Source organism: Microcaecilia unicolor, chromosome 2 (assembly GCF_901765095.1).
Source record: "Microcaecilia unicolor chromosome 2, aMicUni1.1, whole genome shotgun sequence".
Taxonomy (NCBI): domain Eukaryota; kingdom Metazoa; phylum Chordata; class Amphibia; order Gymnophiona; family Siphonopidae; genus Microcaecilia; species Microcaecilia unicolor.
Genome location: NC_044032.1, coordinates 83,845,235 through 83,917,323, shown reverse-complemented (window position 1 = coordinate 83,917,323; position 72,089 = coordinate 83,845,235). Strand labels below are relative to the sequence as shown.

At 43.8% G+C, this 72,089-nt stretch overlaps 1 protein-coding gene across 3 annotated transcripts; it reads left to right on the top strand.

Annotated features, from left to right (window-relative positions):
* The first annotated feature begins 43,247 nt into the window (after nucleotides 1-43,247).
* On the top strand, nucleotides 43,248-71,070 carry TMEM267 (transmembrane protein 267). Of its 3 annotated transcripts, XM_030193103.1 has the most exons (5): nucleotides 43,248-43,312; nucleotides 44,398-44,537; nucleotides 56,744-56,910; nucleotides 57,012-57,394; nucleotides 68,115-71,070. In XM_030193103.1, exons 4-5 carry the CDS (start codon nucleotides 57,071-57,073, stop codon nucleotides 68,448-68,450), a joined length of 660 nt encoding a protein of 219 aa, XP_030048963.1. In that variant the 5' UTR covers nucleotides 43,248-43,312; nucleotides 44,398-44,537; nucleotides 56,744-56,910; nucleotides 57,012-57,070; the 3' UTR covers nucleotides 68,451-71,070. The 3 variants fall into 3 exon arrangements, with proteins under 3 accessions (XP_030048963.1, XP_030048962.1, XP_030048961.1); XM_030193102.1 differs by lacking the exons at nucleotides 43,248-43,312; nucleotides 44,398-44,537 and adding an exon at nucleotides 44,895-45,003 and having other exon boundaries at nucleotides 56,744-56,847; XM_030193101.1 differs by lacking the exons at nucleotides 43,248-43,312; nucleotides 44,398-44,537 and adding an exon at nucleotides 44,895-45,003.
* The last annotated feature ends 1,019 nt before the right edge of the window (nucleotides 71,071-72,089 follow it).

Below are 72,089 nucleotides of genomic sequence, written 5' to 3'. Positions count from 1 at the left end.
CCTTTAAAATGGGGGAATGAACAGTTGAAATACCTGGGGGTTGTGATACCTGCTGACCCTTCGCGGCTTTACAATGAGAACGTGTTTCCACTGCTCACTGAGACCAGGCGTACACTTCAAAAATGGGGGGGGGGGGGCCCCGCTTTCCCTGACTGCTAGAATTGCCCTGTTCAACATGATGTTGGCCCCTCGCTGGCTATATACCTTCCAAATGCTCCCGTTATATCTAAGACAGAGGGAGGAAAGGGTCCTGTCTAGAGCGATCCAGGCCTTCTTATGGCGAGGTCAGAGACCGAGGCTTCCAATTAGTGTGTTACACAAACCCAGGGCGCATGGAGGAATGGGCCTATTAAGTATAAGAAACCTTACGATAGCTAGCTCCATGAGACATATAAGAGATTGGTTGGTGGGAGGCCAGGAATTCACACCAACTCCTATAGAATCCTCAGCCTTCCCAACGGTACACCTCGGCTGGATGCTGCATTCAGGCAAGCAAAACCCACACAATAAAATTTCAACAAACTTGTTCCTGACATCAGCAAGAGCAGCATGGAGATGGCTATGCAGGCGACATGGTTTTTCAGCGAGTTTGACGCCGTTCCTGCCACTATATCATAATCCAGATTTCCCAGTGGGAACAACCTCAGGAGTGTTTGCTCGCTGGCGGCAAAAAGGTATTCAATTCTTGTATCAAGTACTTAATGAAGAAGGACGAATGCGTCCCTTCACAGACTTACAGAGAGAATACACATTGCCAGCTTCAGACGTGTTTGCATACTTGCAAGTGAAACATTATGCCACGTCAATAGGATGGGAAAATCTATGTGAGGATGTTCAAGACACACTGAATACAGCCCTGACACTGAGTTCTCAAAATGAAGTCCCTCTAAAGTATCATCATAGGTATCTGCTAGATACCACAGAGGACATAGACTATAAAAGAAGGCACACGATTGGTCGGTAGACTTGGCAGTAGATGTGACGGACAGTATGATACAAGACTTTTTGGTGTCTATACTCAGCACCTCGCCATTTACAAGATATTGGGAACTGCAGTATAAATTTGTGCTCCGTTTACACATATCACCACACAGAGCCCAGAGAGCAGGATATGAAACAACTGGAAATTGTCCAAAATGCAACACGCCAATGGCCACCTTGGGACATATGTTCTGGGCGTGTCGGAGAGTGCAGCGCTTCTGGAAACAAGTGCTTGAAGCAGTATGGACATGTTGGCATAGAGGAATAGAGTTACAGCCCTTGATTTTATTTGGAATATACAGATGTGCCAGGCCGGCATTGCCGGGATATCGGGGGTTTTTACAACGTGCAATAATGATAGGAAAGAAAGTGATCTTAAATGGATGGATGGACCGGAATGGACCGAACATCACTCAATGGAGAATATTGATGATAGATCTATCCAAACTGGAGCATTGCGCAATTCGAGACAGGAACTCAGAAGATGGAAGGCGACTACAACAGACCTGGGGCAAACTCTGGAACACGTTGCAACCATCAGTAAAGAGACATTTACTTGCCCATTAAGCCCAAGTGCTCTTCCTTGTTGTTATTGTTATTGTTATATTAAAACTAGCAAGGGGGAGGGGGGGTGGGGGGTGGGGTGGGTTAGGGAGGGGGGGAAAAAAAGGGGGGGGGGGAGTTAATAGACATAAAATGTCAGATAGCAAAGATCTATTTTGTAATTTCTGGAGAGATGTAACTGTGTTTGATTTGCTGTCAATAAAAACTATTGAAACATAAAATTCCAAGGAATCGGGGTCACGTGATGCTGTGAGCGGGGGAAGACGCATGTCACTTCAGCTGCTAGGGGCCCCATTCGCAGTTTGACTTTTTTGCATGTCTCCTAGAACTTAGAAACTAGATTTTTCGACTCGAGTAGTTATCAACATATGGACAAATATCTGACCCGAGCTGCGATGGCACAGGCTCCTAAATGTTCGAAACGAAAAGAGGAGCGACAGAAGCATTTGGATCCCAAAATAGTGGCTGCCTTTCCAGTGGCCTCACCGCCCCACTCACCTCCTGACAATCTTATTCTAGAACTTACCGACTCAGTGGTGCATGCCCTGGATCCTAGATTTACACAACTATCAGATCAACTTACAGGACTCACAGCTTTAACCTCGGAACTCACTCACAGAACTGGGGAGTTGGAGGCGCGAGTGTCGGAGGTGGAGGATGTGCAACAAACCCATACAGGGAAGTTAGAAAAGTTGGAACGCCTGACACAAGAATACCACCAGAAGCTTGAAGATCTGGAGAATCGCTCCTGTCGTGATAATCTGAGGTTTCTCGGGTTTCCGGAATTCATTGCTGAAATGAAACTTAAACAGACACTGGAAACCTGGCTTCTGGCTACTTTCCCGGATGTGGGAGAGGGAAGGGCGATCCACCTTGAAAGGGCCCATCGTATAGGCCAAAAGTCTACGAGAGATCTCCGGCCTCGGGTGGTGATCGCTAAATTTCACTGCAACTCTCAGAAAGCTACTCTTTACAAGAATTGCAGAGAGGACACAAAATTCGATGATGAACTGATAAGAATCTTTCAGGACTATTCTGCGGCCCCAATGGTCAAACGTCGCGCATTTTCTGTAGCCTGTGCTAAACTGGTGGAAAAACAACTCCGTTTCACTCTGCAGTACCCGGCCACCTTGAAAGTTCTGATTAATGGCACCTGGAACTCCTTTGGCACTCCTGAAGCAGTGTCGGAGTGGCTTAACCAGCCGGATACTTGAGTAGTGATTTGGTTAGTGCCCGGGACCAAACGTCACTTTGTACTTGGGAAAACATCATCGTTGGTTGCCAAGTTGGCCATGGATCAGTTTGATAAGTTCAGAATTTGGACTGCTTTATTTTAGTTCGAAATTGGATTACAATATGAATGTTGTACTAAGAACACTGGATGATCGCAGAGTCTATTTGATAGGCTCAAGCGCGGCTGGTAGACCCGTATGCAGAAGCAGCCAGGATGTGGGGGATCAACAAGCTCGGGCCCCTGTGTAGTGAGTTGCCGCTTCATGGTTATATTCAGGCATTGACTCTGTGTTATTCCTCTGGGAGCCAGGCATTTTGTCCTTAAGTTTATGTTAAAAGGCTGGGGATGGGGACCCCACAGCGTCCTAGACCTTTCTTGACTGCCCTTTCATAAGAGGAGTGGTTATAGTTACCTAGGAGTAGGGTAGGGATCTGGGGTTTGTCATGTTTGGGGGGGAAAGGAAGGTGGGGGAAGGGAGGGAGGAGGGGGGTTGGTCTGGGGTGGGGGGAAGGGAGCCAACTGGAGGACGGTGTGAATGTTGGGTTGCAGTAACGGGTAGTGGTAGATGTGTATGGTGGGCGTATGGATGTCAGTGTCATGCAGAGGGAGCCATACACCCTTCGGATTGCTTGGATACCCCCTGGTTGAGGCTGGGCAACTGGGGGCCTGATAGAGACCTGAAATCATTTGCAATGTGGGATCTGAATGATTGGTATGCCTAGGACCCCACCAGTGCGAGTAGTCTCTTGGAATGCAGCGGGGATTTCATCCCCTATTAAGCGTACCAAAATTTTGTCGACCCTTATGCCACAGGGCCTCCATAGCATGCTTACAGAAAACGAAACTCTCAAACGCAGAACATCAGAAGCTGCACCAGCAGTGGATGGGGGAGTGTCACTTCTCGACTGGCCGGCGGGGCGGGGGGGGGGGGGGAGTGGCGATCTTGTTAAAATGGGTTGTGCCTTGCGTGTCACGATTGGTGAAAAGAGATTCTGAGGGCAGATATATCTTAATATTCCTGACCCATATGGTTTAAATGAATTATCTATGCGCAATGTATGGGCCTAACGTATATGAAGCTAGTTTTTTTCACATACTTGTCAATTTGGGACTTAGATATGACACGGCCCCGTGGATTGTTGTGGGTGACTTTAATAAGGTCCTGGACCCAACTTTAGACCGCTCCTCGCCTGGGGCATGGCATGCATTGACCAAGGGTAGGAGTTTGCCCTATCTCTGCAGGCTCCTGGACCTGGTGGACCTGTGGCGATTATTATACCCGACGCGGCGTGATTATATGCATCTCTCTCGAACCCACCAGACTTGGTCTCATATAGACTATATCCTACTAGCCACCTCGCTCTTCTCGCGGGTTGTGTCCGCAGATCTGGGCCCTATGGCAATTTCAGATCATACGCCTATTTGGGTGGATTTATCACTGGGCCCGGATGTAGGGGCGATGAGAACTTGGAGATTCCCATCTTATCTTTCGGACGACACTTATTTTTGGGATTTTTTTAAATTCAAAAATGGGAACTCTTTGCGGAAACTAATGCTGGTCATAGGGACACCCCAGATTTGTTTTGAGAAACATCAAAGGCAGTGCTGCGGGGTGAGATTATTAGCTATGTGAGTGCGCGAAACAGGAGAATCACCCAGGGGATCCTCCTGTTGGAACGCTGTTACCAACAAGCCAAGAAGGCCCATATAAAACATCCATCCGGGGTTAACTTTGAGAACGTGAAAGCCGCCTTGGCTGCATTGAACTCTTTGCTTCATGAACGTATGAAAAAACAGTTATTCTCTCGTCACTGCAAATTCCATAAGTTTGGTAATCGTCCGGGTAAACTACTTGCCTGAGTAGTGAAAGCGTGGTCAGCCTGGACATTCATCCCTATGTTAGTGGCACCGGACAGCTGTAGGAAATCTAATCCCAATGATGATATGCAACTCCTTTATGCTTATTTCTCACAGATCTACCAGGCGGATGCGGAGCGGGGTGGCCCATCGCTATTAGACTACCTCGAAGATTCGGGTCTCCCAACCCTCTCCCCAGAGGCTAGCACTCAATTAAGTGTCCCTCTGCGCGCGAGAAGTCCAGCAGATAATCAAATCTTTGACATTGGGAACTGCCCCAGGAATTGACGGGTTCTCCTCGGAATATTACAAGATGCTGGTACAACAAGTGAGTGTTCCACTTACGTTATTTTTCGAGGAGGTAATTTCGGGGGGAACGTTCCCCGCTCGAGCTAATGAAGCACATATAGTGCTTATACCTAAGCCAGGTAAATCCCCCAACTCTCCTGGGGCTTACTGCCCAATTTCGCTGCTTAATGTGGATGTGAAAATCTTAGCAAGAATATTGGCAGACAGGCTAGCTACACACATTCCGGCCTTAGTGGGAGAACATCAAGTGGGATTTGTTAGAGGATGTCACCCGGGATTGAATGTTCGTAGAGCTTTGGTGGTGGTGGCCCAGGGTGAGGCCTCACAACAGCCGATGCTGCTTGTTGGACTGGATGCTGATAAAGCCTTCGATCGTGTATTTTGGGACTACCTTTTTGAAGTGTTGCATTATGTAGGGATGAAGGGGTGGTTTTTGCAAGCAATGGGCACCTTATATACAGGGCCGGTGGCTCGGGTGCTGGTGAATGGTTTATGTTCCCCCAGTTTTCGGGTGAGTAGGGGAACCCGGCAGGTATGCCCGCTGTCCCCTCTTTTATTCTTATTATATTTAGAACCCCTTCTCCGCACTATTATGAAAGACCCGTCGATCACAGGAGTCACGTTACCTCAGCTCTTCATTAAAGTGTTGGCATATGCAGATGATATATTGCTTACCATCACGAATCCTCAGAGTTCATTAGGCTCAGTGCTGGATGTTATTATGGAATATGGATACTATTCAGGCTTCAAACTACACTTACAGAAATCGGAGGCTTTGCCGATCCCCTCCTCAGAGAGGGGGGACTGGGGGGGGCCTTTTCCGTTAAAGTGGGCTGCCGGTCATCTTAAATATCTAGGCATTAGGGTCCCAGCAGATTTGAAACAACTCTTATATTAATTTGGCTCCGCTGTGGGCTTCCACTCAACTCTCTTTGGGGATGTGGCAGCATCTCCCTATATCTCTGTGGGGCAGGATCACCTTATACAATATGATATTAGTTCCAAAATGGCTATAGGTCATTCAGGTGCTGTCCCTTTTTTTTCCTGAGACGAGCGTCTGCTACATCGGATGTTGGTGAAATGTTTTTGGAATGGACGGAGATCTCGGGTCCCCTTCTTGAAGACCTATCTTCCTATGGTTAAGGGTGGCCTCGGTGCACTAAGTATTAAAGTGTTTTCAGTGGCTGGCTGCATGAGACATCTGAGTGATTGGTTTAGGGGCACATCCTTTTTTCTTTCCCAGCCACTGAGAATATGGTGCTGAGTTTATACCACTTTAGTTACTGGCTGCATGCAGCCGCTGGTCGTGCCCCTACAAGGCCGTGTTTTGCTCCTCTCTTTCTTCCTCTGCGGAGGGCATGGCAATGGATTTGTAAACTTTGTAGCTTTGACCCTCATGTATCCCCTTTACTGCCAATTGGGGGGAATGCAGATTTCCCTGTGGGTAGAACCTCAGCGGTCTTCCGCGGCTGGAGGGAGGAGGGGACCATTTATCTCTTCCAAGTATTAAATAAGGATACCTTTCAGGATTTGTGCATAAGCAAACATCTGACCCCTCAGGCTTTCCTTCCCTATTTACAGCGATGTCATTATATTGCTTCACTGCCATGGGCCTCCCTGTCCTTGAAAATATGGGAACAACTAGCAGAGCTATATGACCTGGAAGCTCAATTATTGGTCCCCTTAAAATACTTTCATAATCAACTAAGAGAGGCGCTGTCTGAAGTGTGCTGTGGAGTCCTGGCGCGGAGTTGGTCGGGGGAATTGGGGTGCTGGATCCAGGGTAAAACACTGCAAACTTGTTTACGTACTTGCTATTGGGCTTTTGGGAGTGCTGACATCAGGGAGCTACAATATAAATTTATTATGTGTCTGTATGTCTCACCACATAGGGCTTTCAGGGCTACCCTGTGCCACCGTGATGACTGTCCGAGGTGCGTGGGATCCAGGGCCCATCTAGGCCACATGTTCTGGCGTTGCCCTCCAGTCCTGTCATTTTGGACATCCTTGTGTGCCTATGTGTCTAGGATCTGGAGGATTCAGTAGCGACCCTCCCCTGCATTGCTGTTTGATGTCTATCACATAGGAGGACACCGTAGGGCAGGGATGATAGCTTTCTTAAGGCGGGCGGTAATGATGGGGGGAAAAAACTATATTAAATGTCTGCCTGCTCACCGACCGCCCTTCAATTCAACAGTGGCGGGCCCTTATGATGTCCCTGAGTGCGATGGAGCGTCGGGATGTTCGGGACTTGGCCTCACAGCGAGGGGACCATTTGTTCCAGGGTTGGGCCCCCTTCTGGGACACCTTAACACTGACTGCCCGTAGCAGAATTTTGAATGGTTGATGTCCTCCAGGGGAGGGAGTGGGTGAAAAGGGGGGGGGGGTTGATGTGGGTAGGTATATCTTAGTCTTCGGGATTAAGTAAGTGTAATATGGGTGGTATGACAAAATGATAAATGCTAAGATGTTTGACTCTGCCATTTCTTTGTAACCGTATTCACTTGCAAAAAAAAAAAATTCCAAGGAATCTGGGTAGATCTGTGATGAAACAGAGAGTAAAAATTATGTGGGTCATAAAGTGTTTTTTTTTCTAACTCCAGGGGAGTATGAAATCCAGTCCCCTAGATGTCGCAACAAGCAAGCCTGATTATATAATTTTAGATTGGGAAGTCCTGGTCCCCCTTGACTACAACCTTCCAGCAAAAAGGATAAGCAGATCTTTGGTTTCTTGTGAGCACAACAGAAGAAGGAAAGCAAACGGTAGAAGCTTTTCAGATCTTTCTTCAGTAAGCGCAAAGGTAAGGTTTGTAAAAAAAAAAAAAAATAAAGCCATCTCGGGACAATCACCATTTTCACTAAACTCACCCTGCCTATCAATGTCAAAGGGGAGGTCCCTCCAACTGCAATCTAGTGGCCTCCATAAAAGCAAAGACATTTAGTTGGTATACATCCATAATCAAAAGAATGGCCAGGTATTTAAAAAAAAAAAAAAACAATGTTCTGCCCAGCGTAAAGGAAAGTTAAGGCTCCAAGTTCTCTGCAGCTGTGCAGATGAGGACACAGCTTCTGATTTGGCGAGAATTAAATGGAATCCTGCGTAATTCCTCTTCCCATAAAGTTTTTAAAAGCAAGAGATTCCCAGGGATTTGTAAGATGAACTAAGGTCGTCAGCAAATGCCACCACTTTAAAGCAAAAAGGGCATATTGACACTCCCTGAATAGTAAGGTTCATCATGATGTCTCAGAGAAGGAGATCCAATGTCAATACAAAAAGTAGGAGTGAAAGAGGGCAACCCTGCCTTGACCCTTGAGAAATTAGAAAATCTGGGATTCCATACCATTAACCAATAACTGTGCGCGTGGTGCAAAGTACAACGCCTTGATTACAGATAGAAAGTGACCAGAGAAACCGTATTTGTCCGGAGAGGAAAGAGAAAAATCCCAATGGATGCGATCAAAAGCTTTTCCAGCATCAAAGCTGATGAGAAGCGATTGTAAGACTCTTTGATTGCAACATTCCAATGTAGCCAAATTTTTCCTGAAATTCTTAGCCACAGAACAGCCCCTAACAAAACTGATTTGAGAATCTTGAAGAAGCAAAGGAAGGATCTGAGCCGGTTTCCCATAATTTTAGCTAACAAATTCACATAATTTGAGATAGGATGGTAGGAGTCTGGAGTAGTGGGGTCTTGCCCAGATTTAAAAAGCACTATAATTTACACTATATTAAGCAAGGAGGGCAAGGATTCAGTGTCCACCTCTATATTAAACAGGTTGGTGAGAGGTGCTATGATTTCTTCACCCATTAGTTTGTAAAACTCAGCATGAAAACTATCAATGCTAAGTGCCTTCAGCAAAGAGCTTTGTCCAATAGCCAACGATACCTCATCAGCTTGTATGGTAAGTTTAAAAAGTCCCTGCCCACCTGGCTTAGAGAAGGCAAAGTTAGATTGTCTAAGTACAAATCCTTTGGAAGTCCTTCATCAGGTGGGGCAGCATAAAGGTGTTGACAGTAGGTATGGAAAATTTGACAAATTTAGTTTTGTCAGTACTAGCACAAGCACCCCTCTCATATCGCATATTCATAATCTTATGGCGAACCCCTTTAACCACAATTAAATGGGACAACTGACCTACTTTATTGCTATGTTGGTATAACATGTATCTATAGTTTGCTTGAGATTTAAGTGTGCATTGATGGAGAAGTGTATTCAGTGCCACTTGGAAGATCTAAAACTCGTTTATGCTCTGCAGTGTGTGTGTGGCTAAACTATTGGTGTACTAGCCGCAGTTGGTATTCCAGCTGCAGAATCTCCCGATCTCTAGCCCTCTTGACAAAATGAGAGTAGCTAATAATTTTCCCCCTTAATATAGCCTTCACGGTCTCCAAATACACTACAGCGTCAGCTGCATGTTCCTCATTGTGGGTTTTATATTCAGCCCATCAGTGTTGAAAAGTTGATCATGGAAAACAGGGTCTTTATTCAATTCCAAGGGAAAAATCTAGCACCTACACTGGTTATCAGTGAACTCTGTGTTCCAATCCATCCACACCCACTGTGAAAGATCCGTCCCTCCTCCCGGGGTCCTCAGGATCTTGCTTCTGCCCTGGCCACTCCAGCTAAGAGTCAGGATACCTGTCTCAGCCTCCTAGCCCACTGCAGTTCACAGGGCAGGGCTTAAAGCAATCCAAACTCCAGAAAGCAAAATCAGTAAGTATCTTTATTCTCTTGGGATTCACAGTCCAGCAGTTCAGAATTAAAGCAGGCAAAAAAAAACACAATCCCACTGTTTCTCCTTTTGGGGTCACAGAACAGCAGGACAGAAAAACACTCCCCTCCCCTACTTCCAGAACTCAGTTTGTTCCACCTTAAGCAGTCTACAGCCCCGTGCTCTCCTTCTCCCCCTCCCCTTTGAAAAGGGGGAGCGTGTCTGTGAAGGGCAGTCAAAAAAAACACACAGGAAAAAGAAAGCCACTGCTCCCGGTTTCCTCCCGGTGCTTTGGCAAACAGTCCCAATAAACAGTTCCCAATAAACCATTTCTTCAGGCTTGAGCCAACACTTTCCCACAACAGCTTCCTCCCGCTGTGAGCAGTTCACACAGGGGGAGTCAATAACCCCTCTTCAAACAGCACTCTTTAACACACCGTTCAAAACAGCCTGAACTCGCTTTGGGGAGAAAAAAGGTCCCACCCTTTCTTGGGTCACTCTCTCAATACACTGACCCTCCTCCCTCATGACCCTTTCTCTTTCCCCTTGCAACCCAGCTGCCATACCACCAGTTCACCTGCTTTTTCCCTAAGGAATGAGCCCAGGCTGTGAGGTCCATCGGTTCCTCTGGGCTCGCCTCTCTCTCCCTCTCCTCAGCCTCTTGCCATTCCATGGGTTCCTCATCCCACCCACTTTTCAGCTGTTCCTCTTTCACTTGATTACCCTCCAGGGACCCCTCCCTTGCCTTGTCAGAGTTCTTCCCTGTGGCCTGCTGGGGAAGGTAATCGCTGTACCAGGGCTTGCGCCGGGGCTGCTGGGTGATGTAGTCTTTTTTCTCTCCTCCATTTTTCAGGGGGCATTACCCTTTCTCTTCTCTCTCTCTGGGGAAGTAGTAAAGGCAAGGCTCTGTTCTGTCTCCTTCTGTTCTTGAGCCTCCTCACTTCTTCCCCTTCTACTTCCATCTGCTCCACCCCCTTTTTCTCCCCTTCACACCACACATGATCAGAGATAACATAAGGCCCTATTTCTGCGTTGACTACAGCCTGTCTAGATATCAACAGGTAATCTATGAGGGCCTGCATGGAGTGCACTTATGATAAATGGGTATAATCCCTCTCCTGGGGATGGAGCACCCATCACACATCTATCAAATCTAATATCGGATACATGTTGGGCAAACCCCTGCTATTGTGGAGAGGAGTAGAGACCTTTGAAAGGGATTTTTCTATTGCTGGGTCCAAAATAGTGTTAAAGTCACCCCCAGCCACTAGATGTGTAGTGTGATGATGCAAAAAATTAGTCACTTTTTGATAAAATTTGCGATCATATTGGTTGGGGGCATAAATATTACGAATTATGAGTTCCCTGTGACCCACTACCACCCCACAGAGAAAGTATCTACTAGTTTGGTCAACAGAAATAGTTTGAATTTGTTTTGCTACCCCTTTCCAAAATAAAACAGCCACTTCTCCCTTCTTCCCCTGGGCCATGGCCGCCAAGCAATCCCCCACCCACCAGGTTTTAAGTTTAGCTTGTTCCAGTATACTGAGATATGTTTCCTGTAAAAGAGGGATATCAATTTTGTGACGTTGTAGATGTTTTATTTTTTCATGTGGTCTGTTTATTGGGCAAATTGATTCCCCCCCCCCCCCCCCCACACACACACGTATTCCAGTTTCAATTTTCAGTATTCTGATTTATCATAGTGAGTGTTTGTATAAACAAATCCAGTATCTATGTCCTGAGATGGTCATCCCAGCCAGCAGCCCTCCCAGGAGATTCCACTCCAGAAAATACATGCTCCCAATAACAGTTCACGTGTCCCCCACACAGCTCCAGCTGACCAACAATAGCTACATAAATGATTGAATCTAGTCTGCAGCAATCCCAGTCATCTTCCCCAACCTTTTTTCCAGATCCCTTGCCCACCCTCCCCCAGCCATCCTCCCCCAATCTCAAAGTCCTGAGTTCCCAACATAGGAACCATCACGTCCAACCCCCCCCCCCCCCCCCCCCATTAGTTATCCCTTTATATCAACTGCAAAGCACATAAAAGGCACTAAACCCCCCTCCACAGTGCAACACCCAGGCATCAGAGTGAAAACAAAAGGGGGGGAGAAGAATGGGAGTGTGATGTTCAGTATAGTTAGTCTAGCTACTTCCAGGATGCCTTTCCATTCAAAAGAAATACATGGTTTCTCTGTGCTCTGCTATCTTGATGACCAAATGGAACAGTTGTCAGAAACTGCTTGACTTGTCTCAATAGGGCAGCCAAAGTTCTCCCAGTTAAGCACTCAGCGGATCCCAAGAAATCCCGGAGTTGTAGTAATAAGTAAATGCTATCCTCAACCCCTGAACCCAGAGATCGATCATGCCTCTCACTGCAGGAAGTCCACAAACAACAAACAATGGGTCCATCAATAGTAGATCCACCAGCAAAAACAACCAAACAAGGGGGACTGGAGGAAATCATGGGATCTTGCTAATATAATCACTTATGTTAAGGCGGAGCCACAGTCACCAAAAAAAAAAACAAGCAGGTCCATGGTACTCAAATTCAAAACAAAGCAACCAACATCCTCACATTGTTGAAAATGCCACCAGAGTGAAAAAAGAGAAGGAAGAGGTATCACTGCAACAATCAGTTGTGAGAGGACATGGACACAGCCGCTTCTCTCTCAATCCGGGCCAGATGTTCTTGAGCCTTCTCCGCTGTAGCACAAACACCTTCTGTGAATGGAAACTACAGGATTGTAGTGAGCCCCATTTGGCTCTAGATTAAATTCAGATGTATCTCATGAGACTCCTAAGTTGTAAATGATAGCCTGGGGGACAGTGTTCCCTAGTCAGTCTCTGTACCGCTCAGGGCTAGGAGATGTATGGATGTGTAAAACATGGGTTACTTGTTTGTTTTTCCCTCCAGTGCCAATGTAGAAATATACTGGAAATTCCAGGTTTCGTGGAATTGTTTCTCATACCATGTCATCTGCAAATTACAGATGTGCAGGCAGTTGCATGCTATATACATTTGACATATCAAAGCCCTAAGCGTCACCAGTTTAGATCTGTGAAACTCAGGTGTCCACAGCATATTAAATTTTCTCTGGCAGGACAGCTTAGCTTCCTAGGAGAGGATTGTATAAGATCAGATGTGTCTGTCAGTTGTGAGCAAAGACCGAGGTACTAATCCTCTCTGGAGTAATGCTGTAAAGTTAGTTTCCTATAAGTCATTTCTATTCTCTGAAATACACTTTTGTCTGTGACTGGCTATAAAAACATAACATTGCTAGCTAAATATTCATATGTGTGGAGGAGTGGCCTAGAGGTTAGAGCACTGGTCTTGCAATCCAGAGGTGGCCGGTTCAAATCCCACAGCTGTTCCTCATGATCTTGGGCAAGTCACTTAACCCTCCCTTGCCTCAGGTACAAACTTCGATCATGAGCCCTCCTGAGACAGAAAAATGTAACTCACCTTGAGCACCTACTGAAAAAGGTGTGAGCAAAATCTAAATAAATAAATGTAAGCACTTCTTTTCCTTGCATAACCTTGTACTAGAGAAGGGCAAATAGCAAACTGTTTGGGAGCTAATAGAATCTTTCAAGCTCATGTTTTGTTACAGTTTGTCATTCTTAAACTACAGCATATAATTATAGGAAACGTGTTAACAACTGAATGAAAGTTTGTTAAGCACTGTGGTATCCTTCATTAAAGTTTTACCCTGTCATATATAGGCAAGTGATACTAAGAGGATGCAACTAATTTATATAGCACACCATCCTTCTTTGCTCCAACCTGGAAATGGAGTTGAAGCTCCGGGGATCCTTCCAGGAATTTTAAAGTGATTAGAGTGGGTCACTTCTTAATTGGAAGGTTTCAGTCATAATTGATTTATGGCTTAAGTGTGTCTGATATGGGTGAGCCCATCCCGTTGCTTCCTTAGGCTAGAAAATGTTCAGCCGTAGCTAGTCAAAGTATGTTTGTTGTAGGAAATAGCCAGACTGATGTTCCACTTGAAACTATAAGACCTCCTGGGGAAGCTCTTCTGAAAGCCAGCAGGTCTTGAGAGAGACTCTCCGGCAAATCAGGGAATCCATTACTAACCTCGCAAAATCCAAGTCATGAGGGCTAGGGACTGGAGTAGAACTGAAGGACTTTCTTGAAGTGAGTGGCAAAAAATCTATCAAGAAGGTTCTTAACTCCAGAGATGATCTGGGCTATGGCCTTCTCCAGACATCAGTCATGAGGTAGCATGACTTAGCCTTTCTGTCAGACAGTTTGTCTTTCTCTGCCAGGTAAGTGACCCTGAGCACCATCCCACAGACTATAGCCCACATCCACAACTTGATCACTTCTTGACACAGGAAATACAACCTCATGCCTCCCTGCTTGTTGATGTAGTACACTGCAGCCTGATTCTGTATGAACTAAAATAATTTAGTTTGCCAGCAGATCTCTGAAAGCTTTTGGTGTGTTACAGATTGCTCTTGTCTCCAGAAGGTTTATCTAACTTTCAAATAATTAGTCTCTCCTGAGCAGATTACAGAGCTCAGAGTGACATGAGACCTCCAACTCAGGTTGGATGTTTCCAATGTCAGTCTTTTGAATCTGAGAAATTGGGAAAGGCAGTCCCCTTGGTCAGATTGGAGTCAGGACAGATATTACATTCTACAAGTTCCCCTTGGCCTTTGACCTTTGGGAATAAAGAGCCCATTGAGCTTGCCTCTGAGCTGTGCCATGAGAGTTATATGCATATGAGCTGTGCATATGAGAGTGCCATCTGGCCTAGCATTTTTAATATCTGCCAAGTTGATACCTGCTGACTCTGGCACACTTCTGCAATACTGAAGTCAGAGATGCTCTCTGCTGCTGCAGGACAAATGCACAACTTGAGCTATGTCTAACAGGACTCCTATGAACTCCAATCCTTGGGTCAAGTAGACTGGGATTGACGATAATTTGTGGCAACCCATAGTAGTTCCAGCACCCAAATAGTCATGCACATTGATTCTTTTGCCCATTCTTCCGATGTGCTGTTGACCAGCCAATTATCTAAGTAGGGAAACACATGCACTCTGAGTCTGCATAGAGATGATGTGACAACTGCTAAGCACTTTGTGAATACCCTTGGTGCCGGCGTGAGGCCAAACAGCAGTATGTGACATTGGAAATAGTGAATCAATATAAATATATCATCCGCATAGGGAAAAAATCCTTTCTACAGAGAATAAAAATCATATTCAATGTATTCATAGAGATTATTAAATAAAAGGGATATCAGCGATCCCTGTGGTACACCACAGAGGGGTACCCAGTGTTCAGAATAAATACCATCTTTCAACACCTTATATCGCCTGAAAAGTGTTAGGCACGCCCACGTCCCGCCTTTGCTATGCCTCCGACACGCCCCCTTGAACTTTGGCCGTCCCTGTGACGGAGTGCAGTTGGGGATGTCTAAAATCGGCTTTTGATTATACCGATTTGGATGACCCTGGGAGAAGGACGTTCATCTTCTGATTTATGTCGAAAGATGGGCGTCCTTCTCTTTCGAAAATAAGCCCAATAATGTAACTAGGGGGCATTATCCAATGACGATTTGAAGAAACAGAATGTGAGAGTGAAATGATCTGACCAATAAATGATTGTGTCTAGTGATAGCAAGGTGAACAGTGGATAATATATAAAGATATGGCTAAGAACATTAAAATGAGTGTCAACAAAAAAAAAAAAAAAAGGTTCATGCCACAAATGGGTTGCTGTAAATGAACACTGTGCTTCGTTGGCTATAGAAATGAAACTAGCAGTGTCAAATATAGGAAAAATCTAACAATTCTGATTGAGCTAAAAATGCCTATAAAAATATTACCACATAGGAACTAGTAAAGCATATAAAAACTAATGCTTCTATTTAATAATGTAAATTTAAAAAGGCGAATATAAGTATCATAACTATACAGGCACTATTGTTTTAGTTTGCACGCACTACTGGTAGCTAATTAGCCAATGGCACTGGCTACTTTCTGCATTGCTGATTCTAGTTTATGGGAAATCACATGATTCAGGAGAAACTTTAATGGCTGAGACAGTGTTAGCTGAGCAGTTTTTGTTATATAGTGATTGCATCTTGTTTTGCTGTCTGACAACCTGCTCCAGAGAGAGAACAATTACTTTGTATATGACTCAGTGAGATACCAATAAAGATGTTTACTGGTTGCGCCTATATCTGAGTCTGGTTGTCTCTCTCTTATTTTTCAGCCTACGAGACTGAAGTGTTTCCCCTCCCTGTGGGGGCTAAGGGCCAGGGAAAACACACCAGGTTTCTGAAATGACCACCAGGCCTGGTTGTTCTTCCGCTATCCGGTTCTTAATTGTACTGGCTTTGTTTACTACAGATCTGATGTTAATATAATAAACAGGTATAGGCGTAAGTTGAACTAACCTCTTGTATATGCCCTACTGTGTCAACCGGTGTGCAAAAGAGCCACGTTTCAAGTTTGTAAATCTGTCATGTTGATTCTTGTGTGTCATATGGTGATATTACTTCTGTTAAATCTGGCATAACCAACTCACAGTCAAGTAAAGCATTATAACTGTGTGATACATGATGTATTTATGGCCGAAGTGAGGAATAAATGATCAGTATCTGCCAACAAGACCGCAGAAGATATAGAGGTAAGATAAACAGAAAACATGCCAACTATCTCAGCTTCATGGCCATGCTAAAGTCACAAAATTATCTCACCAAAATAAAAACTTGCAGACTTCAGCAAAGTGCCTACAAGAAAATATCTGGTTAATACAGTCCTACATAACATTACTAAAACATATTCCAAACACAAAATCAAATTTAAAAACTGCACACAAAGTTGCGTTTGGAAGCAGTTTCTAGAACTGGATAGTGAGGCTTCTTTTATCAGGAAAGATTATCTTTCAACTAATTTGTTTCAATAAGGGATCCAGTTTCTGAAAAACTGCCACTATCTTACAAAGTTAACCCTGCCCCTTTGGTGGCATGCCTGAGGTAGTGTGCTTCATTGTTGGCGTGCTTTTCAGCTTGAACAAGCAGGAAATAAGACAGAATGGGTGGGGCCAAGACACATCACTGGAGACACTGCTGTGCACATTGAAAGATGTTAAGATAATGACGCTATTTTCTTGAGATGTCTTCAATAGAAATAAAACAAAATAAAACACGGAAAAGAAAATAAGATGATACCTTTTTTATTGGACATAACTTAATACATTTCTTGATTAGCTTTCGAAGGTTGTCCTTCGTGATTGGAAATAAGCAAATGTTGGTAGATGACAGTATATATGTGAAACATCAAAGCATTTCAGTGACAGTCTAACAGGATGGGGGTGGATAGGTGAGAGACAGGCAGAGTCGGGTGGATGAGGGACAGGGAGATATGCATGGAGACAGGAGGGTGACAAAGCAGTACAATTTTATGGTTTATAATGGGCTAGAAAACCCAGATCTTTGTTAAGTCCTGTCTGGTGGGTGTCAATATTTAATCATTCTGACTTCAAAGGTCTTACGTTCCTGTATTGTTTTAAAGTTCCCTTTCAGGATTCTTACCATGAAATCACCGTGATTGGTAGATTTTGTACAAGTAAGGTTCAACATCCTTTAAACGTCTGTTAGATGTATAGTTAAATATGGTTCTGTGAAATATATTTTCCAGTCACCTTTATTAATAGTAAAAAGGAAATTTGAGTGTAACTCTTGTTTTAAGATTTATCCCCACCAGCCTTCTTAACACCATCTCCCCTACTGTCACCACCCCCCCCCCCCCCCCCATCTGTCATATCCTCAACCTCTCTCTCTCCACTGCAACTGTCCCTGACACTTTCAAGCATGCTGTAGTCACACCACTCCTCAAAAAAACCTTCACTTGACCCTACCTGTCCCTCCAACTACCGCCCCATTTCCCTCCTACCCTTCCTCTCCAAGATACTTGAACGCGCCGTTCACAGTCATTGCCTTGATTTTCTCTCCTCTCATGCTATCCTCGATCCACTTCAATCTGGCTTTCACCCTCTATACTCGACAGAAATGGCACTATCTAAAGTCTGTAATGACCTGTTTCTTGCCAAATCCAAAGGTCATTACTCCATCCTCATACTCCTCGACCTATCCGCCGCTTTGACACTGTCAATCACGATTTACTTCTTGCCACACTGTCCTCATTTGGGTTCCAGGGCTCTCCTGGTTCTCTTCTTATCTCTCCCACCGTACCTTCAAAGTACATTCTCATGGATCTTCCTCCACCCCATCCTGCTCTCTGTTGGAGTTCCTCTGGGATCTGTCCTTGGACCCCTTCTCTTCTCAATCTACACCTCCTCCCTGGGCTCGCTGATCTCATCTCATGGTTTCCAATATCATCTTTATGCTGACGACACCCAGCTTTATCTCTCCACACCAGACATCACTGTGGAAACCCAGGCCAAAGTATCGGCCTGTTTATCTGACATTGCTGCCTGGATGTCCAACCACCACATGAAACTGAACATGGCCAAGACCGAGCTCCTTGTCTTTCCACCCAATCCCACTTCTCCTCTCCCTCCACTCTCTATCTCGGTTGATAACACCCTCATCCTCCCTGTCTCATCTGCCCGCAACCTCGGAGTCATATTCGACTCTTCCCTCTCCTTTTCTGCACATATCCAGCAGATAGCCAAATCCTGTCGCATCTTTCTCTATAATATCAGCAAAATTCGTCCTTTCCTCTCGGAGCACACCACCCGAACACGCGTCCACTCTCTCATTACCTCTCGCCTGGACTACTGCAACCTTCTCCTCACTGGCCTCCCACTTAGCCATCTATCCCCCCTTCAATCCGTTCAGAACTCTGCTGCATATCTTATCTTCCGTCAGAACTGATATGCCCATATCACCCCTCTCCTCAAGTCACTTCACTGGCTTCCGATCAGGTACCGCATACAGTTCAAGCTTCTCCTACTTACCTACAAATGCACTCGATCTGCAGCCCCTCACTACCTCTCTACCTTCATCTCCCCTTACGCTCCTACCCATAACCTCCGCTCACAGGTCAAATCCCTCCTCTCAGTACCCTTCTCCACCACCACCAACTCCAGGTTCCACCCTTTCTGCCTCGCCTCACCCTATGCTTGGAATAAACTCCCTGAGCCCATACGTCAAGCCCCCTCCCTGCCCATCTTCAAGCCCTTACTCAAAGCCCACCTCTTCGATGTTGCCTTTGGCACATAACCATTACACTTCCATTGAGGAAATCTAGACTACCCCAACTTGACATTTCGTCCTTTAGATTGTAAGCTCCTTGGAGCAGGGACTGTCCTTCTTTGTTAAACTATACAGCGCTGCGTAACCCTAGTAGCGCTATAGAAATGTTAAGTAGTAGTAGTAGTAGTAGTTTAAGATTTATCTGTTGTAAATCTAAATGCTCCTGGAACACAGTACTTTTTTGCTGTTTTGTTTTATTGCTGAACTTATCTTCTTAATTTTCTGTCCTGGTCTTCCTCCTACTGTGGGCTTGATAGATGCTATTGATATTTTTTTCTTTATTATACATAATTTCATTTGTAATAGTTTGTACCTTTAGCATTACATATACTGTAATATGTAAATTGCATTTACATTGTCCACTTCTGACTGCTTTGGCATCTGTGGCAGGTATTCATGCAAGTTCATCACTTCTATAATATTGATCTTTTCACCACATTTCTTCTCCACTTTTTGCCAGCATATCTGGTGTTCTTACTCATTGGTCAAGTTCTCATTGACCATGAGTGCATCCCTTGGGTGGTGTGGACCATCATCACAGAAAAGCCAAAAATATTTTTTTGTAGAATTCTAGGGATGTATCTGTCCTAGTTCATCACTTCCATCTTCTACAGTGCATCCTAGTAAAGAAAGGAAAATGAATATTAAATTCAGACAGCAAAAATATAATAGAAATATATATCAATATAGTACTTATAAACTGCTAATTTCCCTAAAAGGGCTCATTGACGTGTACAAAAAAAAATAATAAACAAGATATCAACTTTTCGTTCATTACATTGCTGAGACACCCATAAGAAAATGATGGGCGTCTCAGTATTTACTGCCAGCTGATTTTTACCACAAGCTAAAAACACTAGCATGACTTTGTAAAAGGCCCCTTAGTGTTTCAGAAAAAGATTAAATTTTTTTTATTTGAGCGACCTTTGTAAAAGACCCCTTAAATAACTCATTGCTGGATTTCTAGTTAACTACACAAATGACTACTAAATACCCAATTCAGTTTCCTTCTAAATGTCTGGCTTATGAATTTAAGCCAGCCATTATAGCTTGTCTATATAAAGGCTGAAAAGCGCTTCTGCTCCATTTTTATTATATTTTGACAAATGTTGAAGACAAAGACTTCTCAGCTAAGTAAAGTGCCTTAATGGCCCTTTCCAATTTCTATTAGTTTACATTCTGTTTTGGATTTACTTAATAAGAATGTTTGCAGATGAAGCATTCAAATGGATTTCATGACCTGTTTGCACAGCTAGGAAACACTCTTTTACCTTTAATTCTCCCATAGCCCTTCTTAGTGCTGTCAAGGTCATCAGAAGACTCTCACATAAACAGAGTAAAAATCCATGTCTTGTGTTCCCACTGTTCCAATGGAATAGGACCCTTCCTTCTTGTAACTTCCCAGTGCTCTGGAGGGAGGAGGATGGTGGTTGAAGCAAAATAAGCACTGTTTCCTTAACCTGGTGACCTTCCACTGACACCTCCAGTACTTCTGGACAGTTCATCTTGATATCATGTACTCTAGGAACCAACTCACATTCAGGGAACCTTCCCTCTTGACAAACCTGTTCTGAAAATTAGAAAAAAAAGAGTAAGAAACTGAAAAAGATATTAAAATAAAAAAAAAACCCACACACAACTGAATTCAATGGCTTTTCATAGCCAAGGATGGAAAATTGGCACCTATCTACCATGATGCCAGTTTAACATTCTTGGGAAATTGGTCTTGAGGGATATAGATGATCATTTTGACAGAGAACGTTGGCGTTTCCATGATAATCTCACCAAAAATGAAAGGAACATGATGCATGATTTACAAAGAAGAACAGATCTGGTAATTAAATGGGCCGACAAAGGCGGCGCTGTAGTAGTACAAGATCGCAATTCTTATGTAAATGAAATAAACAGACAATTATCAGACACTTCCACATACCAAAAACTTGATAAAGATGCCACTGAAGATTTACAGATAAGATATAGACAAACCTTACTCAACAGGGATTACAAGAAGGTTTCTTAACAATTAAAGAATTCAAATACCTTAATAGAGAACATCCTACGATACCAGTTTTTTATGCACTGCCAAAGATACATAAGAGTTTACAATCCCCGCCTGGTCGTCCTATAATTTCCTCCAATGGTTCAGCTTTGGAAGCTTTATCTTCATTTATTGATGCAATTTTAAAACCTTTTGTTAACATCTGTCCATCTTTTGTGAAAGACAGCACACATTTTTTGATACTTTTGGACACAAATAATCACTTGATTAGAGATGATATGCTCCTAGTGACTTTGGATATCACTGCATTATATAAATCGATTCCACAATCAGAAGCATTGGACACAATATCTGAAATTTTTGAAATAAGAAGTACACCGCGTAGAATTCCGTCAGATTTCCTATTGCACCTTGCAAAACTAGCACTGACTGAAAACTATTTTTTGTTTGATGAGGAATTGTATTTACAAACATCAGGTATCGCTTTGGGAGCTACATTTGCCCCCTCCATTGCGAATTTATTTATGGCACAGTATGAAAAGAAATGGCTGAATAATTCTCCATACAAAGACAATATAGCTATGTGGAAACGCTATCTTGATGATGTCTTCATGTTATGGTACGGTGATGCGACATCTTTAGGTCAGTTTATTGATTGGCTTAACTCCTGCCATCCGAACATTAAATTCACTCATGCACATTCTGCATGCAATATACATTTCCCAGAAGTCAGTATTGTAAATTATAAATTCAACACGAAAGTTTATAATAAAACCACCAACAGAACCACATTCCTCCAATATCATAGTTGTCATCCCATGAATCTTAAGAATAGTTTGCCTTTCTCACAGTTCTAGAGGTTTAAAAGAATTTGTGAGAAAGAGGAGGATTTTAAAATATGTGCTAAGAATTTTCGGACTGACTTGGCTAAACGAGGATATCCGGAAAGGGTAGTGAGAACAGCATATAAGAGAGCCAAACACAACAATAGAGACCTTCTCCTTCAGGGATCATCACAAGCTCAGACAGATTCAAATAATGTTAATACTTCTGTGATTCAATTTCCCAAGGGAGGGGATTGTATGAGGAAAATCATAAAAAGAATGCCATTTTACATGATCATCAAATAAGAATTGCTTTCTCCGGGACATGCAGTCTAAAAGAAATTATCAGCCCAGCTAATTTACAATCTTTGATACATCACACAGCCACAGGTGGACATAGAAAATGTCACCATTGTAAAACACAAAAAAGCAACACTGGGCCTTCAAGAGACAGATAACAGCCGTCCTTTATTATTACAAAGACCCGACACGGGTCGTGTTTCGGCGCACAAGCGCCTGCCTCAGGGGTCTGACATAAAAACACAAAGATAAAATTACAAAGATAAAATTAAATTTTAAAAAACCTTGTAAATATACATATATACAACAAAAATATTGAATATTAAATCATAAAAACGTGCTATAAAAAGTAAATAAAGAATAAAAATATGAACATGGAGTTACTGTGTCAAAGATAAATAAAATGTACAAACGTGCATGTATATATAAGTCAAAGAACATTGACAATAATGAAGATGAAAGCAGTGTTACAAATATCTGCATGATAGGGAGATAAGTTTAATGCACTGATAAAAACATGGTGTCATGTGTATTGGAATGTTAAAAGTGATTGAAATATTGAAAATAGTGCATGTATCTATATAATGAAAGGGTAGGAATAGCTTACCAGCTAAGGTCTTCGTATTGTATAAGAAGCAGTAATCAGACAAATGTACGAAGTCGTCTGGTTCCAAATAGAGTAGTCTGTTAGGTTAACATTAAATGGTGAAAAATAAAACTAAGTATTCGTTCAATTCAACCAACCCTGCGATGTCAAAGACGTTCACATTAATTACTAAATCAGCCAGCAAACCGCCGACGAGTGAATAAACAGTAATAAAAACTTAACTAGAAGAAACAGGTGGCATAAAATTGCATGTGTGAACGTCATCCAGTTATATATGCCTACCGCATTAATAAATATTACCAGTAAAACTACTCATCCACATAAAATGAAGGCGTGTCAACTTTCCTAAATGAAAAAGCACCCTGCAACACTGATAGCATCCGATTACAATCCAAACAATAGAGATTCCTCTGTGAGTCAGAATACTAGCTAATACATGAAAGGGAAGATAAAATAAACAAACTTACCCTTGAGATACAGGTATTTGGGAACCTGGTAGATGGTAAAATATACAAATTGAATTATGACACAGATTGGCAGACAACATATGTCATATAAATATGTTGTTATGTCATATACATAGGTTGTTAGGCTGTATAGAGAGAGGTGTGACCAGCAGAAGAAAGGGGGTGTTGATGCCCCTGTATAAGTCGTTGGTGAGGCCCCACCTGGAGTATTGTGTTCAGTTTTGGAGGCCGTATCTTGTTAAGGATGTAAAAAGAATTGAAGCGGTGCAAAGAAAAGCTACGAGAATGGTATGGGATTTGCGTTACAAGACGTATGAGGAGAGACATGCTGAACTAAACATGTATACTCTGGAGGAAAGGAGAAACAGGGGTGATATGATACAGACGTTCAAATATTTGAAAGGTATTAATCCGCAAACGAACCTTTTCCGGAGATGGGAAGATGGTAGAACAAGAGGACATGAAATGAGATTGAAGGGGGGCAGACTCAAGAAAAATGTCAGGAAGTATTTTTTCACGGAGAGAGTGGTGGATGCTTGGAATGCCCTCCCGCGGGAGGTGGTGGAAATGAAAACGGTAACGGAATTCAAACATGCGTGGGATAAGCATAAAGGAAACCTGTGCCGAAGGAATGGATCCTCAGGAGCTTAGTCAAGATCGGGAGGCGGGGCTGGTGGTAGGGAGGCGGGGATAGTGCTGGGAAGACTTATACGGTCTGTGCCAGAGCCGATGGTAGGAAGCGGGACTGGTGGTTGGGAGGCGGGGATAGTGCTGGGCAGACTTGTACGGTCTGTGCCAGAGCCAGTGGTTGGGAGGCGGGGATAGTGCTGGGCAGACTTATACGGTCTGTGCCCTGAAGAGCACAGGTACAAATCAAAGTAGGGTATACACAAAAAGTAGCACATATGAGTTATCTTGTTGGGCAGACTGGATGGACCGTGCAGGTCTTTTTCTGCCGTCATCTACTATGTTACTATGTTACTATATGTCCTTGCCATTAAATATATGTAGCCAAAACCAAGAGACAATTACATCATCAGATTACTGAGCACCGCTCTTGCATAAAAATGTTGAAAAGAGGTGCCCCATTAGTGATACATTGTCAGGACAGGGGCCACGATTTTGAGTCTCTCCGATGTTTTGCAATTGATTATGTTCCACTTAACATTAGAGGTGGGGACAGAGATAAGAGTTTGATCAAAAAAGAACAAAAATGGATTTACAGTGGGGGAAATAAGTATTTGATCCCTTGCTGATTTTGTAAGTTTGCCCACTGACAAAGACATGAGCAGCCCATAATTAAAGGGTAGGTTATTGGTAACAGTGAGAGATAGCACATCACAAATTAAATCCGGAAAATCACATTGTGGAAAGTATATGAATTTATTTGCATTCTGCAGAGGGAAATAAGTATTTGATCCCCCACCAACCAGTAAGAGATCTGGCCCCTACAGACCAGGTAGATGCTCCAAATCAACTCGTTACCTGCATGACAGACAGCTGTCGGCAATGGTCACCTGTATGAAAGACACCTGTCCACAGACTCAGTGAATCAGTCAGACTCTAACCTCTACAAAATGGCCAAGAGCAAGGAGCTGTCTAAGGATGTCAGGGACAAGATCATACACCTGCACAAGGCTGGAATGGGCTACAGAACCATCAGTAAGACGCTGGGCGAGAAGGAGACAACTGTTGGTGCCATAGTAAGAAAATGGAAGAAGTACAAAATGACTGTCAATCGACAAAGATCTGGGGCTCCACGCAAAATCTCACCTCGTGGGGTATCCTTGATCATGAGGAAGGTTAGAAATCAGCCTACAACTACAAGGGGGGAACTTGTCAATGATCTCAAGGCAGCTGGGACCACTGTCACCACGAAAACCATTGGTAACACATTACGACATAACGGATTGCAATCCTGCAGTGCCCGCAAGGTCCCCCTGCTCCGGAAGGCACATGTGACGGCCCGTCTGAAGTTTGCCAGTGAACACCTGGATGATGCCGAGAGTGATTGGGAGAAGGTGCTGTGGTCAGATGAGACAAAAATTGAGCTCTTTGGCATGAACTCAACTCGCCGTGTTTGGAGGAAGAGAAATGCTGCCTATGACCCAAAGAACACCGTCCCCACTGTCAAGCATGGAGGTGGAAATGTTATGTTTTGGGGGTGTTTCTCTGCTAAGGGCACAGGACTACTTCACCGCATCAATGGGAGAATGGATGGGGCCATGTACCGTACAATTCTGAGTGACAACCTCCTTCCCTCCGCCAGGGCCTTAAAAATGGGTCGTGGCTGGGTCTTCCAGCACGACAATGACCCAAAACATACAGCCAAGGCAACAAAGGAGTGGCTCAGGAAGAAGCACATTAGGGTCATGGAGTGGCCTAGCCAGTCACCAGACCTTAATCCCATTGAAAACTTATGGAGGGAGCTGAAGCTGCGAGTTGCCAAGCGACAGCCCAGAACTCTTAATGATTTAGAGATGATCTGCAAAGAGGAGTGGACCAAAATTCCTCCTGACATGTGTGCAAACCTCATCATCAACTACAGAAGACGTCTGACCGCTGTGCTTGCCAACAAGGGTTTTGCCACCAAGTATTAGGTCTTGTTTGCCAGAGGGATTAAATACTTATTTCCCTCTGCAGAATGCAAATAAATTCATATACTTTCCACATTGTGATTTTCCGGATTTAATTTGTGATGTGCTATCTCTCACTGTTACCAATAACCTACCCTTCAATTATGGGCTGCTCATGTCTTTGTCAGTGGGCAAACTTACAAAATCAGCAAGGGATCAAATACTTATTTCCCCCACTGTATATACTTCAGTCCATAGAACCGCGCAGACTAAATATGCAAATAGAATGGTCTGCGTTTTTCTAAATAAATGTTTTCTTACACACCTCACAATTAAAGTAAATTATACCTAGTTAAATTGGTAGACACGGGGTGTTAATCACATTGATGCCTTTAAATAGCCTGACCCTGTTTCTGGGTCGAGCTTTCACTGCCGGTGTCATAGAGAAAGTGGACGCCATTTCGTAAGGTTGGTGGGATATTGTTGGTTATATGAATATGCTTTCACCATAAGCGATAATGTAGTAATTTTGTGGTATCATTCCATTTCTAGGCATTGTGACTTGCCATTAGTTACTTGGCCCCCTGAGGAAGCTCAACTACAGAGTGAAACGGAGAGTCCTGTTGGGCAGATTTAAACCTAAGTAACATTATTTAGATTATTTAAATTCTATGCAATACTGTAAACTAGTTACAATTTACTTACATTAATTTGAAGTGGAGTTTTTTGACCAATGATAAGAATGGAGTCATATAGATGCGTGCATTGAGTACATTATTTGTTCTGCTGCCACGCGGTGACTCCTGGAATAATTCACCATCTGTCTGAGAGGTTCCAGCAGTGCAATGACAGAAGCTGTCATTTCCTTGGATTCCTGTTCTGAACTTGCTTGTATGAGCCAGTTGTCCAGAAGAGGGCAGACCCAAACCTACTGACTGCAAAGAAAGGCTCTTACTACCACCATAACCTCAGAGGTGATCTGAAGTGTCATGGCCAGTCCAAAGGGCAATGCTCTGAATAGAAAGCGGCTACCCAATATGCAGAACCAGAGGAAATGCTTGTGCGATTCTGGAATGGGAATACTAAGGCAAGGCTCTGCAAGGTCCAAGGTGGTAAGAAATTTGCCTTAACAACTGTGATGACAGACTGCAGTTCCATGTGAAAATGAGGGACATGTGGGGCAACACTGACTCCCTTGAAGTCTAGAGTGGAAAAGAAATAGCCCCAGGACCATGAAGTAAATGGGTCGGCCCAGCCCCTTCCCCAGGAAGGGAACCAACTCCACAGCCCCTTGGTCCAACAAGCATGAAAGTGTGGCCTGGACTACCTCTCCCTCTGAAGGCATCGAGAAGACGTCTTGCAAACTCTAAGACACAACCCTGACTTAACACCTGTAGCATTTGCTGGTCTGAGGTGAAAAGGGCCCACTCGTGTTTGAAGAGGAACAACCTGCTCCCCAACCTCGTGGGTATCAATGACACAGGAAAATGTGAGAGGGAGGTTCTGGAAGTCAAATTTAAGCTCCTAGGTAGAAAGCTAAAATCAAGATCCTCCAGGGTAACATTTTCAGAAATGCTCCCCTTTCTATGCGCAGAACCTAAGAGACAGGCAGAGCTCAAAAGTTTAAATGTATGGTTGAGAGGATGATGCAAGGATGAGGGATTTAGATTTGTTAGGAACTGGGCAAACTTCTGGGGGAGGGGGAGCCTGTTCCGAAAGGATGGGCTCCACCTTAACCAAATTGGAACCAGGTTGCTACCATTTAAAAAGGAGATAAAGCAGCTTTTAAACTAAAATGGGGGGGGGGGGGGGGGGGAGCAGAGACCCAGGAGCTCATGGCTTCGTGTGGAGTATCCTTGAAGGATACTACTGAAACAGGATCTTTAGGGAATTCCGATAGAGAAGTTTCAATAATGGTGAAAGAAAACAAGGATTGTTCAATGGGAGAACAGAATAAAGGATGCAAATTATCCCCATTAACTTCAAAGCAGCCCGTAGAGGCAATGAAAAAAGACAATTTGAAGTGTCTATACAGAAATGCTAGAAGCACTAAATGAATAGGTATTTTAGAGGCCTGGTGGAAGGAGGACAATCAAGGGGACACTGTGTTAGCAGGGTGCAAACTAAACTATATTGCAATGAGAGTGGATCAAATTGGAGCGGGGTTGCACTATATGTTAAAGAGAAAATTGAGTCATACAAAATAAACATTATACATCAAAAAAATAGCAGTGTGGAATCTTTATGGATAGAAGTACATAAGTAATGCCACACTGGGACCAAGGGTCCATTGAGCCTAGCATCCTGTCCACGACAGTGGCCAATCCAGGCCAAGGGCACCTGGCAAGCTTCCCAAACGTACAAACATTCTATACATGTTATTCCTGGAATTGTGGATTTTTCCCAAGTCCATTTAGTAGTGGTTTATGGACTTGTCCTTTAGGAAACCGTCTAACCCCTTTTTAAACTCTGTCAAGCTAACCGCCTTCACCACGTTCTCCAGCAACGAATTCCAGAGTTTAATTATGTGTTAGGTGAAGACACATTTTCTCCGATTTGTTTTAAATTTACTACACTGTAGTTTCATCGCATGCCCCCTAGTCCTAATATTTTTGGAAAGCATGAACAGACGCTTCAAATCCACCTGTTCCACTCCGCTCATTATTTTATATGCCTCTATCATGTCTCCCCTCAGCCGTCTCTTCTCCAAGCTGAAAAGCCCTAGCCTCCTTAGTCTTTCTTCATAGGGAAGTCGTCCCATCCCCGCTATCATTTTAGTCGCCCGTCGCTGCACCTTTTCCAATTCTACTATATCTTTCTTGAGATGTGGCGACCAGAATTGAACACAATACTCAAGGTGTGAAGGAAAGGAGTAAGGGTTGTACTACAGTCCATCAGGACAGAACGAACAGACAGATGAAAGAATGTTTACAGAAATTAGAAAAGCTAGCAAATTGGGCAACATTATAATAATGGGTGATTTCAATTATCCTAATATTAACTGGATAAGTGTTATATCAGGGAGTGCTAGGGAGGTAACATTTCTAGATGTAATAAATGACTGCTTCTTGGAGCAGCTGGTCCAGGAACCGATGAGAGGGGGAGCTTTGTTAAATCTAATCTTTAGTGGAATGCGGGGCAAAGTACGAGAGGTAACAGTGTTGGATCCACTGGGAAACAGTGATCATAACATGACCAAATTTGAGCTGACATCTGGAGTGGTCACTAAGGAAATCTACTGTAGCAGCTTTTAACTTTTGAAAGGACGACTATGACAAAATGAGGAAAATGGTTAAAAAGAAGCTAAAAGGGTCTCCCGCAAAGGTTAGGATTCTGAATCAGGCATGGATGATGTTTAAAAATACCATCGTGGAAGCCCAAACTAGATGTATTCCACGTATTAACAAAAGTGGAAAAAGGAGCAAACGACAGCCAGCGTGGTTAAAAGGTGAGGTGAAAAAGGCTATTAGAGCCAAAAGAACATCCTTCAAAAAATGAAGGTTCTGAATGAAGAAAATAAGAAGCAACATAAGCACTGTCAAGCCAGAAGCAAAGCACTGATAAAGAAGGCTGAGTTTGATTCCCACTGCAGCTCCTTGTGACCTTGGCAATTCACTTAACCCTCCATTGTCCCAGATACAAAAAACAAAACTTAGATTATGAGCCCTCTAGGGACAGAGAAAGTATCTGCATATAATGTGTATAGCGCGGCGTACGTCTAGTAGCACTACAGAAATGATTAGTAGCAGTAGTAGTAGTCACAGAGGATAAGGCCATAGTGGAGAGAATGAATGAACTCTTTGGACAAGTTCCAGGAGGAAAAGTCTATAGCCTGCTATTGAGATGGACATGGGGGAAGCCACTGCTTGCCCTGGGATTGGTAGAGTGGAATAGTGCTACTAATTTGTGTTACTGCCAAGTACTTGTAACCTGGACTGGCCACTGCTGAAAGCAGGATATTGGGCTGGGATGGACCATTGGTCTGACCCAGTATGGCTTTATGTTCTTATTGAGGGGCTGGCCTAAACATTGCTGGGAACACCTGCAGAGTGCAGTCCCAGAATCCTTGGGCCTTCTTGCACCTGGAAAAGGACTGCTCCTTAACACCCTTGGGGGCAGCAGAGCCACAGCCCAGTCTCCTACCCAGAAGAAATCTCTCCCAATCTGAAGGTCATGACTTGCCAGGCCCAGGATGAGTCAACATCTTCAGCTGGTCCTCTGGCAGCTGCTGAGGCTTCACCTTGCACAGACCCTTCACCAGCATCTCCAAGTCTTCCTTGAAGAAAAGTCATCTCTGAAAGGGAAATTTACTGAGTTGCAACTCAGAGGCTGTATCCCCCACCAAGTTACAGCCACCAATGCAACAGACCTGATGAACCCCTATTCCATACTGGCCAAGACACTGCAGGGACCCTCACCAGCTAGTCCAGCAAGCTGGAACCTGTGGGCTGAAGTGACGGGCAGGAGATTGAACAGTACTCCTGGCTCTGCTGGGATACGGACTTTTGTCCGAACATCCAGGAGCAAAGGCCCACATACCATCCCCAGGGATGCAGGCCTACCTCACCATCTGCTGGAGGTAAAGAAATACTAAAGAATTACAGCAAGCACCATGTCACTTGAAAAGTTCAGATTCTCTACCTTCATCTGCTAGTTTAAAACAGGAGCTCAGTAAAGTAAAGCAGGAATTGGATACACTTAAAGCAGCTTCTAGGACTGCACAAAATCATACTGCACAGAATCATACCAAATTCTCACAACTGCCTCAAAGAATAAAACCACCTAAGAATTGATGGTTCACGGTAGGCTCAGGCAGACTTCGTTATGTGACACAGAAGCATCCACCCTCACAAGTGTTGCCCCTACAGAATACTTTTGCTCCATTACAGCACTGTGATGTTACTGAAAATAGAACTGAGGCGGAAGAAAAAGCAATGACGGTGGAACAAAAATATATGAAGGTACCCAAAGAGAAAAGACACCCCCAAATCACAAATGCTGAAACACATACCAGGAAATGTAGATGGAAAGCGATGACCACAAATGCTTGTAGTCTAAGCAATAAAGTTCATGACCTTCAAGCCCTGATATTGGAAGCAGACTTAGATATTGTTGCAATCATGGAGACATGGATCAATGGTTCCCATGAATGGGATGCAAACATACCAGGCTATAATCTATTTAGGAAGGATAGAGATGGTTGTAAAGGTGGAGGAGTAGCTCTGTATGTGAGAAATGATATTGCAGTGCCTGAAATGACAGGGGCCTGGGGAAAGGAAGAAGCGATATGGATCACCTTAAAAAGAGATGATAGAACCTCTGTCCACATGGGTGTTGTCTACAGACCCCCAACACAATTGGAGGAACTAGATAAAGATCTGATCGCAGATATTAAAAAGTTGGGAAAGAAGAGAGAGGTGCTGTTGCTGAGAGATTTCAATCTGCCGGATGTAGATTGGAAGGTTCCATCTGCGGAATCGGAAAGAAGTAGAGAGATCGTGGATGCTTTTCAAAGTGCTCTGCTCAGACAAATGGTGACGGAACCCATGAGGGAGGGAGTGACGCTGGATCTGGTGCTCACAAATGGGGATAGTGTGTCAAATGTCCGAGTGGGTGCCCACCTGGGCAGCAGTGACCATCAAACGGTTGGGTTTGATATGACAGCTGAAGTGGAGGGCGGCCACTCACAACTCAAAGTCCTGGATTTCAAGCATGCTGACTTTAGTAAAATGAGGGAATACCTGAGGAAGGAGCTGATGGGCTGGGAGAGCAAACGAGAAGTGGAAGGACAGTGGTCCAGGCTGAAAGAAGCTATAAATATGGCCACAAACCTTTATGTAAGGAGAGTAAATAAAAGCAAGAGAAAAAGGAAACCGATATGGTTTTCCAAGCAAGTAGCTGAGAAAATAAAGGCTAAAGAGTTGGCGTTCCTGAAATACAGAAAAACTCAAGAAGAGGAACCCGGAGAGGAATACCGGATGAAACTGTAAGAAGCCAAGAGAGAGATATGTCTGGCGAAAGCACAACGAAAGAACAAATGGCTAGAAAGGTAAGGAGGGGTGACAAAAATTTCTTCAGGTATATTAGTGAAAGGAGGAAGACTAAAAAGGGAATTGTGAGACTGAAAGATGCTGTGAACCGCTATGTAGATAATGATGAAGAAAAAGCAAATTTGCTAAATAGATACTTTTGTTCGGTTTTCACAGAAGGACCGCGATTGATTGGCAAAAGCACGAATGAGAATAGAGTGGATAGAGCACCGTTCACTGAAGAGAGTGTGTATAAACAACTTGAAAATCTAAAGGTGGACAAAGCCGTGGGACTGGACGGGATCCACCCCAGGATAATGAGGGAGCTCAGAGAGGTTCTGGCGGGTCCTCTTAAAGATTTATTTAATAAATCCTTGGAGACAGGAAAGGTTCCGTGGGATTGGAGAACGGCGGAAGTAGTCCCTCTTCACAAAAGTGGTTATAGGGAAAAAGCTGGAAACTACAGGCCGGTAAGCCTCACTTCGGTTATTGGAAAAGTAATGGAAGTGATGCTGAAGGAAAGGATAGTGAATTTCCTGGAAGCCAATAAGTTGCAAGATCCAAGACAACATGGTTTTACCAAAGGGAAATCGTGCCAAACGAATCTCATTGAATTCTTTGACTGGGTGACCGGAGAATTGAATCATGGACATGCTATAGATTTCAGCAAAGCTTTTGTCACGGTTCCCCCTAGGAGGCTCTTGAATAAACTTGACAGGCTGAAGATAGGACCTGACGTGGTGAACTGGATTAGGAACTGGTTGACGGACAGACGCCAGAGGGTGGTGGTTAATGGAATTCGCTCGGATGAGGGAAAGGTGAGTAGTGGAGTGCCTCAGGGATCAGTGCTGGGGCCGATTCTGTTCAATATATTTGTGAGTGACATTGCCGAAGGGATAGAAGGTAAAGTTTGCGGATGATACTAAGATTTGTAACAGAGTGGACACCCCGGAGAGAGTGGAAAACATGAAAAAGGATCTGCAGAAGCTAGAAGAATGGTCTAAGGTTTGGCAATTAAAATTCAATGCGAAGAAATGCAAAGTGATGCATTTAGGGAGTAGAAATCCACGGGAGATGTATGTGTTAGGCGGTGAGAGTCTGATATCTACGGACGGGGAGAGGGATCTTGGGGTGATAGTATCTGAGGATCTGAAGGCCACGAAACAGTGTGAAAAGGCAGTGGCCATAGCTAGAAGGTTGCTAAGCTGTTTAGAGAGAGATGTGACCAGCAGAAGAAAAGAGGTTTTAATGCCCCTGTATAAGTCGTTGGTGAGGCCCCACCTGAAGTATTGTGTTCAGTTTTGGAGGCCGTATCTTGCTAAGGATGTAAAAAGAATTGAAGCGGTGCAAAGAAAAGCTACGAGAATGGTATAGGATTTGCGTTACAAGAAGTATGAGGAGAGACTTGCTGACCTGAACATGTATACCCTGGAGGAAAGGAGAAACAGGTGATATGATACAGACATTCAAATATTTGAAAGGTATTAATCTGCAAACGAACCTTTTCCGGAGATGGGAACATGGTAGAACGAGAGGACATGAAATGAGATTGAAGGGGGGCAGACTCAAGAAAAATGTCAGGAAGTATTTTTTCACGGAGAGAATGGTGGATGCTTGGAATGCCCTCCCGAGGAGGTGGTGGAAATGAAAACGGTAACGGAATTCAAACATGTGTGGGATACATAAAGGAATCCTGTTCAGAAGGAATGGATCCTCAGAAGCTTAGCCGAGATTGGGTGGCAGAGCCGGTGGTGGGAGGCGGGGCTAGTGCTGGCCAGACTTCTACGGTCTGTGCCCTGAAAATGGCAGATACAAATCAAGGTAAGGTAAACACAAAAAGTAGCACATATGAATTTATCTTGTTGGGCAGACTGGATGGACCATGCAGGTCTTTTTCTGCCTCATCTACTATGTTGCTAGTCAAGAAGGGACACGACCCATTTGTGTGGATTAGTCTAACCAGATGATGAGAAATACTTGTTTACAAAATATTGTGCCTAGATTTATTAAATAAAACACATAACTGTTCTATTTCAAAGACTTTTGACTAGTTCACCATGACACTTCACCCGCTAGACAAGGGCACCTGTTAATACAGTCATGGAGTACCTCGCTCATCATGAAGGGAGGATACAGATAACTTTCAGTGGCCTAACATGTGTTGCCAAATTTATACATGTGGGAAGTAATTTTGCAACAAAGGGTTAATTAAAAAAAGAAAAATCATCCCACACTTGTATTTTTTTTTATGTTTAATTCTGTTTATTAACAGTAACATAACTTGTACATATTCTCACTGCAAAACACAAACACAGTGTGTCATCCTTTTAACTAATGTCACCATATAAGTTTACATTTTTCACCACTTACACCCAAGCCCCTTCCCATGTCCAACTCGGACTCCACACTTATTCTATAGTTCCATCTTATTATACTTCAACATTATATGCGTGAGTCTGCTTCCAACAGTATACAACAGGATATCATCAGCAGAGTGGACACCAAAATGTCGGCAACAGGATGGGAAAATTAGGTTCTTACCTTGGTAATTTTCTTTCCTTTAGTCATAGCAGATGAAGCCATTACGTATGGGTTGTGTCCATCAACCAGCAGGGGGAGATAGAGAGCACTCAACTTTTCACAGTGCCTCATGGCCAGCCAGCTCCACTGCCTCTTCAGTATTTGAAGCTTCCAAAGCAGTATGGCAAACCGCAATGGGAATAACATGAACTTTCCTCACAGCGAACGATGGCCCCTTAACAAGGGCATGAACTCAAAAAAGGAGGGAATGAACTCATCCTCCTGGAGGGAATAAACTCATTCTCCTTATTGTATAACTGGAGGGGATACACGCAACCTCCTGGAGGGAATAAACTCATCCTCCACAACATAAACTGGAGGGAATGGACTCATCCTCCTATAAGTGAACATGAATCCTGAAGACTGTTTTCCAACTTTCTCCTAAGGAAGGAACTTCAGGAAACAAGAACAGAACCTGAAACAGATTCACAGCATACAGACGATCATACAGGGAGGGCTCATGGCTTCATCTGCTATGACTAAAGGAAAGAAAATTACCAAGGTAAGAACCTAATTTTCCCTTCCTTGTCATCAAGCAGATGAAGCCATTACGTATGGGATGTAACAAAGCAATCCCTATATAGGGTGGGAACAGGTCACACCACGCGCTAGCACTTGTGCTCCAAAACGCGCATCCCTCCTAGCAGCCTGTAATGTTGGGCAAAAGAGAGCTTAGAAGCCCATGTTGCTGCACTGCATATCTCTTGACGAGAGAGTGCTCCAGTTTCAGCCCAAGAGGAAGAAATCGCTCTGGTAGAATGCGCCTTAAAGGCAACAGGCGGAGACTGGCCGGCAAGCAGATAAGCTGAAAAGATAGTTTCTTTGAGCCAGCGGGCAATAGTGGCTTTAGACGCTGGAGACCCTCTGCGAGGACCTGATAGCAAAACAAACAGATGATCATAGATCCTGAAAGAGATAGTAACTCGCAGATACTGCAGCAGAGTCCTGCGCACATCCAACAGGTGCAACTTCCCAAAAGATTCTGGAAACTCCTCCTTATCAAAGGAAGGCAAGAAAATAGGCTGGTTTAGGTGAAACCACCTTAGGCATGAAGGAAGGCACGGTCCGAACAGTGACCCCAGACTCTGAGAATTGCAGAAATGGGTCTCTACAGGATAGCGCCTGGAGCTCTGACACCCGTCTCGCCACAGTAATGGCCACAAGAAAAACGGCCTTTAGTGTCAAATCTTTCTCCGATGCTCGCCGAAGCGGCTCAAAAGGAGAAGCCTGCAGGGCCTTCAAAACTAGCCCCAGGTTCCAAGCTGGACAGGGTGCTCGCACGGAAGGCCGGACCCGAAGCACCCCACTAAGAAACCGTGCCACATCTGGATGAGCAGCTAAAGACACGCCTTCAACCTTACCACGAAGGGAGGCCAATGCTGCCACTTGCACCCGCAGGGAATTATAGGCCAAGCCTATTTGTACACCATCCTGCAAAAAGTCCAGAATCGGCGAGACAGGAGCCCGCATGGGTGTGATCGCTTTTGAAGCACACCAAGACTCAAACTGGCGCCAAATCCTGGCATAAGCCACGGAAGTGGAATGCTTGTGGGCCTGCAGGAGAGTGGAAATGACTGTGTTTGAATAGCCTTTGTCCCTCAATTGCGCCCTCTCAATCGCCATGCCATAAGACCAAAGCGGCAGGCTTCCTCCATGGCTACTGGGCCCTGTGACAACAGGTTCGGTACCAGAGGTAAAGGAAGGGGAGCCTCCACTAGCATCTGTCGGAGGTCCGCATACCAAGGCCTCCTGGGCCAATCCGGGGCAATGAGGACCACTTCTCCTGGGTGCAGCCGAATCCGCAGGAGCACGCGCCCTATCAAGGGCCACGGAGGGAACATATACAGTAGGCCCGGAGGCCAGGGCTGAGTCAAGGCATCCAACCCTGCTGAGCGAGGATCTCTCCGTCTGCTGAAGAAGCACGGGACTTTGGCATTTGAACTTGTCGCCATAAGATCCATCACGGGCTTGCCCCATTTGGCACATATCTGCAGGAATACTTCAACTGCTAGTTCCCATTCTGCTGGATCGATCTGATGCCTGCTTAGATAATCGGCTTGCACATTGCTCTGACCTGCAATGTGAGCTGCCGACAGAAACTGAAGATGCAGCTCGGCCCAGTGGCAAATCTGTTCGGTCTGCGCGGCCAGTACTCTGCACTGAGTGCCGCCTTGTCGATTTATGTAGGCCACTGCTGTCGTGTTGTCCGACATCACTCTGACAGCCAATCCTTCCAGGGTCACTTGAAAGGCCAGAAGCGCCTGAAACACCGCTTTCAACTCCAGGCGGTTGATGGACCACTCCGACTCGGGTGTCCATAGACCCTGGGCATGCTTCCCCTTGCAATGTGCGCCCCAGCCCTTCAGGCTGGCATCTGTCACTACTAGACACCAATCGGGGAGCGCCAGCGGCATTCCTTGCCGCAGCATGCTGTCTGAGAGCCACCACTCCATGCTGAGTCGGGCCGCAGGGAGCCAAGAAAGTCTGCATTGATAATCCTGAGAAACTGGAGACCATTTTTGAAGTAGGGAATACTGTAGAGGTCTCAGGTGCGCTCTCACCCAGGGCACCACTTCCAATGTGGCTGTCATCGATCCCAGCAGCTGGACAATGTCCCAAGCTCGCGGGCGGGGCATCCTCAGGAGCAGACGGACCTGATTCTGAAGCTTGCACCGCCTTAGCTCGGGTAGGTATACATAGCCCGAGTCTGTGTCGAACCTGGCCCCCAAATATTCTAGAGATTGCGAGGGGATCAGGTGACTTTTGGCCATATTGACGACCCAGCCTAGAGATTGAAGTACTGAGACCACTCTGGCTGTAGCTTGATAGCTCTCTGTTACAGAATCTGCTCTGATGAGCCAGTCGTCTAGGAACGGGTGAACCCTGATACCTTCTCGCCTGAGCAAAGCAGCTACTACCACCATTACCTTTGAAAAGTTTCGGGGAGCTGTGGCGAAGCCAAAAGGCAAGGCCCGGAACTGGAAATGTTTTCCCAACACCGCAAACCTCAGAAACTTCTGGTGCGGGGGCCAAATCGGTATGTGCAAGTAAGCTTCTTTCAGGTCTACAGACGTGAGAAACTCTCCTGGCTGTACCGCAACAATGACGGAGCGCAGGGTTTCCATGTGGAAATGCCGCACTCTCAGGGACTTTTTTAATTCTTTTAAGTCCAGAATAGGACGAAAAGACCCACCTTTTCGCGGCACCACAAAGTAGATGGAGTATCGGCCGTAGCCGTGTTTGGCGGGAGGTACCGGGGACACGGCCCCTAACTGAATCAGACCTTGCAAAGTCTCCTCTACCGCCGCCCGTTTGGCGGCAGAACCGCATCAGGACACCACAAACACGTCTCTTACTGGGGCGTTGAATTCTATTCTGTAGCCATCTCTGATCAGGTCCAGAACCCACTGATCTGAGGAAATATTGGCCCACTCCTTGGCAAAGAGGGAAAGACGTCCTCCGATGACAGGAAGCGAGGAGGGGGCCGGCGCACCATCATTGAGAGGGTCGCCCCTGAACTCCAGGCCTAGAGCCGGTGGCTGCGGAACGCTTGTCCGAGCGAAAGGAGTTCTTCTGCTGAAAAACGGGCACGAGAAGTGAACCCAGCAGAACGCCCCGGGCGGTACCTTCTAGCTTCACGGAAGCGAGGTCTATAAGAGGAGTGGACTGCCTGGCCCTTGGAGGAAGGCCTCGGCCTATCTTCGGGCAAGCGCTGGGGTTTAGGATCTCCCAGGCCTTTAACAATTTTTTTTCCAACTCCTCACCAAATAGGAGAAGGCCTTGAAAGGGCAACTTCACCAACCTTTGCTTAGAGGCCATGTCCGCTGCCCAATGTCGTAGCCAAATAAGATGGCGAGCCGCCACTGCTACTGCCATTTGTTTAGCCGAAGCTCTGACAATATCATAAAGGGCATCAGCCAAAAAGGACAAGGCCGACTCCAGCCGCGGAGCCACATCCGAGAAGGGCTCCGCTCCATCTCCGGGCTGTTCCACTGCCTGTTGCAACCATGCCAGGCAGGCTCTAGCAGCATAACAACTGCATGCAGACGCCCGAACAGTAAGACCTGCAATTTCAAAGGACCGTTTAAGTGCTGCTTCCAGCCTACGGTCTTGTATATCCTTCAGGGCAACTCCTCCTTCCTCAGGGAGGGTAGTTCTCTTTGTCACCGCAGTGACTAGGGCATCTACTTTAGGCCTTGCAAAGCGACCCAAATGCTCCTCACGCAGAGGGTATAATTGCTCCATAGCCCTGGAAACTTTCAAAGGTCCCTCGGGGTCAGCCCACTGAGCGGAAATAAGCTCTTGGATGGAGTCATGCAAAGGAAAGGCTCGAGCAGGCTTTTTGGTACTAGCCATCCTAGGATTCACAGAGGAGGCCGTGCCACTGTCAGGCTCTTCAATAGAAAGGACCTGTAGGGCATCTGAAATAAGCGCTGGCAGCTCATCACGGTGGAAAATCCTCACCACGGAGGGATCATCCAGATCCTGTGGTAATTCTGCACCTGACTCTGGCTCCTCACACCACGAAGGCCTGCCAGAACTCTCCGAATCCTCACAGCCCGACCACGGGGGGGGGGGGGGGGGGGGGGGGGGGGGGGAAAGGAGGTGCACCACAATCTGAAGGGGAATTAGCCCTTCTACGCTTTTCTTTATGCCAATTATCAGGGAAAATAGCCTCAGCGGGCAGTCCCAGGCCAGAATCCACGGGGGGGGGGGGGGGGGGGGGGGGGACAATAGAAGGGGCCTCAGACGACCCTTGAGGGAGAGCTCTTTTCAGCATGTATGCTTTATGCAATAATAACACAAAATCAGGGGAGAAAAACTCGCCCTGGGCACCCAGATCCCGTCCGGGGCTAGCCACTCCCTGAATAGCCTCAATTTGAGGTCCCCCCCGGGCTCAGGGCTCTCCGTCTCTACGGAGGCCGCGCCATGCGGAGAATTCAAAATGGCGTCCGCTGCCAGCTCTGAGCGGGAAGAATCATCGCTCGCCATGCTTGGGCCGGCTCTTACACATGTACAGCATGATTTACAGAGCCCCGCTGCTGATTTGCGCTTGCCACACCGGGAACAGCGCTTTACATTCTCTGCAGCCATTGCCGAAAACGGCGGGAAAATTCAAAATGGCGGTTTCGCACCAAAAACGCCCCAATCGCGGGCCCATCCCGGAGGAGTTAGAAAACACTCTTACCTCACCGGACTGAGTATCACAGCTCCGGTCCCATAGAAGAATCAAAGGAAAACCTCTGTTCCATTTTTTTTTTTTAACACTGTGAGGAAAGCAGAGGTAATAAGAACTCCGGAGGCTCAGATGAGTGGGAAAGGCAGGGAAAGGCAAACCAATGTGCCTGCATCCACTGAGTGGGAAAGGACAGGGAAAAGCAAGCTAATATGTCCACATCCACGGGGGCATGGGTAAGGCAGGGAAAGGGCTAACCTATGTGCCTTCAAAGTGAAGCTGCTATAGCCTCTAACACCCCGGCTAACAACTGGCAAGCCAGGAGCCACCCCCAGGCAGATTTTTGATGGAGCTCGAAGAAGCTGCAGCCACCCTGCTTGGAGAGATAGAGAATACTGAAGAGGCAGTGGAGCTGGCTGGCCATGAGGCACTGTGAAAAGTTGAGTGCGCTCTATCTCCCCCTGCTGGTTGATGGACACAACCCATACGGAATGGCTTCATCTGCTTGATGACAAGGAAATGTATCTTCCTACTGCATGAGGCCGACTACCATTCAGTATGATATACTGCAAAGGGCCTTGTTTCTTAGAGCCCTTCACCTAGAGGTGTCGCTTCGTTTATGATTATGTTGCAACGAACAGTTGATTTCCAATCAATACAATTGCAAATGACAGAACATACCGTCCATGCAGTATAAAATGTCCATCTTGTTTCCCCCTCCCCCCAAACCCCCCTCCCTTCCCCCCCAACTGCCCCCTCCTCCCCTGCTGCCATGCCATACCATGCCGGGAGACTGAGCACCTCGCCCCTTATGAGTTAAGAATTGTACTCCTTGCCACGGATGTCAGGGAATCCCAAAACGGGGCCCACATCTGACGTTTATTTTATAAAGACAAGTTACTCATTTAACTGCCTTTAACCAAGAGGCTCCTACAATAATCCCCAATAGCGGACAAATGCTCTCATAGTTCAAGGAAAGTGAATCTATGTGCATGAACTCTAATGCGGGAACATACCTATTTTATAAAATACAATAGCTCCACCTCAGAACACCTACAGGCTAACCTCTTAAAAGTATAAATGTTCCTGCTGGCATGTGTACCAATGTTCTCTCTAAGGACTGACTTGACACGAGCAAAAATTTTTCTCCGCAAGCAACGAACTGAGTTGACGTGAGTAAAACTTTTCCGTTACATTACCTTGTGAGCACTTCTTACAGATACACACACACACAGGGAAGTTGGAAAGAATGTTATGAGCCATGCTCTGCAGTGGCGTTCCAGTGTTGGCTGTCACCTGGGGCAGATCGCCGCTGTGCACCCCCCCCCCCCCCCCGGTGCAGGGATCAGTCACGCGGCTTTTAGCTCCATCGGTTCCCTGTCCTGGAACAGGAAGTAATGTCAGAGGGAACAGGGAACCGGCAGAGCCAACAGCCGCACAGCTATTCCCTACACCCCCCTTGCAGCGTGCACTTGGGGTGAACCGCCCCACACCACCCTTGGTATGCGACTGATGCCGGTTACCTGCCCCTGAACAAGAAGTAATGTCAGAGGGAACAGGGGAACTGGCAGAGCCGACAGCCACATGGCTGCTCCCTGCACCCCCTTGCAGCATGCACCCAGGGCAGACTGCTCCCATCACCCCGCTCTTGGTACGTGACTGATGCTCTGCAAGCTTTCTCTACTTGTTCGCCTATAGTTTACAGTAACTGTGTTTATAGCTTATCTGAATTTTACTCAGCTACAGGATGTTTAGCACACCTTAAAAGCAGCATCACTAAAAAAACGACAGGAGAATTCTGAACGCAGCAGGGAAGGACCCCTTCACTAACTACCATCTGCCTCCCCCAGTAACTTAATTACTGATGGCATTATGCGCACTATAGTCACTCCAGGGAATTATGTACCAAAGAAAATAAAAACAATACACAGCAAAATGAAACATATTAAACAGAACAGTATTTGCATGAAATATATGCAAGTACTTGGCTCTCAGTCAGCACTAGCTTCCCAGTCCAATATCTTCCTGTTGGCCATGCGAACAGTGATTTTCAGCAGCACTGTAACAAAAATCCTGAGGTCACTGGCATCCATAAAATAATAATATACTGGGACAGATGAGGCCCATGTTACCTATCAATGTTTTTGGTAGGTTGCCAAAAGGGCCACCAGTTTTCGTCTCCACTAGTCTTTAGTTTGCTGTTGAGTTACCAAACATTAGATACCGTTAGTATGTACCTAATGGTTAGAGCAGCAGGCTGAGAATCAGGTAAGCACTCCGCTCCATGGATAAAGCCTTCTTATCTGTTCCCTTCTCCACTACTGCCAACTCCAACCTTTGCGCCTTCTGTCTCGCTGCACCCTACGCCTGGAATAAACTTCCTGAGCCCCTACGTCTTGCCCCATCCTTGGCCACCTTTAAATCTAGACTGAAAGCCCACCTCGTTAACATTGCTTTTGACTCGTAACCACTCGCCTCCACCTACCCTTCTCTCTTCCTTCCCGTTCACATTAATTGATTTGATTTGCTTATTTTATTTATTTTTTGTCTATTAGATTGTAAGCTCTTTGAGCAGGGACTGTCTTTCTTCTATGTTTGTGCAGCGCTGCGTACGCCTTGTAGCGCTACAGAAATGCTAAATAGTAGTAGTAGTAATTCAACCACCACTGCTGCTTTGAGATCTTTGACAAGTCACTTAATCCTCCATTGCCTCAGGTACAAAACATAGGGGCCCTTTCACGAAGGCGTGTAGGCACCTACGCACGTCCAATGTGCATCAAATTGGCACTACCACCCAGCTACCGTGTGCCCCAGGCGGTAATTCCATTTGTGGCGTGCGCCCAAAACACACAGTAGAAAATATTTTCTATTTTCTACTGCATGGTGCTTATCCAGCGGTAATCGGCAGTTGATGCGCATTGAACACTTACCATGCGGTTAGAACATGAGACCTTAAGTCAATGGGTGGCGGTATGGTCTCAGGCCAAAAATGGATGCGCACTGGCTTTAATTTTGCTGCACGTCCATTTTTCGGTACAAAAAAAAGCGCCCTTTTTTCCAGGCACGCTGAGAAAATGGACCAGCACGCATCCAAAACACATGCTTACACCAGCGCAGGCCACTTTTAGGCGTGCCTTAGTAAAAGGGCCCCTTAAATTGTAAATCTTCCAGGGGATAGGAAAATACCTCCTATATCTAAATGTAACTTGCTTTGAGCTATTACCGAGAAAGGTGTGATCTTAATCCAAATCCAAATTCTAGTACTAGGAATACGGTGAAGTAACAAAAAAACAAGTGGGCAAACGTCTGCGAAATCCAAAATGTACAGCAAAATAGCAGATTGATGAAAATCAAAGTCCAACTTTATTCCCCACATACAATCATAAATAAATATTTAAAAGCCCAAAGTGATACTTTTTATTTTATCAAACAATCTATATAAGCAGTAACTCCGTCACCTTTTATTTAGTTGGCTTAAGTTGTATTCAAAGGAGCTTAATTTCATTCTCTATAAATGATGCTGGCCTCTAGTCTACCCTTAACTACCTAAGCAGCGCAAATTTTAAAAAGAATACAATAACTCCCCGTGCATTAACAAACAGCACCGTGCAACAAGTTTTCGCTTCAATAATTCAGCACAGCCGCACTTGAGCTCTCTCTGCCCGAGCAGATGCAAGGACCAACGTCCAGCCCGAGGGTGTGGCAACCTCCACAAGAGACAGAGATCTGGCGGTACGTGGAGATCGCCATACGCTTGCGCCAGTAACCAGGTGACCTTTGATGCTGCTGGGCTGGCCTCCTGGCACGTGGATGCAAGTGTCAGTGTGCCTGTGGTCTGTTTTAATTTCCCCCTCTTGGACCTCTTTCTGACTCCAGATCACACGGGGGACTAAAGATACCTATTTCACATAACAGGCTCTGTCTGATTTCTCCCACCTTCATTGTCACCCAATCACAAGGAGGTCTGCTCTGGGTTTGCATTAGGGGCTGTAATCTAAATCTAATTCCCATAACTACTGCTTTCTGTCTTCCTGGATCTAGGTATACTCTGGGCCATTTATGTTCCCAGATAATGCTTATTAAAAATCTGTCTAAGTTTCTCCAGAAACTTAGTGTATGTGATCTGCCTTGTAAGCTAAATGTAAGGTAAAGAGAAGATAGAATAAAGACAGAGATAGGTTTAAATAGATAGATACATTTTATTTCTTACCCAAAGACAAGTCTTCAAGTTGGTACAAGTACAGGCATCAGACTTTAATCAGGTACATTCAGCAGATAGATTCTGGGTACAACCGGACAGAGCTTCGCCGTCTGAGATAAGCGTTGGGGCGGATACCAAAGCTATGGCAAATTGTCCCCTCTTTTATACACAAACTCTCCATAGAAGTCAATGGTGGGAAACCTAGCTCTCAATTTCTGAGATGATACGTTCCCACGCGGGCTTATCAGTATGTTTTGGGAACAAGTTCTTTTTTTCACATCTCATTTCTGAGACACCTGTTCCCTGTTGCAATAGTTTTCACATACTTTTCACACCATCTTAAGAACTCTGTATAACCTTTGTAGCCTTCTATACAAAACTAATAGACTCCATTTTGTTCATCTGATTTAAAGTGACAGTTGTACCAGTTTGTGTCAGAACTCATGGTTCAGACCTGCTTTTTACAGATATTTGGCCTAGTCAGTACTTTTTCAGTTATTTTAGCTGTTAAAGGTATGTAAATTGACCCATCATTATTCCAGTGGATGGATCCCAAGCGGGGACACATATTAGCTTACAGGAAAAGCAAGTCCTTGCGCAGCCAGTCATAGATTTTTAAACCTAGCTGGTATTTTTACAGCCTGCGTCCTAAAATCTGGCCTTCCCACCCTTCCGGTGGATCCAGTGAGGGTCTCTTGCTGTACTATAATTATACAGGTCATAATCTGCAGTTTGACATAGTAGAAAAATATACAAGCCGCTATCCGTTGCGGCAATGTGAGTGGTTGAAAGCACCTGTAGCGAAAGAAAGAACTGAGATGGGCGGCCAGGGCATGTTGTGCGAGTTAAATAAACTGGTAAGTGCTCGCGCACAATCTAAAGTATGATTAAATCAACGCTGGTTAGCATCAGTAAGAGCAGGTGGACAGAATACTGGAAGTATTACGGAGACACCACCTTAGGAAGAAATTGTGGGTGTAGTCGGAGTATCTTATTGTGCAATATTTGAGAATATATGACTCGTAGAAAACCGGCGCTTGAAATTCAACAATACGGCGTGCTGATGTGATTGTAATGCCTGTGATATAGTCAGCGTAGCCGCACTCGCTTTTTCTGCCAAGGCTGATACAGCGAACCTTATACCAACAAGGAGATTTATTATTTTTGGACATGCCGCGTTCTCTTTTGACGCAACTTCCTGTTTCCGACAAGGATGTAGAGAGAGAAGAGAAAGGTTGTGCGATGTGTGTAGTGATTCTGATGTGTCATACGGGACGGGGCACCGGAGAAGGAAAACTGGGGGATGTTAGTTGGCGACCTCAGGTAGGAGCTTGATTTTTGGGGGGAGTTGGGGTTGAATGAGAGGTGCCATATTGCGGATAAGGAGGAGAGTGGAAGATAGATGTAGAGATGGCAGATCATGCGCAGGGGACGCCGATCTCCGAATGCGTGTGTGAGGAGAGGTGCTCGGCGTGTGACTCGGTATCTTTGCATTGTTTTAAAAGTATGGCCATGTAATTTAATTGAATGACCCCTGGTGTATATATTTTTTGAAAGCGTGAAAAATCAATTTACTTTAAGTCTTCCTACTGTGCTCAGGATTTTGTAGACCTCAATAATACCCCCCACCCTTTTTTGCCGTCTGTTTTCCAAGACGAAGAGGCCTCATATTGTGAGGAGTTATATATCTCCTTTATAATTTTGGGTGCTGTCCTTTGAACCATTTCTAATTCCACTAGAAGTGAATGCAATATTCAAGGTGAGGTTGCACCATGGAGCAATACATACACATTATAATATTCTTGGTCTTACTTTCCTAATAAGTCTTAGTGTCCTGCTTGCATTTTTGGCCACTGCTGCACACTGGGCAGAAATTTTCAGCATATTGTCTATGGTGATACCTAGATACCCCAGCATCAAGTAACAATGATTTGAATTATTCTTCCCAATGTACGTCACTTTGCATTTGTCCACATTGTTTGGATGCCCAGTCTTCCAGCTTTCTAAGATCTTCCTGCAATTTTTCACAATCTGCATGTGTTCTGACAAATTTGAATAGTTTTATGTCATATGCAAATTTTATAACCTTGCTCGTCGTTCTGATTTCCAGATCACTTATAAATATGTTAAATAGTAGCGGCCCCAGTACAGATCCCTGCAACACTCCATTATCCATCCTTCCCCATTGTGAAAAATGGCCATTTAACCCTACTCTTTCTGTCAATAACCAATTCCCAATCCACAGAAGGACACTGTCTCCTATTCCATGAGTTTTTGATTTTCTCAAGAGTGTTTTTCTGAAAATCTAGATATGCTCCATCAACCGGCTCACCTTTACCCATATGTTTATTCATGCCTTCAAAGAAATGAAGCAAATTGGTGAGGCATAACAAGGATACCATATGTCCTCTTTTGGACTTCTTCAGATATGTCCTCCAGGTGTGTTTAAGTTTTAGAAAAATGTCCTCTTTTTTTTTTTTTTTTATGTGCCAGGGGGTGCAAGGATCAGTCACGCAGCTGTTGGCTTCACCAGTTCCCTCCCTGCAACAGGAAGTAACGTTAGAGGGAGCAGGAAACCGGCATATCTGACAGCTGCATGGCTGCTTCCTACATCCCCTTGCAGTGTGCACCCGGGGCACAACGCCCTGACCCCAACCTCGGTATGCGACTGATGCTGGCTCCTTGCCCCTGCCTATGACCTATACACCTACCCACATGAGAGAAATCTGTGGCACATGAGGGTGCTAAAGAGAGAAAGACATTGGTGATCTTTTTGCAGGTTGAACCAAAGGAATTTTGTTTGTACAGCACAATTTTAAGCATATGCCATGCAAAGACTTTCACACGTATCTCAGTAACCAGTCAAATTTGTTGAGGTGATGAGCTGCTCTTCTGATAACTACTACTACAAATAATTTTATAGCGCTACCAGTTCACAATTAAGTATGCTTGGGCTTAGACTTGGTCAACTTCAAATCTGGAAGTTTTCGAAAAGTCTATTGTCTACTGTTGTACTGTAAAGCAGTAACTGTTTGTGTGTTCCTTAACTAAAACCATTTACACATTATTCCTTTAGCAAAGGTAGCAACTATTTTTATTTTTTGTGTTCTTTTTCTTTTTTTGTGCAACTATGGTAACGTTAATAGAGCACTGTACACAAACATGTAAGACACAGTCCATTGACAGAGCTTATAATCTATCCGACAGAGAAATAAGAAATTAGGTTTATTATGGGAATGATTAAAACAACATGAATGAATGTGAGTCTTTCTGTGGCATTTCTGGGACATAGACCGTAGAAGTCTGCCTGTCTCTGTCCTTATGTTCCACCTACTGGAGTTGCAATCAAAGCTCACTCCAGCCTATCCAAATCCATCTTGTATTTGCGGGACCCAGACTGTAAAAGTCTGCCCAACACTTTCCTCGATTCCAGCTACTGACGTTGCCATTGAAGCCCTTTCTAGCCTATCCTAAACTGGATTGCCATATACAGACACAGACCTACAAAGTATGCTTGGCACCGGCCTTAGTTCTTCACATCCTGGGTAGCCATCTAAGTGTTGCTCACACATCCACCACCTGCAGCCATTTAAGGATTTTTTAAAATGTATTTTTGTTTTCTACCATTGGGAGAAGATAAGTCATGGAGCAGAATTTTGAACATTCTGAAGGGGAGAGATGGTTCAGTGGGAAACCTGTGAGGAGTAGGATTTTTTAAAATGTATTTTTGTTTTCTACCATTGGGAGAAGATAAGTCATGGAGCAGAATTTTGAACATTCTGAAGGGGAGAGATGGTTCAGTGGGAAACCTGTGAGGAGTAGTAGTCTAAGTGGGTGGTGATGAGAGCGTGGATAAGAGTTTTGATAGTGTGTTCAGAAAGGAAGGGATGAATTTTGGTGGTGGTATAGACCAGTGGTGTAGCCATAGGTGGGCCTGGGTGACACTCATTCTGTGCCTAGTGGGGATCCACAACCTTGCCAGCTGAAGATTTTCTCTCCTTGGACAGCCAGTGCGCTTCCAAATGTCATCCAGCAGTATTTGTCTTGAGCTGACGCTGAGACCGACCCTTCTGCACATGCTCAGTTTTTGCGCATGCAAAAGCACTGAATATGCACGACCTGCTGGCAAGAGTATTAGTTTGAGGCAAGTGCTGCCATTTGGAAGAGTTCTGGGTTCAAGAGGAGGAGGAAATCTTCAGCTGGCAGTGTTTGGGGATCCCCGCCAGCTCAAGTATTTAATATTTGGGGTTTGTGGGCAGGGAGAGGTGGAGAGAGGAGCAAACCGGAGGGCTCAGGCCCACCCAGAATTGGCCATCTGGCTATGCCCCTGGTATATACACACAAAATGATGACAGGTTTTAGCAGTCTGTTGGATATGTGCAGAGAAAGATGAGTCAAAGATTAGCCCAAGGTTACTAGCTGAGGAGAAAGGAAGGATATCTGTATTATCTATACAAACAGAGAATGGGGAAGAGGAGAGCTGGGTTTAGTGGGAGAAGATAAGTTCAGTTCTGGCCATGTTCAGTTTGATGGCGGTGGGACATCCAGGCAACAGTGTCAGACATGCAGGCTGAGACTTTGCCTGGAAGTCATCAGTGTAAAGATTGTTCTGAAAACCATGAGAGAATATAAAATCACCAAGGGAGCAAGTATATAGAGAGAAGAGGTCACAAGATAGAGCCCTGAGGTACACCGATTGATAGTGGAATAGCAATGGAACATACAATAAAATATTAGGGAAGGTGGATTTCTGGCCACCTGGAAGAGGGTAGGGATGAGAAGGAGGATACTGACCACATTGCTGCTCAGCCACTTGCAGGCCCACACAACTGTGAAGATAAATCCTTCAGTGTTCACCAGATGTAGTGCAACCTTTTCCATACAGGAACCCAACTGCTAGCTGTTCATATGAATTCCTGCCAATGGTTTCATGTGGACTGATTCCCCAATATTCAACTCGTGCATATTTCTTGTAGATATGTTAACTTAAAAACCTGCCTGTTATGTTAAAGCTTTCCTGATGTACCTTGTATCACATAGGGTTGAAGTAGCTTGCTACCTATTGCAGAGACATCTTCACTTCTCTGTCTTGTGTGCAGTATTTTCCTCCTAGGGCTTCCCTGATATTCCCCTGCCATTGTTGCTCTACCTCTTTCCAAGCTAAAGTCGCAAACAAATGTGGGGCCTTTAAACACAGGCCTGCAGTCAAAGTACTGCCATGTTGTGCTCTCCCTTTGACAGGAGCACTTGTGTTGGGAAGAGAGCAGGATGCAGTGGCACTTGAGAATGGGCCTGTTATAATATATGGTAAATTTATCATTTTATACTTATATTGATATCTTTGTCCTGGATCTAAAATTATATTTACCAATTCTTTTTTGTTTTCCATTCCTAATAATTCCTAACATTCTATTTTGCTTTCTTAGCTGCTGCTGCACACTGAGCAGAAGGTTTCAACATATCAACGGTGACACCTAGATCCTTTTCCTGGGAGATGATTCCTAATGTGAAACCTTGCATCACATAGCTATAGTTTGGTCCCTCTTTCCCTCATTCATCACTTTGTACTTGATCACATTAAACATCATCTGCCATTTGGATTCCCAGTCTCGTAAGGTCCTCTTGCAATTTTTCACATTCCTTTTGCGATTTAGCAACTTGGAATAACTTTGTGACTTGTCTCCTGTGCATTTATTTATATGTCTCTATCATATCTTCCCTCTCCTGCCTTTCTTCCAAAGTACCCATACTGAGATCTGTCTTTCCTCATGGGTCATTCCATGCCAAGTGGTATAAAATTAAAAAACGTTCCCACCATTATGTTCTCCAATTTTGTTCAAATTTTATCTGTTGCGCGAGTCAGGTGTTAAATGAAGTTTCCCAAACTTTGAGGTCTCTAACTGCAATAGTTGCAGATCTAGACCCCCTTTTCTGAAAGGTTGTCAGTTCATGAGTGCGCGACATTTACCAAAATGCCATTTTTGGGGTCTAATAAAATCCAAACATATAAGAATGGCTAAAAAAATTCAAATCCTGTACAGTTTTTGATGCTAATTCCGATGAAATACATTTTAACATTATGGATTTAAAAATCCAGTCAAACAAGTTGACTCAAAGTGTGCATCAAAATTGGTCGCGACTCATTGGAACATATTTGGACCAATATTCAGACCGCAACAACTTCCATGCAAACAAAGATACGGACTTGAAATTTTGAACAAGCATTATGCTTATGCTGGACATAATACTGCCAGATTTGCAACTAACCAGCATCTATAACTGCCCTGCAGGATCTCTTCAAAATTGGCACTGTCAGCGCAAATGGTAAAATGTACCAAAGTTCAAAGCCAATTATTAAAAAAGTCTGCCTGAATCAGCTTTTGAACAGTATCATCTGAAAGAGAAAATTGTGCGCTACAACACTGATATGTTTTTGTTTTGCAATGCCACCATTAAGTTGACAAATGCAAAGTGATGCATGTGGGAAGGAGGAACCCTAATTACAGCTATGTCATGTAAGGTTCCGCTTTAGGAGTTACGGACCAAGAAAGGGATCTGGGAGTCATCGTGGATAGGACGTTGAAATCTTCAGCTCGATGTGCTGCGGCGGCTAAGAAGGCGAACAGAATGTTGAATATTATTAGAAAAGGGATGGAAAACAAGCATGATGTTATATAATGACATTATATCACTCCATGGTGCGACCGCACCTGGAGTATTGTGTTCAGTTCTGGTCGCTTCATCTCAAAAAAGATATAAAGGAATTGGAGAAGATGCAGAGAAGGGCGACAAAAATGATAAAAGGGATCGGACAACTACCCTATGAGGAGAGGTTAAGACGGATAGGACTCTTTAGCCTGGAGAAAAGGCAGCTGAGGGGGTGATATGATAGAGGTCTACAAAATAATGAGTGGGGTAGAGCAGACAGATGTGAAGTGTTTGTTTACACTTTCTAACATTAATAGAACCAGGGGACACATAGTAACATAGTAGATGACGGCAGAAAAAGACCTGCACGGTCCATCCAGTCTGCCCAAGAAGATAAATTCATATGTGCTACTTTTTTATTTGTACTGTCCTCTTCAGGGCACAGACCGTATAAGTCTGGCCAGCCCTATCCCCGCCCCCCAACCCCGCCTCCCACCACCAGCTCTGGGACAGACTGTATAAGTCTGCCCAGCACTATCCTCGCCTCCCAACTACCAGTCCCGCCTCCCACCACCAGCTCTGGCACAGACCGTATAAGTCTGCCCAGCACTATCCCTGCCTCCCACCACCGGCTCTGGCACAGACCGTATAAGTCTGCCCAGCAATAGCCCCGCCTCCCAACCACCAGCTATGCCACCCATTCTAGGCTAAGCTCCTGAGGATCCCTTCCTTCTGCACAGGATTCCTTTATGTTTATCCCACGCATGTTTGAATTCTGTTACTGTTTTCATCTCCACCACCTCCCGTGGGAGGGCATTCCAAGCATCCACCACCCTCTCCGTGAAAAAATACTTCCTGACATTCTTCTTGAGTTTGCCCCCCTTCAATCTCATTTCATGCCCTCTCGTTCTACCGCCTTCCCATCTCTGGAAAAGGTTTGTTTGCGGATTAATACCTTTCAAATATTTGAACGTCTGTATCATATCACCCCTGTTCCTCACACAAGATGAAATTAGAATGTGGTAGGTTTAAAACAAACCGGAGAAAGTTTTTCTTTACTCGGCGCGTAGTTAGACTATGGAACTCATTGCCAGAGAAGGTAGTGACGGCAGCTGCCTTGCTGAGTTTGTTTCAATCTTGTTTATTGTAACCAACCACAGTAACATAATAAACAGTGACTGACCAACAGTTCAAACATGTACAGATATATTCAACTACGAAATTATGCCTTTTGCCGAGTTATCTCTTATCTGGTTACAACATTTATTCTTTTCCCCCTGCCCCCAACTTATCCGTCTTAACCCTTCCCCCCCTTATCTCTCAAATCTAAGGCATAAGAATCTAAGCATCACTTCTCTCGCTTAAATATAGTCAAGGTAATCTCTAGAGATTGTATAATTATGGTACAGCCAGAGACCCCCCACTGGAATGGTGGCGGGCCCAGTCATAGAGCTCAGGCTATTACAGACCTTGGCCGAGTCAGAAATCTGATGGCTGACATAACTGGGAGCTTACTGGAAAAGTATGGCCTAGTTTGTAGCCCACATTGAGGCCTAAATAAGCTAAATTAGGAAAAGTTAATAGATATGGAAACAAAATGGAGGATTTCAACACAAAATGGAAGCCCGTATCTGTTACAAAGTGGAATTTTCTCTAATGTAAGTTAGAAAAACAAGTTGAGCAATGAGTGAGTCATGCCAGGTGCAGAGAAAAGAGGGAACTAGCTGTCCAAGAGAGGAGGGAGACTTTCCTGTGAGCAGGGTCTTGCTTAAGAAGCGAGCTAAAGATAAAACCATGTTAGCAAGATAGAAGCTACTCATTAGCATGAGCCAATCAGTGACAACCATGACATTAGCATAGATCCAATCAGGTATATCTACTGTCATATTACCCATATCCTGAGGGCACCTATAAAAATCAGGGTTTTTCCTGGTTTAAGCTAGAGAGAAAAGGGTTGGCACTCTCTCTCCAAGGGAAACCAATGTGTCCAGCAGAATTAACAAATTACCTAATTGCTTTCCCTTGTAAAACCTCTAATTGGTAAAAGATTATAAAAGATTAGCAAATAATTAACACCTGTTTGCAGCTTATCATATTCCTATAATTAATTGATTGTACGTGCCTGTTGTCAATCACTCATTTGACTTAAACCTTAGCAAATAAACTCCTCATTCCAAATAATGATTTGTGGGCTTCACTTAATGATGAAAGGCTGTAAGTATAAATGCTTTTGCTACATCAGGCTATCATTCGCTGCATTGTATAACCTGTAGCCTAAATCCAGTTTGTCATAAGGCTGGTATCTATTCCTTGCCAGTGCTGAGAGGCGGACTAATGCGGGTCCCTTAGATCTAACGTCTCTCTCAGTGGCAATTTCTCCTAGAATTTCACAATTCCCTGATTACCCCAGTACTAATGCTATTTGGAGATGGAGTCAGATTAAGGTCACTCTAGCCTTCTTGGGGGGGGCCTCGGGACCCCCCAATTCTCAGCATTGGTGACCTCGAGCGTTCGATTTAAACACGCTACCAGAATTTTTGTCAAAGTGGGGGTTACTTATGGCTCTTGACTAAAATTCAACAATACCAGTGGCTCAGACTATCGCTCAGTCGCCCACTGTCACAACTGCTCCAACGATGCAAGCAACTACCCAGACCCAGATAGTTACCCCACAGCCACCACATGTCTATCGTACTATTGGTGGTTATGAGATCGAGATACCCCCCCCATTATTGAACAATATCCTTGTGTCCCGAACCCGCCGGTTCCGGTCATCACCCACTGTCCATCTAACAGCGGAATAGATGCCGCCGCTCAAACAACTACCTACCCGGACCTGGAAAAAGGTCATGTCTCACACATGACCACCCAAATTCTTCATCATTGTAGAAGACTTATTAAAAGCAAACAAGATGAAGCTCAACATCGTAAGACAGTACGCACTAATTTAGAAGTGCTACAGACTGAAGATCTCAAAGAGAAAAGAGCCACTAAGAGCTCTGACACTGATCCCAATACCCCTGAGACCTCTCCCCCGGTTATCGTCATGTACGCTGACCAACGGTACGCCAATAACACCCGTAATCAGGGCCCGCGGCCCTACCGCCCTGACCGTAGAATTGATTACCCTGAAGAACGTGGTCGCTGCTCTCAACCTCAAAGAGGCCCCCCAAGGGGCCCGTCTGATTCCAATAGACGACCCAGAGACTACCGTTCCCAGCCTAGTCCTGATCGCTTTCCAGATGTCCAGTGTTATCGCTGCCAACAATTTGGTCATTATGCGGCACAGTGTCCCCAGCCACCGCCTCATAGAATTATAAAACAGTTCCGCCAAAACCCTCCAGAACGGCAGTCATTCCCTTTGTGGAACCCAGACCAACGCCGCCCACAGTGACTAGGCGTAGTCCACACTACAGCAGGACTGGATGATCCCATGGTCACCCTGCTTATCTGTGATGTTCCCGTCCCCTTTTTAATTGACACAGGCGCTTCTCGCTCTGTGCTGGCCCACGTTCCGCACAAACTGCAGAAACTTCTCAAAGTATCTCCTGACAATATTACCACCACAGGATTTGATGGTGTCCCAACGGACACACCACTGCTTGAACCCCTGCCCATTAAATATGCCGATCTTCAACTTTCGGCCCCCTTTTTGTATGCTCCGCTATGCCCTGTTAATTTGCTAGGAAGAGATCTGTTGACATTATTTCACTTTGACATTCATTTTGATTCTTCCCCTACTGAACGCACTTCACTCATGATGGCTGTCGCCTCTATGGTTGAGAAACAAATAGAGGTTGCTCTGAATGACCTACCGGGTTTCCTTTGGGCCACACCTGACAAACCCTATGGTGAAGCTACAGGCCCTCCCCACCGTATCCAGCTGTTACCTGGTTGCAAAGGCCCTAAAATTGCCCAGTACCCACTGAAACCTGAAGTTATCACTGGAGCTCAGGAACAAATTGATTCCTTATTACAGCATGGTATTATTGAGAAGTGTAATTCTCCATATAACACTCCATTATTCCCAGTTCCTAAGAAGGAACCTGGCGCCTTCCGCATAGTACAGGACTTGCGAGCGCTAAATGACCTCACTTACGCAGTATTCCCAAATGTGGAAAACCCGACTACGCTCCATACTTTGGATACACCTCCCTGCCCTCCTCTCTGATGCTCTACCGACTCTTGCACCTCTTTATTTTTTATTTATTTTTTTTTTCCCTCCCTCCAAAATTGTCCCTCCTTGCTGCTACTCTTGTATATTCAGTTTAAGGGGTAATCATTGGGATGTATCAAAAGTAGTAGCATTTAAATGTATGACCTTCTATAGATTATTGTTATTATACTTAGAATTGATACTTTGCAATGTAATATTGGGAACTGTAATTGTGTGAGTCCGTTTTTGAATTAGGACACATATATGCAGCATTTGTTTTGCCTTGAAGGGGTAATGGAAGTGACTGTTTGCAATGTAATTTCATGATAATATAACTTAGCCCTTATTAATGAGGTATTTTTGGCTCCGGGACATAGTTTATGCCATTGTTTCTGAACGGCATGATTAATATGCACTTATTTCCTGTAGAACTGCTTGCCCGTAACTTTTCAGGATGCAAGTTAGATAGTAAACTACTGATTAGCTTTACTGTGAGAAGCTGGGGTTTTTCATTTTAGCTAGGGCTGCGAGACTGTGTTCGCGTTCTGTAAATATATGGTGTACGGCATTGTTTTCAGTTCAATCATATATTCAGCTTTCTGTAAGTTTAACCTTGTTTTATGGTACATTTTCTCAGCATGCATAATGATATTCCTATGTAATGGTACATATTCTTTTAAATCACTTATCTTTTCATAATCCAGTTGCCGGTTCTCTAGGTTCTTTGTATGTGCCCTCTCCCACGAACAGCAGTGTTTGAATGTTTTCGGTTTCATTTTTGCAGTTGCAGCGCTGGATCGTTGCTTGTCTAGTGTGGGCTTTGTTTCTGCAGTGTAATATTGCAAGTTCCGGTGTAAGAGTCTGCCATAAAGGTGCCCAGCACCGTTGAAATTTCTTTCCCGCTACCGAGTCTAAGGTGAAATGTTCTTGACACTCCAGGCGCATTAGGTACAACATTCTGACTCTCCATGACTGCTGGGTGGGCGGTTTCCTTGTTATCCACTCCGCCAAAATCACTTGCTTGGCAGAGATGGTTGCTTTTATCACAAATTCCATGTATCCTTTTCGGCTTAGGCGTGCTTAGTCTAGGGTGTCCGAACAGCAGGGTAGTGTCATATGTCCACTTTGAGCCCCATATTTGAGATACATAATTTAGCAAGTCTGTCCAAAATTTCTCTACTGCCTTGCATCTCCAGAACATGTGCCCCAGTGTTGCTCCCTCTCTTCCGCACTTGCCTTGCTGAGTTTAAAGGGGGTCTGGACAGATTCCTGAAGGAAAAGTCCATTGATCATTATTAAATTTGTGTTTTTTGCCAGGTTCTTGGGGCCTGGATTGGCTGCTGTCGGAGACAGAGTGCTGGGCTTGATGGACCTTTGGTCTTTTCCCAGCGGGGCAGTACTTATGTACTTACTCTTTTTCTGCTGTTCCACCCCTCCTGTCCCCTGGATTGGCTTGAAATTCTTGCCAATCTAAGGGTCAGGCTGCGTCCTGCCACCTCATTGAGCCAACTTCATGCCTTTTACCAGATCCTGGCTCCTATTGGCCACCTTCCACACTGCCCCTCAGGCTTGCCTCACATGCCCCTCAGGCTCCCAGCTTTCCCTGGGGCCTCAGACAGCCAATCAGGAGCCTTGTAACAAACTTCACTGCACATCCCCCCCACAGTTACAAACTCATAACATTTAAACACACCTCTAGCATCTATGGGTACCTGAATTCTTAGTTTTATAACAGTGCTGGAGCATTTTAAACATTTTAACTAAAAGGTGTCAGTGCTGTTTCTGGGCTGCCCTGAGACCTCTGTACCTCCCTGTCCTCGGCAAGATGCCCCCCTCTCAGGGAAAAGGGGGGCAAGGTAAAGGCTTCTTTTTTTCTATATTTACAGTAGCATGGAATGGAGCTACTAATTGAGTTTCTGCCAGTTATTTGTGGCCTGGATTGGCCACTGCTGGAAGCAGGATGGTGGGGGTGGGGGGGGAGGGGATCTTTTACTAAAGATTAGCTCGAGTTATCTGCAGCAGGGCCCACAGGAATAAAATAGGCCCGGCTAAAGATAACTCGAGCTAATCTTTAGTAAAAGACCCCCCTGGGCTAGATGAACCATTGTTCTTAATTTCTATAGATGACTTTTATGACGTCTATCCTAAGGACTATGTTTGTTTTGCATTTGTTAACATCTGTGATTTACAGGAAGATTTTGAAGTGGTAATATGTCAGAAGGTGAGAGATGTAGCACTAACATAATCATTTATTTGCAGGAAGGGATGTGGATCCAGTAGACGTGAAGAAGATGAAACTTAATATTGGAATTCAAGAAAGAATGAGATACTACCGAGTATCATCTGTTCATGAGGAATTATGGGTAAAGTTCAAGAAGAGTATGATGTGCTGTATTACAGTATGAAAAGATAAATGGGCAGATGAGGTGGGCTGTGTGTTTTATTTGCTAGTCATGTTCTATTTCTATGTACATAACTAAAGTATAACTGGTACATTCTTTTGTAACATTATTTATATTTGTTGTAGAAAGAAGATTGAAATAGGATGAATAACATTCTCCCAGATGGAATTTTCTCAGTCATGACATGGCAGCTCTTGTGATTACTGAAAAGGAAAAGGCCCATACTCTCCTAGAGACCTTCAGCACAGGCTCAGTCCTCTCCAGCTTAGGACTGGGGGTTTTCTGTATCCTAGTAGATAGATTTCTGCAGCTTTCTTTCATTCAGCAGAATGACTGGCTGCGGGCGCTGTCTGACAATGTTGTGCATGGCCTGGTGGGAATGTGGTCCTGGGCCATTGTAATTGGGCTCAGAAAGAAAAATGACTTGTGGGAAGTCTTGATGGCTGGTTTCTTTTCTTCTGTCATTGATGTGGACCACTTCTATCTTGCAGGTTCCTTCTCCCTTAAGGTAAGCAACACTAGGCTGAAGTAAAGCAGCATTTGACATATTGTCGTCTTGGGGATACTTTTAGTATGCATATGCTTTCTTGAATTTATATGCTATGTGTTTCAGATACGTTTCATGTCATCTTTAGTAACAGTTATTATATAATTCTTAGTTCTTTTCTATCTTAATGACTCGGTTAATTTTTTTAGAGGTACTTTTCAATTTGTCTAGTATTTTAACTGGCAAAGTTACTATAAAAATATGTCCAAGAATGGATTCTTTGTTTTCCTTACTTATATCGGTATAGAAGACATCATGATGTAGTCTTTGCCCCAGATGACCCACCAATGAGAAGTAATGGGTATCAGAATGCTCTTTTCTCAAAGGACAAGCAGGACAAATAAATCTCACATATATGGTGGGTGTTTTTCTCAACAGCTTGATTCGGGCCTACTGGGCCTTGAGCTCCCGTCCAAGTACTTATTTTTCCACAACATTGAATCATTTGATTTCGCTGCCTATTTTCTTGGACCACCAGTGTCTACAAAAGGTGTTCCTGGTTCTATATGACCATATCTGTTAACAGATACTCATAGTTGGTGCTTGCAATTCTTAGGACCTGACTTCCTGTTCCCAGATGTCGTAGAGAGAGCTTTGTGTAAGAGAAAAGCAGTGTTAAAAGCTTTTTGCTACACATGAGATTGGTCCATTGATTTCATCAGAAGAATCAGTCTCCATAGTCCTGGAGTTTCTTTGGATGCTGGGGATGCATAGATATTGAGATTGTTGTGATCACCCTCAACATAAAGCATTGATGAGGCAATCAGGAGAGGTCATTGTCAGATTCCCACTCAAAGAGAAGGAAGGATTCATCCTCGACCATCTGTGCTAAAGGAGCACGATGCTAGTCATCTGGCAGAGGTTGAGGTGCCTCAATCTCCCCTTGTCAATGTACAGCACCAAAGCCCTGAGATCACTGATGTCATCCACATTCACTTGACATAAGGCCCACTCACCATCCATGATATTGGAGACGATGCAACAGCTTCCATGGACCTGAGACCTTGGTTTCAAGTAATTAAGGAGGACTTGGCTACTCCTACTGTGATGGCTGTGCTTTGTCGATGGCAGCCTTCAAAACGAAGCTCATGAAGTATAAGGAAAGGATGGAGTTCTTATTTCCTCAGTGCAATACTGCTGCTTCAGCTTCATCAGTGTCAAGTCCTAGAATGATCCAGTTGACCCTTGAGACTCGTTCAACACCTTGACACAGAGGCCTCAAAAGGACTCCAAGCCAATCTTGGCTGCACTGATGTTTGTTTTTAGTACTTCGGGGGGGAGGAAGCGTTGTGAACATCATGAATTCTTGGTGCCTGACAGGCAAAAACTTAAACAACTCCTAGAGTATTTTTAAGAGTCTGACTGTGAGTGCTCCTGGAACTCTGAAGAAGAGCCAGAGGTCTTCTCAGAGGAGGAGGTCCCTTGGCCTCCATTCATATCCCTCTCCACCACACAAGAGGCATGAATCTCTGCTTGAGGAACTCAAGTTCATCAGGTAGGTGGTGTATACTATCCCATTTAAGCTAAATACAGAGAAGAAACCCAGGGCAGATGCATTAGATTTCCTCCAATTCCTCAATCTACCAAAGAAGCTGTAATTGTGCCCATTCACAGAATCCTGAAGGAGATACAGATGAGAATGTGGGGGACTTCTCTCTGTTTCTCCTATAAAGAAGAATGTTAATTCTATGTATAGCGTTCAAAAGGCTCCCAGATTCAAAAAGCAGTAGCTTCCTCGCCATTCCATGGTGGTCAAATCTACTTTCAAAAGAGCTAAAAGTTCTAAGATGTACTCCTTGGGTGCCCCCTGAGAGAGAAGCTCAAACATTGGACTTTACTGGGAGAAATCTTTTTCAAACTGCTAAGCTTTTGTCCCACGTAGCATCCATCAGCTGTATATGGGTATGTACTTGTAGAGTATTATGCGCAGCATAGTGGAGTTTGCTGATATACTCCCTAGGGAGAAGGCTGAAGTACTTTGGTAGTTAGTAACCAAAAGGGAAGGAAATACATACGTTGTTATATTACAACATCAAGAGCTTCTGCTGTGGGTATTGGTGCCTGCAAATTTGCTTGGCTGAGAACCTCGGACCTAAGGTTTGACATGCTATCCTTGGGGAGAATCTATTTGGCGATAATGTGCAGGAAGAGACTACTCTTTTCAAGCAGCATGGCGATACCCATAAGACCCTTTCCAGGCCTAGTTCCAACTCATCCTCCTCTTCCAGGAGGTATCGGAGTTCTAGGCAACAGAGATCCTACTATTCTCAGTGTGTAGGTATCCTCCACCCACCTGCTCCTCCCAGACTAGACAGGCAGCTCTCTTGTCCCAGGAAGTTCTGCCACCAAAAACTGGGAAAGAGTTTTGACTGTCTGCAGGAGAGCATAGCTTCACTCCCTGTATCCATTCCAGATAACTTTTTTAAAAACACATTTCAAGTGTGGCAGTTACATTTATTGTGACTATGCTTGGGAAATCTCATCTATGCCTATTCCCTGTAGCCAACGACCCTTCCAGTGTATACAGTATACTGACTGCAACAGTTCCCAGGTGGTGTATATCATTTAAGTGCCCTTGTAACCTATTTTATATAGGTCAAATGAGAAGAAGTATTCAGGTTCATATAGCAGAACATTTAAGTTCAGTACAAACATGCAAATAGGAATCTCCATTGACTTCTTGCTGGCAGAGTAAGAGTTGGAGTAAGAGTTATCTGTTGAGCGATTTAAGTTTCGCTGTTCTTTTATGTATACAAACTCCACGAAGAGACAATGTGTCAAGAAGGTTGTTCTTAAAAGAACATTTGGTTCATTTTTCTATGGAATACTGTTCCGATGGGCTTAAATAAAGAGGTGGAATGGATTGTTTGATTCTGACGCATAGGTGCACATGTGTATTTATACTTCCGGATTTTGAATTGGCGGTCTCTTCTGGCAGTTACGGATATGATGAATTATTTGATTTATTTTACAAATTGAACCCAGTTCCCCAGGATCAGAGTCCACTGTACTAACCACTAGGCTTCTCCATTCTGAAGAAGTTTAGTTCATCTGGAATTGCATCACATGTTTTTTTTTTAGCAATCTTTCTTCTGAGGAAACACTTAGCAAAACCAGATCTGTATTGAAGAAAGGAATGCAATATCTATTTTTTGTTTGGATGTTTAATGATTTGGGTTCCTGTATCAAGTGTGACTGAGAGACCCTGGCATCCTTCAGATTAAGACAATCATAACAGATGAGTGAATTAATAATTTAACTACTTTTGGTTACATCACAGACTACATAAGCTCCAGGCTATTTTCAATTGGTTAAACAGTGTATGGACAGCCATTTTTGTGTCATCAGATGTGTTTATGGTATATCATAAGAAATCTGGGCTTTGGTTGCAGCGATATTTAATCTAAGATTTGCCTTATGGTTAATACATGGCATTGTGGAACACTTGATGTGCGATGATGGTTCCCAATCCAATTTTCACTATATATACACATAAGTGATCACACTGGTGAACTGAGCACATTACACACATATACAGTGGGGGAAATAAGTATTTGATCCCTTGCTGATTTTGTAAGTTTGCCCACTGACAAAGACATGAGCAGCCCATAATTGAAGGGTAGGTTATTGGTAACAGTGAGAGATAGCACATCACAAATTAAATCCGGAAAATCACATTGTGGAAAGTATATGAATTTATTTGCATTCTGCAGAGGGAAATAAGTATTTGATCCCCCACCAACCAGTAAGAGATCTGGCCCCTACAGACCAGGTAGATGCTCCAAATCAACTTGTTACCTGCATGACAGACAGCTGTCGGCAATGGTCACCTGTATGAAAGACACCTGTCCACAGACTCAGTGAATCAGTCAGACTCTAACCTCTACAAAATGGCCAAGAGCAAGGAGCTGTCTAAGGATGTCAGGGACAAGATCATACACCTGCACAAGGCTGGAATGGGCTACAAAACCATCAGTAAGACGCTGGGCGAGAAGGAGACAACTGTTGGTGCCATAGTAAGAAAATGGAAGAAGTACAAAATGACTGTCAATCGACAAAGATCTGGGGCTCCACGCAAAATCTCACCTCGTGGGGTATCCTTGATCATGAGGAAGGTTAGAAATCAGCCTACAACTACAAGGGGGGAACTTGTCAATGATCTCAAGGCAGCTGGGACCACTGTCACCACGAAAACCATTGGTAACACATTACGACATAACGGATTGCAATCCTGCAGTGCCCGCAAGGTCCCCCTGCTCCGGAAGGCACATGTGACGGCCCGTCTGAAGTTTGCCAGTGAACACCTGGATGATGCCGAGAGTGATTGGGAGAAGGTGCTGTGGTCAGATGAGACAAAAATTGAGCTCTTTGGCATGAACTCAACTCGCCGTGTTTGGAGGAAGAGAAATGCTGCCTATGACCCAAAGAACACCGTCCCCACTGTCAAGCATGGAGGTGGAAATGTTATGTTTTGGGGGTGTTTCTCTGCTAAGGGCACAGGACTACTTCACCGCATCAATGGGAGAATGGATGGGGCCATGTACCGTACAATTCTGAGTGACAACCTCCTTCCCTCCGCCAGGGCCTTAAAAATGGGTCGTGGCTGGGTCTTCCAGCACGACAATGACCCAAAACATACAGCCAAGGCAACAAAGGAGTGGCTCAGGAAGAAGCACATTAGGGTCATGGAGTGGCCTAGCCAGTCACCAGACCTTAATCCCATTGAAAACTTATGGAGGGAGCTGAAGCTGCGAGTTGCCAAGCGACAGCCCAGAACTCTTAATGATTTAGAGATGATCTGCAAAGAGGAGTGGACCAAAATTCCTCCTGACATGTGTGCAAACCTCATCATCAACTACAGAAGACGTCTGACCGCTGTGCTTGCCAACAAGGGTTTTGCCACCAAGTATTAGGTCTTGTTTGCCAGAGGGATCAAATACTTATTTCCCTCTGCAGAATGCAAATAAATTCATATACTTTCCATAATGTGATTTTCCGGATTTAATTTGTGATGTGCTATCTCTCACTGTTACCAATAACCTACCCTTCAATTATGGGCTGCTCATGTCTTTGTCAGTGGGCAAACTTACAAAATCAGCAAGGGATCAAATACTTATTTCCCCCACTGTATAATGTATATTTTTTAATATTTAATTTTTGCTTTAATAGTTGGGGAAAAGGTGCATTAAATTCATATAACATTTTAAATATTGCACTAGATAGTTTAGAATTTTTGCTTTTTTTAGTAATTTGAGAAATCTGGATGTGACAAAACCAGGTATAACCAAACAAATATTCTGCACATATAGGTGCTGGATAATGGTAAAGCATATATGTAAATATGCATATAGCTTATATTGGTAACTTCAGTACATGTACAGTGCCACTGAAAATATGTAAGCTATATGCGAGGGGGGGGGGGCAGCCTTGGAAGTAGTAATGGGGAGATGTGGGTTGTAGCTGCAGAAACAGGTCAGAGGATGGAGACGTTGCTGCTATCCAGGAGAAGGGTGATAGGCTGATTTTTGGTACTCTGAGCCAGTGCCTCACCTGGTCTATGCCTTGAGCCGGCCTTGATGAGTAAACAGTGTTAAAGTAGGAGGAAGTGAGCAGATGGGATGGGGCAGAAGGATTAAGGGTGAGAAGTGAAGCTACTGGGAATGATGTGCGGGGGAGAAAAAGTATTGATGAATATTACTAGTGAGGGGGGTCGAGGGGAGAAAAGGGGTGAATCTCTGCTTGGAACAGTGCAGAGTGAAGGGGAGTGGTGGGGGGGGGGGGGAGAGAATTGAAATTTGGAAGATGTTATCTTGGGGCCGCCAAATGTTCATTTTTGTGAGGGATGGCCGATGTATTGGGGCGCTCTTGTCTCCTCTTTCATTGTCCTTTCCTTCCTTTTTCTCAACCGCTCTCTCTGTTACCAAGTCTTCTTTCAAAACTGTAGTAAAATATTTGGCACAGTACTAGGTTCATACCTCTTGCTGGAGGACCATATGAAAAATTTCTGAACGTTGGCTAAACTTGCTACTTAAAAAATTGAGAAATACTGATTTAGAGGATAGATTTGTATAGGTCACATAGGTAAGAACATGAATGCTTAGGTCCGCGCATTTAAAGCTACACTGGTATTTATAAAATGCTAGATGAATGAGGAGCCTTCTTAAAATATGTATAGCACTGTAAAGGAAGCATGTATATTTAGCACCATGCACAACAGAAACTTGTTTTTATAGCTGACACATTTAAGATCACTATTGGTAGAGAGTTTATAGGTATAAGTAGCACCACCTACATGTCTAGGTAATAGAGTTTGTAAACCTGCATGTCCATGAGGCTGGTTAATGAACATTTTTCAGAGGCTAGTGTTTTTGAATGTGAGAGAGATAAGTATAGTCGTCCCCCCCCCCCCCCCCCCCCATTCACAAGCTGTCCTCCAAACCTCCAGTCTGAACAAGAGATTGCTAGGAGTTATGCATGACTCTGAGCATATATAGATGTCTATAGGGAAATTTTCCAAAGTCATAAACACATGTTGTATACCAGGGATGTCCAAACTTGGCCCTCACTAGTTTGGGTCTTGAGGATTTCCACTATGAATACGCATGAGATCTCATGCGTACTCATTGGGGAAATCCCCAAAACCTGATTGGATTGTGGCCCTCGAGGACCAAGGTTGGGTACTGCTTTTGTATACTTTGACAGTCTGTCCAAACCACACTCAGACTACGCCTCCTTTTAAAAAAACCTACATGTTGCTAAATAGTGCACTTTTTGTAAAATTACTTAAAATTATATGATTTATATGTGTACATGGCACCTGGGATTTCTGAGGTTTCATGAGTTAGCAAAACACTTTACCGTTGATCATCCCTGATCCCTTTACAGTTTAGGACTTTCATTTTCATTAATTTTTCTTGGTAACTCCCTGGCAAGCTTGATCTGGTTATCTTTTTGCAATTGAAATGGCATGATCTGTTATGTTCATTCATCTATGGTAGTTAATATTTATTTGCTAGAGTGTGTTTTTTTCAGTACTGCCAGCAGATGGCACTCTTGATTAGCATGGCCCTTTTAAGGCAGAATACATTTTTTTTCTTTTTTTGTGTTTAGAATATAGGTGGTTAAATGTGAACCCCTCAGGGAAAACATGACAAAAGTTGTTTTGTTTCTGGTGACTTGAGAGGTCACAAATAAAATTGTGTAACAGTTTTTTTTAATAGAGTATTCTGTAAAGTGTCCAGTGAGAACAGTCTAGTCTAAAAAAAACACAATTTTGGATTACAAGTGCTCTCAAGCAGTGTGATTTTCGATCCAGCAAATTGAAAGTGCTGGAGGAAAGGGTCTAGAAGATTTAACAAATCCAAAGTAATATAAGAAATGGTATATAGCTTAAAAGATAGTGAAACTACATATGACATCAACTCAGTGAGAAATATCAAACAAGCAGGGTCACTGGCTATTTCCAAATGAACCAAACTAGCCTCGGGTAAGATGTTGATCTCGATGGACCTTTTTGGTCAGATTCTTACCAAATAGTATTCAAATGATCTTAAGTACTTTTACTAGTTACTCGTTCTATATGCAACATATGACCATATTAGGACTCTTCTGGAGCAAAATGTTGACTTTGCTATTTAATAGTCTCAGAAAAGGGGGGGGGGGGGGCAAAAAATAGGTAGAGAATCGAAAATACAATGAGGACAGAAGTAAAAAAAATAATACTTTTTTTTTAATATATCAGTGTAATTTGTATAGCACATGCCAGCAAGTAGTAGATTATATACATACACATGCTCATGATGAATGAAATTACATTTCTTGAAATTGCCGAGCTTGTAGTTGTCTATTGCATGAAAAGTCCATTCAGCATTATTCCTTCAAAAAGCATCAAAAAAGCATATTATTTATCTTTATTAATGCAATAATCCATTTGAACTTGATTTATAAATGATATCCAGAAAACCAAATGCCCCCAAAATGGTCCACATTTCATCAGACAGGCTTCTTCAGGAAGGCACAGTCTACTACTGAAAAGTCTTTAAACATCCTAAAAATAAAAATGCAGTTTTATAGGTGCTATATCAAATAAAGTGGAACTATGAATTAACTATGGCGCCATTTTAGGTAAGGCCAACTGGGCTTACCACACGCTAATATGGAACTACCAACGGTACCAGCAATAGTTGCTTCCCCAGCGTGTAACATTTCCCTCACTATAGGGCTGTATTGTTTCAGTGTGGCACTAACCCGGTGGTAATCTAGCAGTGCCACGCACCACCCGGTTACTGCAGAGTTAGCATGGAGTCCTTACCACCACCTCAGTGGGTGGCGGTAAGTGCTCCCCCCCTAGCAGAAACCCAAAAGTGTGATACTGAATAGGAGGGGAGAGATTAGTAAGCTCGACTCAGGGAGAGACACCTTGGGGTGTTGGTGTCAGAGATTATGAAGGTGAAGAAACAATGTGACAAGGCGACGGCTTTGGCCAGAAGGATGCTAGGCTGCATAGAGAGGGATATAACCAGTAGAAGAAAGGAGGTTTTGATGCCCCTGTATAAGTCATCGGTGAGGCCCCACTTGTGTTCAATTTTGGAGGCCGTATCTTGCTAAAGGTGCAAAAAGACTGAAAGCGGTGCAAAGAAAAGCTACAAAAATGGTATAGGAATTGCGTTGCAGACTGTACAAGGAGAGACTTGCTGACCTGAACATGTATACTTTGGAGGAAAAGAGAAACAGGAGTGACATGATACAGACATTCAAATATTTCAAAGGTATTAATCCACAAACCTTGTCCTGAGACAGGATGGTGGTAGCTCATGAATTGAGGTTGAAGGGGGGCAGACTCAGGTGCAATGTCAGGAAATATTTTTTCACAGAAAAGGTAGTAGATATGTGGAATGCCATCCCGCGGGAGGTGGTGGAGATGAAAACGGTAATGGAATTCAAACATGCATGGGATAAACACAAAGGAATCCTGTTTAGAAGGAATGGATCTACGGAATGTTAGCCGAGATTGGGTGGCAATGTCGGTAATTGGGAAGCAAAACCAGGTCTGAGCAGACTTCTACAGTCTACACCCGGATTGTAACTGAATAGGTATGGATGGGCTGGAGTGTAAATTTTAAGAGCCTTCGATGTTAGCTTCAGAACTTCTAGTACAAGAACAATGCTAGGCAGACTTCTACGGTCTGTGCCCTGAGAATGGCAAGGACAAATGAAACTCGAGTATACATATAAAGTATCACATACCATGTGAAATGAGTTTATCTTGTTGGGCAGACAGGATGGACCATTCAGGTCTTTATCTGCTGTTATTTACTATGTTACTAGCACGGCCACATGGTAAGAGCAATCTTACCGCATGGCCATGTCTATTTTCAGCCTTTTTTACTCACTGTAGTAAAAAGGGCCACAGCGCGCAGCAAAATTGGCCCCTGCCTCTAGTGCTGGGCCCTTTTTTTTTTACCACAGCTTGGTAAAAGGACTCCTATATGACTTCAAAACCACAAACAATCAAGAGAGAGAATCAATTTAACATTTCAAATACCTATAAAATTAAAAGATGGTATTGGATGGCAGCAAACTAACTTATGTCATTGTTGATCTACATTTGTAATGATGCAATGATGTATTCCTATACTGTTTCTATTAGGGTAGTTCTTATATGGTATCCATCATCACAAGATTCCAGGTTGCAATGTTTCAGACTGTGGTTTTCTTACAAAGGGGCCTTTTTACTAAGCTGCGTAGGTACCTACACGTGCCTTAATTTTCAGTTACTGCCCGGCTACCGAATCACCCTTGCGGTAATTTCATTTTTGACACGTGTCCGCTACACTTGCCAGAAAATGTTTTTGTTTTCTGTGTGTGTGGGCGGTAATTGGCTTTCTATGGGTGTAGACCATTACTGCCCAGTTACCGCATGAGACCTTACCACTAGACCAATGGCTGGCAGTAAGGTCTCAGTCCCAAAATGGACGTGCGGCAATTTTCATTTTGCCGCACGTCCATTTTAGGAAAAATGTAAAAAAAAAAAAAAAGGCATTTTTTTACAGGTGCACTAAAAATGATTCTGCGCGCACCCAAAACACATGTCTACACTACCGCAGGCCATTTTTCAGAGCACCTTAGTTAAAAGGACCCCATAGAAAAGAACATGGCCTATCTGAACCAACTTTTCAGTACTGCAGTCATTTTCTATTGCTAGAGATCCTCTGTGCATGTCCCATGTTTTCCTTAATTCAGGTATTGTCCTTGTTTCCAGACTTCTTGGATCAGTTTGTATCTGTTCTCTTGGGCCTCACTGTAGATCAGTGATCATTTTGTATTTTTATGTTGCTTTTGCTGTTTGATGTTATACAAGAAATGAAATGTATTTTATTCATGTGCATACAAAAAAAAAAGTAAATTTTTTATATTGCAGTTTTTATCTTGCTCCTTTTACTTGAATATTAAATGGTTTGGAATATATGATACTCGTACTATTTTATTTTGTGAGAATATTCTCTTGTAATGCCTGCCATGGAATGCAGATGGCCTTATAGAATGAAAGCGTTACTATGTATAAAGTTGTTTTTACCCTGCTGATTAGGTAAAGGACGATAAATTGGAAAAGATTTATTTTTTGTACCTTTTTGTGAACACTTGCAGGAAGGAACAGTGACTGTGTTTCTCTGTTTCCCAGGCTGCTCTGCATCTTCCCCGACGACCCCCTCTTCACTGTACTACCCTGATTCCTGTTGCAACTCTAATTTTGAAGTGTGTTATGCAGATTTTCAGGCTAAAAGACTCCTGGTGCTTCCTTCCATGGATGGTCTTTATTTCCTGGACTTCTCACCATGTCCGAGATGGAATTAGGCATGGCCTTTGGATTTGCCCTTTCGGACACACTGCTCCTTTGCCATACTGGCTGTATATAGCAATCACATCATCCTTGCCTCTTCTGTGTTCATTTGGCATGTACTTAACAGGCACACAAGAACTGATGTCTATTAAACATGGAATTCATATTGATGTTTGATGGGGCAATTTAGTGGTGCTCTATAGAGTCCACTATGTTTCAAGTGTACCCATTTTCCTTATTAGTGAAAGATTGCTGACAGAGCTTATTTTGACTTCAACGCAGATTTAGGTTTGTTTCTTTGCAGTGTTGTTGCACAAATTGTACAAGTGTAATATTGTGATGTAGTTCATAAGGCACTTGGAGGTCTTATGGGCAATAGGGCTACCGGAGGGGTAGCGCGCTGCAAAATGGCACCATTGTGAGAGGCACTGAGGTGTCCTGCAGTATTGCTGTGATCAGCATGCGCCAATCCCTGTGCTAGAAAATAGAAATTATTTTCTAGGGTAGTAGGTGTGCCCTGCAGTAATCGGGCAGCACATGGCCATTGCTGCACGTTGCCCGATTACTGCAGGATTAGCACGTGAGCCCTTACCACCAACTAAATAGGTGGCAGTAAGGATTCAGTTGGGAATGGCCATGTGCCAATTATAAAATTAGCAAATGGCTATTACACCAATTACACTTACAGCATTTTTCAGCCATGCTAGAAAGTATCCAGAGCGTGCAGCAAACCTATGCATTAATTGCAACCCCAGCCACGTTCTAGCATGGCTTGGTAAAAGGACCTCTAAGTGGTCCTTTTACTAAGCTGTGTTGGATGTAAACACCTGCCTAACGCAGCTTAAGAAGGTGTAGCGTGGGATGTGCTAAGACACCCTGTACTAACTGCCAAATTAGCACATTCTAATCCACCAGCTAAATAATATTTGCATTCTTTTTAGGAGAGGGCATGTTAGGGGGTAGACTGGGCATCGGCATTAGTGAATACTAACAGGTTAGTACAGGATTACCTCATCAGCCCTTACCACCTACAAAACATGTGGCAGTATTTTTCTTATTTTTAATAATGGCTGCACGATAATGGCAACATCTAGCACATGGCCATAAATACAAAAAATGAAAATCGACCATTTTGCAGCTGCAGTAAAAAGTGGCCTTAGGACATAGGAGAAACCTGCGCAAGGATGCGGTAAGGCCACTTTTTACTGTTACATAGTAAAAGGACCCCTAAATTCCTGTTACTGCCCCCTCAGTTTTATAGGTTTTTTTTCCTGTTCAGGAATCAGTCATTCATAGTCTTTAAATTTAATATCTTTATTCTTCATATCATTTGCTAAAGTTAAACAAACAGTTGTTGCTTTTTTTTTTTGAATCTTTGGAAAAATCTGAAATGTTTTGCTGAATTCCAAACTTGTGCTTTTTGTTCTGTGTATAAGGTTCAATACTCATCTTGTTGGTCAGGCTAACAGTCACAAGGGGTATATTATTGGCCAATCCTTAACATGGGACATGTCATTTCTGCATAGCCGATGGCCTTCACTAGCTCTTCAGCTTGTGACTCATAGAGGCATATTTTCAAAGCACTTTGGGAGGCTAAGTTCCATAGGTTTCTATGGAACTTTGGGAGGCTAAGTGCTTTGAAAATGAGCTTGATAGTCACTCTATTTAGGATGGTTTGAATCAGTATTTTGTGCAGTCTCGGGTTTTACAGATTTAACATTAGGAGCCATTTTTTCACCTATAGTTTTCCGAATATTATTTGAAGACACTATCTGTGCGCTAATGATAGGAAAGGTTCCTGCAAGAATACCTCCTTTTTCGGAAAGGATATACTATGTATTGGTAGAAAGCAGCAGTAGATAACCCAATGTGGATTATGACCACTTCAAAACATGAAAAAAAATAACACACAAATAACACGGTTTATTCTAGCCAACCTTTTTATTCTCTTTGCATTACTAGTGCAGTATTACCACAGAGTATGATGTAATGCACTCTTCACAAATGTGTGAATCCATTATACAATGGCTATTTTCAACAGTTCTAGCTTTTGTCCCTAAATCCTCTTGCATTGCACTCTGGACTGATTGGGTTGATGAGGCTGTAATATAATATCAAACGCTCTTCCATTCTGCTTCAGCAAAACATTTATCCTTTTAAAAGATATGTAAAATTCTTCCTGTTAAACAAGAACTTTAATCAAACTGATTATTCACCGAGTAATTTCATTATTAGAGAAATGAAATGGTCATCAAGACGCAATAACTAAAATGAGTTATACATGAACACCATACACGTTCCTTATTCAGGTATAGCTATTTGTAATGAAGATAAGCTGTGTCCTTCAACGTAAGTCTGGTAGTCTTTGAGTAGCTGTTATATTCTGCTCTGGCACTTTTTAAAATTAAACTCCCCTTTCTAAAAATAAGAATGTTAAATTAAGGTTAATGACTTGTTGATGTCATGGTAGATATGCTATGGCAGTGATTTTCAGCCTTTTTATCTTGTGCCACACAGATGCAAAAATTGTCAGTGCACACCACTGGACTCTCTCTAATCCATACCTGCCTGTCCCCGCTAAGATCCGTTCCATCCTCGCATGTAATCTCTTCCATCCCCACCTGTATTTTCAGAAGTAGTTATTTCATTTAATTATGCTACTGGACTCTTAATTATGCTACTGGACTCTTACACATTCCTACATAGACAGCAGACTCCTTTACTTCAGATGCAGAACATGCTTCTTACCTGATACAAAATAGGGAACTGCAAAAAAAAAAAAAAACCCACCAAAAAAGCATGCAGACAAAAAACTGAAAGTAGAGATACAGGCCTGTATGTTATGCAGCACCAGACAAACAAAGAAATGCATGTCCTCTTGTACAGTGCAAAATAAAGTCAACAGATGTAATTCAGTCACTAAACTGAAAATTAAAATCATTTTTCATACCTTGGTAGGCTGGTGATTTTATTATTCCAATGGTTTTGTTCCCAATGCTTTTCTCTGTGCTCTGAACTCTTTCTAGGGTCTCCTTTCCATTTGCTATTTCTATTCTCACCACCTGCCCTGTCTGTCTGGTTCTGAACTTTCACATTTAGGTTTTTTTTAATTTCTCTGCCTCCTCAAATCTATCTTGTTCCCTCCCCCCCCCCCCCCCCCTTCCCTTTATGTACAGCATGTCTCATCTCTGCTGTGGGTCTAATATTTTGAACCAAAACTTCTTTTTGGATAATTGTGGGATATAAGAAAAAATAATAGCACTCACTGTTCTATGCTTCTGTCCAAGAAGAAACAAGTAATCCCATACATACGAGTTTATCTAGTTGGGCAGACTGGATGGACTGTGCAGGTCTTTTTCTGCCGTCATGTACTATGTTACTGTGTTGTATATTCTAATAGGTCGAGTTGTATTAAGCACTGTCATACTGGGCCAGGCCAAAGGTCCATCAAGCACCAGCATCCTATTTCCAACAGAGGCAAATGTAGAGCACAAGTACCTGGCAGGGTCTCAAGAGAGTAAATATATTCTATGCTGCTTTTCCCATGAATAAGCAGTGGATTCTTCCCAAGTTCACCAAGGTAAGGGTGAATGTTTAAGAGAATAACACTAACCTTGTCCTAAATCCTCAAAAGAAAAATGGAGAATATTGGTTCTAAAAATAAGTATTTTCAGAGCAAATATATTATGAGTGTATATATAAATGAAGGATTAATAGAATGGTGTCTCCTTAAATTGTTTTTAATGCTTTTGCAAATAAAATCAAGTAAACAATATACCACACATGTATAACATTACAGATGAAGGGAAATAACAT

Excerpts from the sequence above, each read along its gene's own strand:
- TMEM267 (XM_030193103.1), top strand. The coding sequence starts at position 57,071 with ATGGCAGCTCTTGTGATTACTGAAAAGGAAAAGGCCCATACTCTCCTA. Across the intron at positions 57,395-68,114 it reads CAGGTTCCTTCTCCCTTAAG|GCTGCTCTGCATCTTCCCCG; the intron begins GTAAGCAACACT and ends TCTGTTTCCCAG.